The 72,089-nt window shown below is 41.5% G+C and overlaps 1 protein-coding gene and 1 long non-coding RNA gene across 4 annotated transcripts; one reads left to right on the top strand and one right to left on the bottom strand.

Moving 5' to 3' along the window:
* The first annotated feature begins 35,223 nt into the window (after positions 1–35,223).
* LOC125453125 (uncharacterized) lies at positions 35,224–41,419 on the top strand. Its single transcript, XR_007247698.2, has 3 exons — positions 35,224–35,339; positions 36,055–38,635; positions 39,834–41,419. It is a non-coding gene; the product is annotated as an uncharacterized LOC125453125 (long non-coding RNA).
* LOC125453121 (POU domain, class 3, transcription factor 3-like) lies at positions 38,954–59,588 on the bottom strand. Of its 3 annotated transcripts, none has more exons than XR_007247693.2 (2): positions 59,239–59,588; positions 38,954–40,275 (listed from the first exon to the last, which is right to left on the bottom strand). XR_007247693.2 is itself a non-coding variant. In XM_048532259.2 (2 exons), exon 1 carries the CDS (start codon positions 56,477–56,479, stop codon positions 55,283–55,285), a length of 1,197 nt encoding a protein of 398 aa, XP_048388216.1. In that variant the 5' UTR covers positions 56,480–56,789; the 3' UTR covers positions 38,978–40,275; positions 54,258–55,282. The 3 variants fall into 3 exon arrangements, 1 of the variants encoding a protein (XP_048388216.1); XR_007247694.2 differs by lacking the exon at positions 59,239–59,588 and adding an exon at positions 41,588–42,313; XM_048532259.2 differs by lacking the exon at positions 59,239–59,588 and adding an exon at positions 54,258–56,789 and having other exon boundaries at positions 38,978–40,275.
* Between the last annotated feature and the right edge of the window lie 12,501 nt (positions 59,589–72,089).

The following is a 72,089-nucleotide window of genomic DNA, read 5'->3' as shown; positions in this document are numbered from 1 at the left end:
GTTTTGTGTCATATTTTATTTGGTAACACGTCTGTGAAGCATCTTGAAATATTTACATAATATGGATGTGAGTTTGCTTGTTGAGCTGGAAGGTTAGTTTTCAGATGTTTCGTCACCTTTTTTTTTAATTTGAAAAAATATACTTTATTCATAGAATGTACAAAAAATAAAACATTTATACACCTACCCAGTCATGCAAGCCACTCCGGGTTACCCGGGGGTACGTACATCAAATAAAGGGAAAAAAAAACAAAACAGAAAAAAAAACAAAGCAAAGAAACCGCCCCGGCAGTCGTCACCCCGCACAGTCCCAGTTGGTCCCCTGACCAGTTGGGGAAGGCGCCAGCTGGGCCCAGTTACCAGATAGGATTCTTTTCCCTTTTCTGGACGAGGGGGCTCATACGGTGGTCTTTCCCCACCGCGCCTTGGCGGCGGCTGCCCCAAGCTTTAGCGCGTCCCTCAGCACGTAGCCCTGGACCTTGGAGTGCGCCAGTCTGCAACACTCGGTCGGGGTCAGTTCTTTCAGCTGGCAGACCAGCAAGTTGCGGGCAGACCAAAGAGCGTCCTTCACCGCATTGATGGTCCTCCAGGCGCAGTTGATGTTGGTCTCGGTGTGCGTCCCCGGAAACAGCCCGTAGAGCACGGAGTCCCGCGTCACGGAGCTGCTCGGGACGAACCTCGACAAATACCACTGCATCCCCCTCCAGACCTCCTGCGCATAGGCACACTCCAGAAGGAGGTGATCAACAGTCTCGTCCCCCCCGCAGCCACCTCGAGGGCAGCGTGCGGTGGTGCAGAGATTCCGGGCATGCATAAAGGATCTCACTGGCAGAGCCCCTCTCACCACCAGCCAAGCAACGTCCTTGTGCTTGTTTGAAAGTTCTGGCGATGAGGCATTCTGCCAAACGACTTTGGCAGTCTGCATGGGGAACCACACGACGGGATCCACCCTCTCCTTTTCCCGAAGGGTCCTGAGGATACTACGTGCTGACCACTGCCTGACGGCCTTGTGGTCAAAGGTGTTGCCTTTCAAAAATTTCTCCACGAAGGACAGGTGGTACGGAACGGTCCAACTACTCGGAGCGTTCCGCGGCAACGAGGCCAGGCCCATCCTTCGCAACACCGGGGACAGGTAGAACCTCAGTAAGTAGTGACACTTGGTGTTTGCGTACTGAGGATCTACGCACAGCTTGATGCAGCCACACACAAAGGTAGCCGTCAGGGCGAGGGTGGCGTTCGGTACGCCCTTTCCCCCATTTCCCAGGTCTTTGTACATGGTATCTCTGCGGACCCGGTCCATCCTCGACCCCCAAATGAAGTGGAAGATGGCCCGGGTGACCGCAGCGGCGCAGGTCCAGGTAATAGGCCAGGCCTGCGCCACATACAACAGTACCGAAAGCCCCTCGCACCTGACAACCAGGTTCTTACCCGCGATGGAGAGGGACCGGAGCGTCCACCTGCCCAGCTTCTGCTTAAATTTGGAGATACGCTCCTCCCAAGTCTTAGTGCATGCCCCAGCTCCACCAAACCAAACACCCAGCACCTTCAGGTAGTCTGTCCTGACGGTGAAGGGGATGAAGGAGCGGTCATCCCAGTTCCCGAAGAACATGACCTCGCTCTTACCCCTATTGACTTTGGCACCCGAGGCCAGTTCAAACTGGCCGCAGATGTCCAACAGCCTACTCACCGACCGACGATCGGTGCAGAAGACGGCGGCATCATCCATGTACAAGGAGGTCTTGACCTGAAGGCCTCCGCTGCCTGGGATAGTCACGCCCTTTAGGCTCACGTCCTTCCTGATGGAGGCGGCGAAGGGCTCCACACAGCACACGAACAAGGCAGGAGAGAGCGGGCAGCCCTGCCTGACTCCAGATCTAACAGGAAAACTGTCTGATTCCCACCTGTTGATCGAGACTGCGCTAACGATGTTGGCGTAGAGCAGCCGGATCCAATTGCGGATGCCCTCCCCGAACCCCAATTTGGAGAGGACGTCCCTCATGTAAGCATGAGAGACCCTGTCGAAGGCCTTCTCCTGGTCCAGGCTGACGAGGCAGGTGTCCACCCGCCTGTCCTGTACGTAGGCGATCGTATCCCTGATGAGCGCGAGGCTCTCAGCGATCTTCCTGCCCGGCACAGCACAGGTTTGGTCAGGGTGAATCACCGACTCCAGGACAGACCTGACCCGGTTGGCAATGACCTTGGCCAGGATTTTGTAATCCACGTTCAAAAGTGAAATGGGACGCCAATTCTTAATTTCTTCCCTCTCCCCCTTCCTCTTGTAAATGAGGGTGATGATGCCCTTCCTCATGGACTTGCACATTTCCCCTGCCCGAAGCGCACTATCGTACACCTCCAGCGGGTCCTGGCCGACCAGGCCCCACAGAGCAGAATACAACTCGACCGGTAAGCCATCACTTCCGGGAGTCCTATTCCTCTGCAAGGACTTGAGGGCTCTGGCCAGCTCGTCCAGGGATATCGGCCGGTCCAGCCACTCCCTCGTGCCGTCGTCTAAGACCTCCGTGATAGACGACAGGAACGACTCGGAGGCCATGCTGTCCGTGGGCTTCGTGTCGTACAGTCCGGCATAGAAGGATCTGCTGATCCTCAAAACGTCGGGCCGAGACGACGTCACCGAGCCGTCGTCCTCCTTCAGCCGGCTAAGCACAGAGCTCTCTTTGTGCACCTTCTGAAAGAAGAAACGCGAGCACGTCTCGTCCTGCTCCACGGAGCGGACCCTGGACCGGAAGATTATCCTGGAGGCCTCCGCGGCGAACAGCGAGGCTTGCTGGCCCCTCACCTCGCGGAGGTCCTCCGTGACATCGACCCCCATCGACTGCAGAAGGAGCAGGTTCTGCACCCTTTTCTGGAGTCGCGACAGCTTTCCCCGCCTCTCTCTCGCCTTCCGAACACCCTTGAGGACAAAGAACCTCTTGATGTTCTCCTTCACCGTCTCCCACCAGTCGCCTGGAGACTCAAAGAGGGGTTTCACGGTTCTCCAACCGGTGTACTCCCTCTTAAGCTCCTCGACGTTCTCTGGGGTCAACAGCGTCGTGTTGAGCTTCCACGTCCCCTTGCCGGCCGGCTGGTCGTCCTGTAAGTGACAGTCGGCCAACAGGATGCAGTGGTCAGAGAAGAACACCGGCTCGACACCAGTGGATCTGACCGAGAACGTCCGTGACACAAACAGGAAGTCTATCCTTGAGCGGATAGACCCGTCTGGCCGCGACCAGGCGTACCTCTGCTGCGCTCCGTCTGCAGGGGTGCTGAAGACGTCGAGCAGCTTGGCGTCCTTCACCGTGCCCATCAGGAATCTGGACGTGACGTCCAGTTGAATCCCCCCACCCGCTGTCCCCACGCCGGATCTTCCATCTGCATCAATGATGCAGTTGAAGTCTCCGCCTAGGATGACCGGCCTGGACGTAGCCAGCAGGGGTGGAAGCCGCTGCAGGACGGCCAACCGCTCATTCCGTACCGCTGGGGCGTACACGTTGATCAGCCTCAGGGGAGCGTTCCTGTAGGTGATGTCAGCCACTAGGAGGCGCCCCCCACCACCTCCTGAACTTGAGAGATGGTGAAGTTGTGCCCCCGCAGCAGAATAGCCAGGCCCGAGGAGCGACAGTCGTTACCCCCCCGATCAGATCGAAGGCCCACAGGTCCAGGCGCCGGACCATTTCCCGTACCTGCCGAGGTGCGGTATCCCGCACTCCTGCAGAAACAGGAGGTCCGCCTTGATGGTGGTCAGGTAGGCCAACGTGGACACACATCTCGCGGTTGACTTGACGCTGCGCACATTAATGCTCGCAATTCGTACCCCCATTGTGGGCAGTGACCGCAGTACCCTCCCCAAGTCCAAGGTCCAGCCCCTCCATCTGTCCCTTCATGCCCATTGCCCGGGCTAACTGCTGGACGCTCTCTGGGCTCAGGAAACCGTCTGTGCTGCCTTCCGGGTGGCATCCCCCCGTCAGGGGTGCGGAGGCAGGAGAGTCCAGCTCTGGGTCAGGCTGGGGACACGTTGTTTCCTCCTTCCCGCCTGGAAGTTCCGGGGGGCCCTCCAGTGCCCCAGCGGCACATGACTGGGTGTCAGAGGGAGCCTCAGGACGCCTCCCGTCACCTGGAAGCGTGGTGCTGCTTTCCTTCCCCCTCGAGACCTTTAACTTCTGCTTCGGGTGGGCCCTCTCCGAATCCTCCTCGTCAGAGGAGCTCTTATAGCCCCCCTGTAGCTGCCTCTTCCCTCCTGATTGTTGCGGTTCCTGGGCCCGTCGACGCACCTTCCTCCTCGCTTTCCGGACTGTTGTCCACTCCCCTGGGTCGCCTGTCGCCGCCTCCATTGGCTCCGGGTTGTCGGGGGGGGATCGGAGCCTGCAGGGGTGCTTTGCTGGCCTCGGGCCCATCCTGCAGGGCTGGGCCCTCCTGCACAGCCTGGCCCTCCTGCACATTAGTGGGGTCCTTGCTGGGCCCTGGTGCCTTCCTCTCCTCCGGGGGGGCTGGCCCCGCATTTCCCCTGCCGGCGACCTGGGCGTAGGTGGTACCCCGCCGCGGGCATGCCCTATAGAAGTGGCCCGCTTCCCCGCGAGGGTTGCAGCTTCTCTCTCGTGGGAAATCCTTTGCAAGGTGTCCCTCCTCCCTGCAGATGGTGACTTTGCAGTCGGCCGCCATGTGACCTGACCTACCACAGGCATGGCAGACTTTAGGTTGCCCTGCATAGGTCAGGTAGCCCCTGCTCCCGCCGATCGCGAAGCTGGACGGTGGGTGTGCGACATTCCCGTCTGCGCCCATCCTCAGCGTCACCTTGACCTGCCTCTTACTCGTCCAGATGCCAAAGGGGTCCACCATGTCAGTTAGGTCCCCTTCCACCTTCACATACCTTCCGAGGAAGGTCAGGACATCAACTGCTGGCACATGCGGGTTGTACATGTGTACAGTCACCATACGGCTCCTCTGCGCTGGCATCACAAACAGTGGGACAGCGGTCAATACAGAGAGGGGGCCCTCACCTCCTTTCTCCTTGAAAACCTCCAGGAAGCGCTCGCAAAGCTTGGCACTCCGGTAGGTCACATCGTAAAAACCTCCTCCGGGGAAATCCTGCAGGCAGTAAATGTCCGCAGCAGCAAACCCACAACAGTCCAACAGGACCCTCTTCACGAAGAAGGTGCGGTCCACAGGTGCACCTTCATCCACCTTCTTTACAGAAACACGGATGGTGTTCCGGACCCCCTGACCTGGGGCACGAGCACTTGCCGCAGCCATCGTTGCAGGTTGGCTGCTCCCCTGAACCAGCGTTAGGCCGAAGCCAGCATTAAGATCCACTGGTCGCAAGGGTGCACAGCCAACCCGACGTCCTCCTTTCACCTCCAAGAAAGCACTCTCGTCCTCTCCGTCCACAAGAGAGTGGGTCTTTATTGTGTTCGAGATGTAAGCTGGTTCACTGAGCTGTGAGGTTTGTCCCCAGATGTTTCGTCACCATCCTAGGTAACAACAACAGCAAGCCTCCAACGAAGTGCTGGTGTTATGTCCCGCTTTCTATTTATCTGTTTAGAGTTCCTTTGGTTGGTGATGTCATTTCCTGCATTGGTGATGTCATTTCCTGTGTTGGTGATGTCATTTTCTGTTCTTTTTCTCAGGGGATGGTAGATTGGCTCCAAATCAATGTGTTTGTTGATGGAGTTCCGGTTGGAATGCCATGCTTCTAGGAATTCTTGTGCGTGTCTCTGTTTGGCTTGTCCTAGGATGGATGTGTTGTCCTAATCAAAGTGGTGTCCTTCCTCATCTGTATGTAAGGATACGAGTGATAGTGGACACTACATTGGACAAACAGGCAGAAAGCTAGCCACCAGGATACATGAACATCAACTAGCCACAAAACGACAAGACCCACTATCACTAGTATCCTTACATACAGATAAGGAAGGACACCACTTTGATTGGGACAACACATCCATCCTAGGACAAGCCAAACAGAGACACGCACGAGAATTCCTAGAAGCATGGCATTCCAACCGGAACTCCATCAACAAACACATTGATTTGGAGCCAATCTACCATCCTCTGAGAAAAAGAACAGGAAATGACATCACCAACGCAGGAAATGACATCACCAACCCAAGGAAACCTAAACATATAAATAGAAAGCAGGACATAACACCAGCGCTTTGTCGGAGACTCACTGATGATGTTACCTAGAATGGTGACGAAATGTCTGAAAACTAACCTTCCAGCTCAGCGAGCAAACTCACATCCAGAACCTCAACCTGAGCTACAAATCTTCTCAAAACTCGCTATTTACATATTATGTTTTGCCACCTTAAAGGTACTGTATTAATGTACAATATTGTCATTGTTCAAATTGTCAATTCTTTTCCCCAATACTTTTTACACTGCAATTGACAGCAAGAGATAATTCAGCTAAATGAATGTTACCTCCCTGAAAATTTTCCATGAAAACTAGTGGATCCGTGACTATCACAATTACTAAATAGAACAATAATAAATTTCTTAAAATGCCATAGTGATTGGAGCTTAGAAACTCATGCAGAGATTTGGGTTTGATCTATTATGTCTGTCTGCACATACGTGCTAAAACTTTCTAAACGTTTATGATATATTGGCCTTAATGATTCATGGGAATCTGTTAACCATTAATTTGTCATACTAAGCACATGAGTCTGTTTAATGGAATGAGGGCATCAGCAGTTCAATTATTTTATGCTTCAACTTATGGGGAGACGAGCAGGAACAAAAACAGTGGAAAATGAAATATCATGACAAAGAAGTAAAGCATTGGTGGACACAAGGCATGAGGATGCAATAGCAAGCTGATAAGAAAGTCTGCCTTAGTTCCCTAAAACTTGGTCACGGTTGTTCTGGAAGATTTTAAGTCTTCTTTCCCTCACTTCCTTCATTCCCTTTATCCTGCTTCATGGCCTTTCATGCCCCCATGCTAATTCAATATTAACTCATGTCGCCAACATGTCCTGCCCCACACATGTTCCCTCAAGCCCCAATATTAATTCAATATCAACTCACCTGGTATTCACCTTGGGTAGACCACAGGAGTGATGTGAAAATGAAAGAAACAAATTTAAAATCTAATGTATCGCTTACAGACTTGGTGCTGAAAAAGACTCCCATTCACAAAAGCATTAAAACTCTTAAATCTTCTCCAGTCTTTATTTTTTCATTTAAAAATGCCTCTATTAAAACCCCTAATTCATGTGTTAGCCTTTTTAAGATGTCATCAACTGAGAGCTCAGAAATCCCTGCTGAGATAGCTGAGTTCTTCTCTTTTGAAACTCAGCCAAGCATTCTAAATGAATGCGGGAAATGTCAACAAGGAGCTCCACCGAAACTGGACAGACGCTATATGGCTGGCTTGTGAATCAAAGCAGTCCAGCTGGGACGTCCATTTAATGTTTAATAACATTGGCAATCATTAACAGTTTAAAGTATAGAGGGATTAAAGGTATGTCTCATTATGTCAGTTATGGCAGACCCTATCCGTCCTACAAGTGCTTTTACATTTCCCCATCAAACTATGACTCTCATATAGAGTAAGGTTCTGTAACAGTCAAAATGAGATTTGTTTGTACTCGTCACTAAGTTTAAATGGCCTTGATGAGTTTAAATTTCCCTCATATGTTAATCACTTGCCTTTCCCCTAGCAGCAAAATTGGGGACCTTTAAAAATGGGGCAAAACTTCAGTTCCAAGACCCGCCTACATTTTTCAAAGTCTGCAAAGTCTTTCCAAAAATTCCACTTTAAAGCTGGAAGGCAGAGTTAAAAGAACAAGTAAAAATCAAAATTATTTCAACAAAAGAGTTAAGTAACAATGTTTGTCCTTGGAAGATCTAAAAGAAACTTGGGTCAGGCAGATCTTTTCCTAATTTAGAAAAAAGTACAATGCTAAAGGTAATTAAAAATGAAAAGCTAAAAATTAAAGTGGAAAATGACCTTCCTCTATATCCTTGTGGAATTTATCTATGATATGATAAATTGTCAGCAATGCTAAAATTTTCCAATAATATTAAATAATAATATTTTGGTTCTATGAAGCCTTGGCTAGGCCTTGTCTACATTCAATTTTAGGTCTACAACCTTAGCTAATACATATTGGCCTTACTGATTCACAGAGGGCTTCACCAAAATTATGCAAGAGGGCAGGTTGAACATGATCTAATTTATACAACAAGTTCTGGAAACTGAGGTGAATGGCTGTTTCTCTGAATGAATTAAATTCATTAAAATTATAAAAGGAATTGGTTGAGCAGACACAGTGAAACTGTTTTCTCTAGTGAGGTGTATCCAAAGAAAAGGAGTATAATCTTAAAACAAAGCTAGGCAGTTTTGTATTGAAATCAGGACGGACTTTTTCACACAAAATGGAACTCTCAAACATTCACCTCAAGAAGCTTTAGATGCAGGATCAACTGAAATATTCAATCAATATTATTTGTGTGAGGGCAGGATATTAAGGAATAAATGGAGCATAGGGGAAGAAATGAGCGGAGGTCTAATTAGATGCTGAATTGGGCATTAGAGGTAGAATGGTTGACTTTCGTTCTTGAGTTTGCATCGACTCACTGATATACAACATTGAAAGACAAAGATCCTAAGACAAAGCTGTGCAGTACTATTGTCTGAATATTTAATAATTTTAGTTGGAAACTTAACCCAGGAAAATCTATTACTTGATTTCAGGGCTGCAATATTTCAAATAAAAATAATATGAATAGATACTGGACATTAAATTTCACAGTAATTATTTAAACATTATTTGAAATAGTTCTGTGATGATTATGTCACATTTATGATCTTCTTATGTGAATACCATCACGTATCAATGACCTACAGCACACTAACATTGCTGCCCCTACTGACAGCTGGTGCAACATTAAAACTGAACAAAAACAGTACAGTTTAACCCCTTCAACCAACCCTCCCTATCAAACCCGTCAACTCCACTACAACACTCACACCCGACGTCCCCAACCCCATCTGGAAATACACCGTACATGCTTAAAGAAAAATACACAATCAACATATTTTTACAATTGAAATCAAATTTTGGGGTTCACATCATGATTATAAAATCTTGGAGCTTTGGTCTTCCTGGTTTATGATATCATCTGAACCCCTCAATTAGATTACTGCTCTATAATCATTTCCAGGTATCCATTATATTTGAAACAAAGTTTAGCTTTGGAACAGTTTGAAAAATGCCTGCAACCAGATTTGGTGAAATATGTGACCTTGACATCTGACCCAAATCTTTGACCAACCATGCCCAAACTTTAATGGGTTCAAGAGCTCTGTGTTGAGTGATTGGCCTGTAATTACAGGCTTTGACTCAAAAAGTTGTTTTGTAAATATGCAAGCATGCATTACTCTATAAGAACCCTTTGGGTACTGAATAACCTTTGTGAATTTAAAATACTCATGCTTTCTGTGCAATAATTCTCTTCTAATTTTACACGTAAAATTTAATGTCAAGTTAGAATAATTCATGAAATATCAACACCTTGTTTCATTATTATTAAATGATGAATTGATCAGTTTGCTTTTATTTTTAATGTAAAAATCCAATTACAGTCTTCAGACGGTTGTATTAGATTGTTTCCAGTTCTCTGTTGGCATGACTTTTAATAGGGATGTAGATTTAACATCACTTTGATGTCTGCCTGACAAAAGAAACTCTGTTTCACTCTGTACATCAAGGCTGGTCTCACAGTGATTTGAATTCTACCTATGTTATGTAATATATATGTGCAGTAAAGTTAGTGACTCTGCTGATGTCCTGGACGACTAATCCCTTAATACCTTGAGCCATGCACAATAACAGTTACATACCTACCTGAAAATGCCTTAAATCACCCGCAACTTACACTTTTTAACAGCTGATTAATCTCTAAACAACCTGAAGACATATGCTTCCATTCACATAAGTTTGTATGCAATAATGTCTTAAGCACTTAACTTTCTTTACCATGTTGTGTGTATATATATGTAGCATAAATTAAGAATTGCAAACAAATTCATTACCAGCAATTCTACAGCCTGTAGGGCCCAAATTTTAAAAACTGAAATGTGCCACTGTGTCTTAAAGTGTTGCATGATAATTATGTAACTTTCTGATATTCTTCATACTCTATCTAGAATTTCAATGTTAATGACCAAAAATATTAGTTGGTATGATCACTGTTGCTTGAGAATCTTGTCAGTGATGACCTGTTTAAAAATCAACTAGAATATATATTTTCTAACATTCAGAGATGTTATTATGCACCAGAACATGTAGGGAATTGAATCCAGGTTTTCCTACATCAGGGGTACAGACTGTATTACAACAGCCCAAGAGTCATTAATGAACCAGGTTATATATGTTTTATATATAAACATATATCTAGAGTATTAAACATATATACTCTAGATATATGTTTAAGGTAACAAAGTGTGAAACTGGATGAACACAGCAGGCCAAGCAGCATCTCAGGAGCACAAAAGCTGACGTTTCGGGCCTAGACCCTTCGTCACGATGAAACGTCAGCTTTTGTGCTCCTGAGATGCTGCTTGGCCTGCTGTGTTCATCCAGCTTCACACTTTGTTATCTTGGATTCTCCAGCATCTGCAGTTCCCATTATCTCTGATCACAATATATGTTTAAGGGCTTGTTTTTCCCAGGGAAGTTGGTTAGGAAGGGGAAACTGCAGACTAGAATTTATATTTAACTATGAAGTGCAAATAAACAATTGTGGAAAACCCCAGTTTCGTACTTTGGCATGTAAATGAATAGTGTGACATTGCTGAGTTATTAGCTTACAAAACAACAGAAAAGCATACAATGCATAGTAACAATGGCTATGGTAACATTGGGTTGGATATTCTAAGGAAAGCCAATCATACTCAGATTGCCACGCCACTCCTTTTTGTATTATGAAAACAATCCACAGTTCTGACAGGAGATTCTAATCATGGTTCCATCAGAAATGCAGAGGTACTTTATATCTGACAGGTCCAATATAGTGCAGGATAAGCATTCAGCATTATACGCAGCCATTTAGCCAAATTCTGTGAAAATGAAAGTATGTAGGCTAAGTGTGAGGCTAGGGTGCCAGAAGGTTATAGTGACAGGGTTGAAGGTGGGTAGTGTATGCCAGGGAAGTAGGGTGCCAGCTAGATAGCTGGTAGGCACCAGGGTGACAGGTAGATAGGGTGTTAGGGTACAAGGTGGGAACAAGAACAATTAAATGATGAGTGTTTGGAGGAGTTCAGTTTAGCTGGGGGCTGGGTGGTGTCAGATCCATTTGGTCAGGTTACCATGGAGACAGGGTAAGGAATTCTAATGGTGGGAGGGTTGTTGGGTTCTGGAAGAATGGGGTTTGGCTGCTCTGGTGGTAGGGAGAAATAGTGTTGGAGTGTTGGGGTCGGGTAAGAGGGTGATGGGTGTCATGTCCGAAGCAAAAAGTGTGGTGTTGGGTGCCTTGGGGAAGAATGGTGTTGGGTCCAGGACTAAGGGTGGGTGATGGTTAGTGCTCAGTGGTAGCCCAGTCCAGGGGGAACAGGGAGTGTTGAATCAGAGTCTGGGGAGTGTAAGAGGTCTTGGTGAAGTGTAGCTAGGGGCATTTGTGGGAGATTTGGGTGTCAGTTGAATTAGACTAGGTTTTCAGTCATCTAACTTTTCCTGAGCAGCTATTTATTTAACAACAGTGGAACCCTCCCAATTCTCCAATTTAAGTGGAGAGTTTCAGAGAGTTCCAAGGGTAGGGGAATTGCTACTCAGAATTTTCAATTTAACAGGGAATGCCGTCAGAGTCCACTACATCGGGGAGTCTACAGGGTCCCAATTTGCAGCTCCTATCTATGCTGCAAAAATTGCTGTCTGGCTATCAAAAAATCTGGGCCATGAATTATGGTATTGTGCAAGCAGATTAAAAACCTACGCAAAAATATTGCATGAAATAATATAATACAGTGCACTGAGTGTTAAATGAATATGTATCTTTTTAAGATTATTGTCGTCACCAAGCTATTGACCCAAGCCTTCCTGTCAAACTAATGGCAAAGTTAATAATACTCACTGCTACTTATTTGCCGATGGCACAGTAACTTCAGGAAAGGGCAGATGTGAATTAAATGTGAAAGTCAAAATGTTTTGTTGGAGGTCTGCAGTTAGTTTGACAAGAAAGGCATCTCACTGCTTTTCTCTCCATTTGTATGCATTGAGCAGATGAAGTTCTCTTACATACATGGTAGATATGAAATAATCTCTCCACACCAAGTTAAATGAAATCACTCAAGACACATTACCTTTCCAGAAGTCAGATGTTTTAGTTATTGCCAGTAAATGTCTCTGGTGCTAAAAGCTATCGCAAATGTGAGCTCTAACTTCTTTTCCCATTTCAACCATGTTAGAGATTTATTTTTGTAACATTTTCTTTATGTTGCATTTTTCTCTTTTTCATGATTGTTCATTAACATTTGAATCAGAGTGGACCATTACTTAGCCTGCTTATTCATATCCCAGGTGGTAAATAGTTGCAGCACATGACTTCCATCTTGCACTGACAACTTGCAGAACAAAATTTTGTTGGCAACCATGATTGGAAGTATATCATTGAGAAAAGATGTTGCACAGGAATCAGACTACCCCCTTTGAAAGGGAATATAATCTAATGTTCACTTGCTACAAACTGGTTTTAGAACTCAGTTGACAAAGGTGGATTGTCGATCATGCCCCCAGCCTTTGGCCAGTGATGGTTTGGCTGCTATTCTCCAAGAAAAGTGGACTGAGAAAATAATAAATTCTTTGTTAAAATAGTGAGCTTCTGAGAACAAAATTGTTCGTAATGCTAGTCCTTGACAACTAATATTGCTAACAAGAATATCTCAACAATAGACTCCTGAAGCAATCAAGTAAAAATCACATTGTTTTTCTAGAGTTATCTTGACTCAGTTAATATATTTTCTCCCTGATTCACAAGAATCAGGGCTCAAGTCCCACTCCTACAGAACTCTGTGATCTAGGCTGAAGTCTTAGTTTAGCACTGAAATAATATTCTAAAGTCAAAGATGTAGTACCCATCCTATGAGATACTTACTTGAGGCTTGCTGAAGTGGATGATTAAGATGACATTGCACCATTTAAAAAAGGGAATGGTGTCCTGGTCAATATATAGCAATATTACTCCTTTAACCTATACGGCCCAATTAGGAGCAACACATCAGTGCTTACAAGATTTTACTGTGTGAAATATTGTGCTAACAACAGCCTTGCACATTAAAATATTCACTTTTGAAATTTAGTAAAGCACTTTGATAGGTTCGCAGGACATGTCAATTCACTTTACTGCAAACATCCCACATTTGAACAATAAGCACTATTGTTATGGAGGGAGATGTGTAATTTGATGTTATTATTTCCTCACTATCAAAATTAAATCTGTTTTTTTTATCAATTCTATTGAATAATTCCTTTAGAAGTGTTTGAAGGAAACCCATGTTCTTCTGAGATACACTTTGCTAAAGCCATAGATAACAGTGCAGCCCAGTGTATGTAGTGGTACATATGCACCATAAAAATGCAACCAGCAAATTCTTTTCATGAGTCTGGAGATCAACTGTGGAAGAGCTGCTGGGAAATCCTTTACTTGTGTAGAAACGGAGTGATGCAACAATTAAGTTTGAGAAAACAAAACATCATTCATTTGGTCCGATGGGCAGAATTTAATCAACTTCATTCCTGCTGGAGCAGTGATATCACTTGTGGCTCAGAACCCTATTGGTAGAGAAACAGCTAACAATTGAGGTGAAGCTTTCATTCTGTTGTAGGAAATAATTTCAAATTAAAGAAATCCTGCCATGTGTTAAAGAGACTGAGCAGCATTCAGCCACCAAGCAGAGAGGGCACTTGGAAATTGTAACTCTCCATGATCACTCACACCTTCAACACTCTCCCACCCTCAACACACACACACACACACACACACACACACACACAGACAATCTTATCTGCTCTTATATGGAAGTTTTTCTGGGGAATCTGACAGGCCACAGTGAAGTGAGATCTTCCACAGACAGAAAGAAAAATATAGCCTTTTCAACAAGCAAGCACAAGGAACTCAACAGCAGAAGCGTGGCATCTGAAGACTGGAGACAGTGGCCCAATGGGATCTAGGACCTGAAAGGAGTGGGAAAGATGAGTGGCAAAGCATTTTCCTCCACTCAGAACTCCTCAGCATGACACAGCTTCCTCTCTCTGCAGCCATCATCTACTATCTTCACCTTTGCAGCTAACAGACTTACTCACATTTATACCAATACTCAAGCCCATGCCTTATAGTTTTCCTCCAAAGTTTGATCCTTCCTTTCTCTTCACATGATTTTAAACACTTACACCTGCCCGCTTTCTCTCCTCATGGAGAAGATAGCTCAGAACTTGACAAAAGAAAGAGTTATTGGCACTGGGGGAGGGAGCGTGGGGAAAGCAGTTTTCGTGATATGCACATTGGCAATGTGTTCCTGCCTGTTACATTGGGAACGAGGTCTTGATCCAAAAGGTTGTGTTTTGAATAGCATACTCTCAACATCCATAGCTGGTGCACTTTAGTTCCAACGATCAAAATTTTTCCAGCTTGTTAAGAATGTTCACCCCACTGGGAACTTATCTCAGTGACCCTAACAAGTTGCTTAGGAATCAGGTGCTCCTGCTGTTGAATGCAGCATTTGGTGTTACAATAGTATTTTATCATTTATTTTATTATTTTAATTACTTAGCCATGTAAGGCCATGACTTTTTATTTCATGTTTATAGAAACTGTGGACTGAAATGAGAAACAGCTGTTTTATAAACCATTGGTTCAGAGTAGTTGAAGTTTGAAACCAGGCAGCATGTGAACAACTGTTTGAACAAACAATAATTGAAGAATTGAGTTGCAGACATTTTGGTCTACAGATCAGCTTTTACTGGCAATAAGAAATTGAGTTGTATCTAGACCAGTGACCACTTATCAATGACAGAGATTTTTTTCCTGCCAACTACTGTGTGGTTGGTTCTCAGTTATCTGAACAAGTCAGAGTTGGGATCAAATTAACAAACAGAAGGAGATGTGTTGCGTTGTTGCCCAGCTTGAGGGTAACCTCTCTTTACTTGCAGTCAAAACTAACTGTAAACGTGAAGATAACTAGTCTGTCCTTCCTGCAACAGTTGCAAAAAGCTGTGATGTTTAAATGATAACCCAGAGTCTTTTTATAACTAAATCAGCCACTGTGTGTCTCTTATCAACCAGTGGAACCATCTGGGGAAAGAAAACTGAAGCTGGTCAATAGCAGAAGATTCGTAAAGATCATCTCAAACTCAGAAGCTAGAACACAGACTACTGAACAGTTTTTCCCTCTGTCCACAACCCATTTCATCCTGGCTATTTGTCTGTGCATATGAGGGTAAATGTATAAGGGGATTAGAGTTTTTATTGGTTGTATTACATGTTGAGAGTTTATAATTGTTTTGCCTGTTGGTACAGTTTAATTCCTTGTAAAACAGTGAATCTTAATCAGTACTGAAACCTGGTCTGGACTTTTTATCAATCTGGGTCTGAAAATTGGGGAACATTGTGTACATTTTAAAATCTTTAGGTTTTGAGACAACTCTGGGAATATTGAGCTAGATTTTCAGTGGACTATCCTAGGGAGTCACAATAACCAACATCTGCACATGGCTCCCTGCTCACTTTCAATCCTGCCTCAGTGAAATCTAGAAGATGATGGGATAATGTAGGGATCTGGATCCAGTGTCAGTTTTATGAGATTAAACTCCTTCCTCCCACTCAAACCCATTATGTTTTAAAGATTACTTTTCCTTTAGCCGGATGAATTATTTGCATCAGTGCCGAAAATAAATGTTTGCTACAAGTGTGAGATTTAAAATTTGTTGCACTAAATGCCATTTGTCTTTAATGCTGTCAAGTATAATGGCATGATACCTCAACCCATTAGTTTATTTTAATGTTCTTAAATCTTGTATAAAAATACAGATTTTTTATTCATGTTACCAGTCTAGAAACTTTGAAATTTATGTCAGCCAGTGTAAATGAATACATTTCATTGAGTCATAGAGTCATTTGGCACAGAAACAGACCTCTCAGTCCAAATTGTCCATGCTGACCAAATTTCCCAAATTAAACTAGTCCCATTTGACTGCATTTGACCCATATATTTCTGAGCCTTTCCTATTCATGCGCCTGTCCAAATATCTTTTAAATGTTGTAACTGTACCTGCATCTACCACTTCTTCTGGCAGTTCATTCCACTGTTTGATAAAGCTGTTCCTCAGATCTCTCTTACATCTTTCTCCTCTCACCCTAAAATGTTTGTGTTTATTAGGATGAACAAAATTTCCTTCTTTAGATTCTCTTACCTCAGCAATATCCCATTCTGCAAGTTGCTCATCAAATAGAGCAAAATGAAATGGCAACTAAATGGCGCTGCAACTAGTAATTGCAATGCTGGATGTAGCTATGATTCACAGTTGGCCTGTTAGGCTGTTGGGCTTGCCAATATCTGCAGACCTTCAACACTTCTTGGGATTTTCTTAATTTTGGAGAAAATAATAGTAGTCACGGTAAAGGAGGAGGTCAGTATCAGTAGTTCTAACATATAACATAACAACCAACTGCCTACCTGAACTCACCTATTGCCATCCCACCTACCTTCCCCAGCCCCTCTCATCTCCACTTCCGTGACCTGTCCGTCTTCTTTCCCACCTATCCGCTCCTCCCCACCACTGCCTACTGCACTGACCTACCACCATCCCATCTCCCTTCCCTAGCTCCCCACCCTTCCTCTGTTTATTTATTTCAGAGCTCCCTTCCCCCTCCCCCATTTCTGAAGAAGGGTCCCAACCTGAAACATCAGCTTTCCTGCTCCTCTGCTGCTGCCTGGCCTGCTGTGTTCCTCCAGCTCCACACTGTGTTATCTCTGACACCAGTTTCAGCACTTATTACTATCTCTGACTTAATGTTACACAAGGTTTCTTGGGCCTTTGTCAGAATGGGACATCCCAATTAACAGGCTAGGACAATCCCAAGATATTCCCAATAAATTTCTAAGGGATTCATTTTCTGAGTACTTCATTTCTAGTCACTTGGGCATAGACAAAGCAATTGCGTAAAAACAGTGAGAAATGTCCTTGGAGAAGAAACAAATGCGTATATGAAAGGAACTGTCCACCAAGGATGTAAATCAGTTAGGTCTCGCAAGGATACCAGTCTGCTCTTATCTGAAAAGAAAATCCTGCCTGAGGCAGAAGCAGTTAATGTCACGGGTAAGCTGCTCACCTAAGGATTATGAAAAGCTGCTTCTGTGGCTGTATCATCTCAAAATATAGGCATTGAGGGACGTGAACAAGAGTGATCTAAAATAGACATTTTGGCCTTTGTGCCAGTCTCTTGGAGAATCTAGGCCTTAGAAGTAAGAAATGAACTGAGCCAATATCTTGATGACTCGATTTTAGACACTTCAACAATTGGAAAACTAGTATTTCTGAAATATTGGTGTTCTCTTCCTGCAACATCAAAAATGATGTGATACTGAAAAGAGTGAACTAAAATTTTTTTCAGACATCCCATTAAGGCACAAAGTGAGGTTACCACTGCCATGATCAAATGGCAGAACAGATATGATGGGCTGAATGGCCTAATTCTGCTTCTAGATTTTATGGTCTAATGGTGAGCTATAAGGATGATGCACAAATGCTTCTGTGTGATTTGCACATGGTGAGTGAGTGGGCAAATGCATGCATATAATGTGGTAAATGTCGAGTCATCCACTTTGGAAGCGAAAACAGGAAGGCTGATTGCTATCTATGTGGTTATAAATTGGGAGAGGGGAGTCTGCAATGAAACCTGGGTGCCTTGTGCACCAGTTGCTTAAGGTAGACAGGTGCTTCAGGCAGTAAAGAAGGCAAATGATATATTGGCCTTAGAAGCCAGAAGATTCAAGTACGGATACAAGGACATCTTGCTGCCATTGTACAAGGCCTTGATGAGACCACACCTGGAATATTATGTACAGTTCTGGTCTCCTCATCTGAGGAAGGATGTTCTTTCCATAGAGAGAGTGCAGTAAAGGTTTACCAAACTAATTCCTGAGATGGCAGGACTGACATCTGAGAAGAGGGTGAATCAGTTAGGATTTTATTCAATGGAGTACAAGGGATACTCTTTCAAATTTGGGATCGCTCTTTCAGGACAGAGATGAGGAGGAGATTTTCTCTCATAGTGTTGCGCGACTCTAGACATCTCAATCTCAGAAGATAGTGTAGGCAGTGAAGGCAGCATCATCGAGTATTATTAAGACACAGGTTGAGGGATTCTTGTTAGGAAGGGAAATCAAAGACCATTGACAGTAGATGAGAATGAGGAAATTGAAACACAAACATCAGAAATGTTCTTATTGAACAATGGAACATGCTCAATGGGTCTAATTATGCTTCTATTTGTGTGTCATAAAGGATTGAAGCCAGTGAAAAAAGAGGTGGATGAGAGAAGATAAAGAGGAAAGATAATTTTTGAGTGGAAGAGTAAATGATGAAAGAGTGATTGGTCCGGACCAAAGAAAATGGTAATGGGAAAAGTGAAGAAACAGATTAAGAGGAGGTACATTTGGCAGAATGATCAACAGCTGCTGTGTGAAAGTGAAAACATGAGCAAAATTAGAATAAAAGTAAAACCTGCAAAGGAAAAGTAAATAATATGCAGTCAGGAGTTATGATTTGAGATTATTTAACTCAATGCTGAGTCCGGAAGGCTGTAAAATGTGTTATCGATATAGTAATGTCTGCTGACGCCATCAACTATGGGAAACCATGAATGCATGCTAATTTGGAAATGCAGATACAGTCCTTTTTGTCATTATGTGTGTTTTGTTAACACGAATTGGCTGTAATGTGGTTGATGAATGGGTGAACACTGTGTGTAAAACGTGAGCTTTTGCATATGCGTATTAACTATTAGATGATTCCATCCCCAACATTTTAAGTGTGGCAGTGGGCAGGGGAATACAATGGGTACACCATCCGATTCTTCACATTAATATCACATGTTCATGTTAATATCACATGACCTGCGTGCTTTGTTGTGAATTGCTTTTTGAAGGGTACTCCATAACTCTTGTTCTTTGTTTTTGCAACTTCGGCTGTGTTACCCATAAATATGGGAGGACAAAGAATGTTTACAAGAAGCCACCTGGTGATAAAATTGGGGCTGGTGAACGTAAAAGAAAGGCTATAACACTTGAAGCGAAGCTAGATGTTATAAAGCATTTTGAATGTAATGAACCAACTTGTGATATTGAAGCCTGGGGTGATATCAGTAAGGACTGCTTGTATGCAGTTTGGTGGAAATTTTATTCGTAATTTTAAAGGCTTTGAGATATCAGAGGAGCTCCCAAGAATCAAAGAACATTGTGTTACTCTTTCAAAGCAAGTTGGATTTGAAGACATGGAGAATGAGGATGTCGAAGAGCTGCTTGAGACCCACTGTGAAGACCTTTCTACAGCTGATCTACAACAACTTGTCACTGAGGGGTAAGTGGAAGCTGGAGAAGAAGAAGATGAAGTCCAGGATGCAGCACCACGAGAGCTTTTCACTTCTGTTTTATCTTCTATCCTAAGGGAAGGTGAGAAGCAGCTGCAGCTCTTAGAGGACAATGATTACAATGCAAAACGCAACAGGGTAGCAGTTCATAGAATAAGATCTTATTTGGCACCCTATGGCCAGCTTCTTCATGAAAGAAGAAAAATGGCAAAGCTGCAAAACCTCGATGTCTTTTTTAAGCCAACTCCGAAACAACAGAATGACAATGAACCACAGCCACCCACTTCTGGATTAACTAATTTTCGTCGTAACCCAGCAACCACAACTACATATGAAGGGGATGATGATGATCATCATCAGCCCCTGTATTATCAACTAAGCAACCTCAAAACCATCCTCCTCCCCCAGCAAGTTATTTTCAATTTCTTTCAAGGTTGAGTGTTTAAATTTACTGTATTATTTTATTATTAGATATGAATTAACGTTTATTTAAACTGTGCAATCCTTTGTGTTAGGCTAACTACTATATTTGTTTCGATTTTGAGTAATAGTTTTGGTGGTCTGCTCCAACCTTACTTTTTCCATAAAGCCTGTTACTTTTATTCCACAATTTTCTATAGCGCAGGGTTGCACAAGAGCGCAATTATTGTGTCATAGCAGACAGGCCTGTACACAGAGTGTCAGACTCTCTATGCTGTCACTTAGAATTTTGATGACATCTTATGCATGCACAGTGAAGAAGCACGCTATTGAACTGCGGTTCAGCCTGGACAGGGAACACTGAGGGAGTGAGAATGGGTAATGGGGGATGTGAGCACAGCAATGAGGGAAGTGAGTACAGGGCCAAAAGGCGAAGGAAGACCCAGAGAGGGTTAGCGCCCAGGAAGCACAGTGGGGCATCTCCCTTAAGGACAAAAAGTTCAGCATAAGGGCAAAACAGAGAGTTAATATTAAAAGAGATTGTATGTTTGGCGTCACATTGCATAGTATTTTGCAAAACAATCATCCAATCTGAATTTGGTGTCCCATAATAGAGCAGATCACATGCTGAACAATGAATGCATTCATTAAATTGAAGAAAAAGAACACATTTTTTGCTAATTTACCTCAAGGGACTGTTTGGGGTCTTGAATTGTGAGGAAAGAGGAGATAAAAGCTTAGTTGGAAATACCAAGAACTGCAGCTGCTAGAGTCAGAGGCAACACAGTGTTGAGTTGGAGGAACACAGCTGGTCAGGCTCAATCAGAGGAGTAGAAAAGACCCGAAATGTTGACTTCCCTATTCCTCTGACACTGCCTGACCTGCTGCGTTCCTCCAGGTCCCCACTGTGTTGCCTATAAAAGGCTAGTTGTAACTAAATTTTTGCCTGAAAAGGTGACGTGGAAATGGGCATTGACAATGATAGGGAAGTAGACTAATGATGTGTAGGACTCTATCTCCTGCAGTATGAAGGAATGCTTTTTTTGAGGAAAAGGAAAGACATTTAGAAGAGATGGTATGAAAGCTTGCATCATCAGAACAGGTATGATCTGTAGGATACAGAGAATCTAGGAGAATGAAATGAAATCCTTACAGGAAGGAGATGTGAATAGCTGTTCATTGTGATGTGGGAGTCAATAAACATAAAATAAACATAGTTTATAGCCTTTTGCAGAATTGGAGACAAAGCCACCAAGGAAGGGAAAAGGAGAGTTGGAGTGTGTCAGGTGAAGATGGGAGAACGATGGAAATCTAAGCACAATAACCACTCTTTTTCTAGTTTAGCTTGAGAATAAGCAGCAGCATCAATACATTCAGCAATATAGCTGAAAAAGAGTTGAGGAATTAGGTCTAAGTAAGACTGGGGCAAGAAATGTCCCACATATTCCCACCAAAAGAGAAATAAATTCAGAATCCAGCTTGTGGGCATTCAAAGCAAAATATTTTCTTTTGAGGGCATAAAATGAGTTGATAAAGAATTTGTCAATAATTTCATTAATTGTGAATAATTTCAGTCAAATGAAGTTATATGAACACTCATTGGGCCACTGTTTATGGAAAAAAGACATCCTGGAAGGAGTTGGAAGTGTAGCGAGATATTGGTCATGCATAATGAAAAGAAAACTGCTGGGGGCCAGGAATTTGGAAATCGTAAAAGTAACAGGTAGCATCAGAAGAGTCACAGATGTAGGGGAAAGAGACTGGACAAAGGGAGAAAAAATAGTCAAGATAGGAAGAAATCAGTTGAATGGAACAAGGTGAAGTAAAGGTATATTAGGGTCACACAGTTTGTGATCATTGAATAGAAGGTCGATGCAGGCAGCTCATGTTGAAGGACTATGAGGTTATTGAAGGAAGATTTCTAGAGGACATGAGGTCATTTATAGATGTAGAAATGATTGATGTTCAATGGTGGGGTCATAAGCCATGGTAAGTAGGAGGACAGTTAGAGAGTTGATAATCTGACTCTACAAGTTCCCAGATGGTTGAGCAGTTATCAGCAACACCATCTTCAAGTATTTGGTGACAATGTTAGGGTTTTACTTGAGAAAACAGAGCACGTCTAGTTCAGAGAGAGATTGAAATGGCTCATTTTGCACTAGGAGTTGTCAAGAAATGGACCAAAAGAGAGTAAGGGGCCGGAAGGACCTGTGTAGATTGAGGGAAAATATTGGTGCCAAGCAAAAGGGATCCTGTCTGGTGCAGAATTCATTGCCAAAGATGTGGTTCCAGAAGGCAATGGAAGATAGCTCAGCATTGTATGCAGAAATCCATTCGGGTAGAAGCATAGGGAGATTAAGTCAAAGCATTCACTGAGGGAAAATTATTCAGGATCAGAGACATGAATGTTAAAGGGCACTGTGAATGCCTTGTGAATACACAAGGAGTAAGACTAAAAGAAGCGGAGGTAGAAGGAGGTGAAAAGGAATAAACATCTTAAAGGTCATCACTGCATGAGTTGTAGAAGTATCAATGACACTTTCATTCCATTAGTCTAGAACCTTAATGGAAATTTTCCTAATTTTTACTTTGAGCACTAATTTAACATTTTAAGCATTTAGACAGTTCAGTTAGTTGGACGGCTGGTTTGTAATGCAGCGATGCTAACGGTCTAGGTTCAATTCCGACTCTGGCTGAGGTAAACATGAAGACTCTCCTTCTCAACCTCTCCCCTCACCTGACATGTGTTGGCCCTCAGGTTAAACAACCACCAGTCATCTCTCTACAGTGAGTGAGCAGCCCTAGTAGAACTATGGTGACTTTATATTTAACGTTTCAAGTAGCTGTCATTAAATGACATCTTTTAACATTTCTAACAGATTTCAATCCTGAGAAGAGAAATAAAAGAGGTAAATGTCCCTGTTTTTTGACAAAATGTTTTCTTGAGGGAGATTCTGGGGTCTAGTCCACCTGATGACATTTCTTACACAATCTTCTATTGTACACCTCAATAATTTTGCAACTGGCCTCTTTGTGCCACGGTATCATTGAGCAAGTGAACTGGGGTACTTATGGCTGCCAGGACTTTGTAACATACATGCCATCAAAATTAAATCTCAGTCTTGCACCATGTCAGATGCTACAAGCCAGGAATTACCCTTTACACTGATGTCCTGCACTATAATCCTGAAGGAAATGGTCCATAAAAGCATTGGTTCACTGACCCCGGGAACTTGGAAATGCTGGTGTAAAAGGTGGTGGAAAAGAAGGCAGCACCTTCTCCTGCTAACTGGCAAAGTCGGTCACATCAATAGACTCAGCCAGCCTGTTCCGAGATAACGATGATCTGAAAAACAAAGGGTGGAATTTCACTGTTGACTTTTATATATTTGACATTTCAATGGCTGTTTTCTCTGTACTGTATCCAGGTGAAATGTAACACACAGCAGTCTAGGGAAAAGGTTAATAACCTTCCACACACTGAAAAGATAATTGCTTCACATTCACTTTGCTATCCCATGGTCATAGGGCCATCACTTACTCGAATTCTGTCACTCATTTTTGCATGTATAATACCCATTCAGTGGGTCTCACCCACCTCATCCTCCCAAACGACTAACCTTCCTTTCCCTCTGCACTTCCAACTCATTCACCGGGGACACTGTATCACTTCTCCTGCTTCTGCATTATCAGTAAATGCTTTTCCATCCACTATCATCGTACTCATTCCCTTCCTTTGTCTCTTTTCAGAAACAAAAGGCCCACACATTGGAATGATGGTTCCACAGCACCATGACTCTACACTTGTAATATTTGGACTGATCTGCAGTACTGACTATAGCCAACAGCTGAAATTGGAATCAAATGAACACTTTAAGTGAATATATCATTACCTCCTAATTGCTGATAGATTCCCTTCACCCACAAAAATAAGCTCCCCTCAATTTTCACACATGGCTAATCAATTGAGGCAAATGCAGTGTTTGCAGTGCAAACTGCTGTTGCATGCAATAGATATGACATTGATGTAGCATAGTACTGAGCACCAACATGTGCACACCTTTGAAAGTTCAATGCTCTGAACTGTTGCAAGCTTCCAATCCCTTTTTCTTCACAAAAATGTAAGCCGTACAGCTGACAGCCCCCAAATATGTATGAAAAGGGTACGTGCAAAGAATCAAAAATTGGAGTCATGAGATGCATAAGGTATATGTGGGTCCCTGCAGCAAGGTGATCTGAGAGAGATTGCATTTTGCAAATGTCTCTGAGCTCCAAAGTGAAATCTTGAAGGGCTGAAGAGTTACATCTTTTGATGCAGGCATAATGGTTTTGTCATGGTGAGGCTGGTGGTTCGCCATTCTAAAGTTGCTTAGATGAACAGTGGAGGAGAGCATTGGAGCATACAGGATTGCTAGCTGAAGGCCTGGAAATTCAAGTGGCAAACTGCTGCTGACAGGAAAGCCTTCTGGTTTGCACACTGGGAGTTGGCACCATCTAGCTTCTCAAAGCAGAACGGAATTGGAAGCCGCATAGAAATTTGAGCTAATGATGGAAATGTAGATGGAGGTGGAGATAAAGTATTTGCTGCTCTTTAATAAGGATCACTATTCGAATGTGACAGAGAAATCTGAACTTTTTTGTGATATTAAGATTCTGATTTTCATTTTGACAATACTTTCCCATATTGCTTACCACTGGCCACGTTGCTCAAGGAAGTAGAAAATTCTACTCAAAGATTTTAGTCAAACTTTGAAGGTGGCAAAGAATGAAATGAACCTGAAGATCAGGAGAGCTCTAAGATACTGTATTGATGCTTTTGAAGAGAGGTTTGGGAGTGCAAGTGACCATGCTTAGCATTGAATGTGGATCTCAGAATGCGGCAAGAACAATAGTCTAAGGAACAATGGCTATCTCAGGGTTATCTGTAATCAGAGATGATCTGAAAACAAAGGGTGGAATTTCACTTTTAACTTTTATATATTTGACATTTCAATGGCTGTTTTCTCTCATTCACTCCTGAATTTACAAGATTTTATACATAGATTGGACTTAGATTGGATGAACTGCTTTCTAAGGATGGCAGATATTCTAAATGAAGAGACCTGTGAGAGACAGTGGTGTACTGGGGTTATCATTAGACAAGTAGTCTTGGCTAATACTTGCAGGAACATGAATTTGCATCTCACCAAAGCAGATGGCGAATTAATAAGCGAGACCTTTTGATTTAAAATATAGTCTAATTTTAGCCATGAAAGCATTGTTATTTGCCATAAAACCTATCTGGTTCAGTGATGTACTTTAAGGAATGAAAATCTATTATCCTCATCTTGCTGGTTTATATATGACTCCAGTTACCACAGTTAGATGCTTAATACTTAACTGCCCTCTGATATGGCCTACTACAGCATTCAGTTCAAGAGCAATTGGAAATGGACAACAACAAATAGCCACTCCCACATCCCAAGGATAAAATAAAGAAAACAAACATTCCAGTTTCATGGAATGGAAATTAATACCTGGCATCATCGTCAAAGTACTGCTGAAGGGGAAATATTGTGGCTGTGATAGTCCCCCATTGCTGTGAAAATATCTATCTCCTTATCTGATATTCCATACTGGATGAAAAGAAATTCCTTTAATTGCATAGGGGGAAGATGAAGCCCCTGTTTTTGGTGCTCTCATCAAACCTTGTGCCATAGTTAACGATTCCGTCTCTCTGCATGGCAACTTGATGAATTCAACACATCTGCAACTTTGATTCAACGTTTAATCTCAGGTTGAACTTGCAACTAAATATTTGTGCCACCATTAAGTTGACATATTTCCACTCCTGTAAAATTGTCTGACTTAGTTGTAGCCACCTGTTGCTGAAACCCTCATTCATGCCTTTGTTGCCTCAAGATGTGAATATTCCAAATGGACACCTAGCTTGTAGGCCACATTCTACTCTTCATAACCTTAAAGTCATCCAAATCTCTGCTGCTTGTTTCTTAACTGGCGACAAGTCTAATTTCATCTACCAATCCTTTGCTGTACATTGTCTTCAAATCAAACAGTATCTTTATTCTAAAATTCTCATCCTTATTTTTATATCTTGCCATGGTCTCAACCCTCAGAGATATCTGCAGTTCTGGTCTAATTCTAGTCTTTTGTGTATCCCAATTTTAGTTGCTTCATCATTGGTGGCCAAGACTTCAGGCCTAGGCCCAATCTCTGGAATATCCTCTCTAGAACTGTCCACTTCATTTTCTCCCCTTAAGACACTTTTTAAAACATCTCTTTAATCAAGCTGTTGATCAACTAGCGGAGCTAACATCCTATGTGGCTTAGAGTCATACTTAGTTTTATAATGATCTTGTGAGACATTTTGGTTCATCTTAAGTTACAGCCATTATATAAATACAAGCTGTTACTGTTCTAGTAGCTATTTGCTTCAGTTACAAACTTCATCCTTAACTCCCCTATGAAATTATACTATCTTGGTGAACATATCAATTTCAGCTTAATTACCACCAATTTTATCCTATGAAATAATGGCAATTATGAATTAATTTAAACTTACTTATACAGAGGTATTATTGTTGAATCAGTTCTCCCAGAAACGCTTCAGTGTGCTTCATATCAAATTAATTAATTTGGAGAAGTACGCTATTGAATAGGGAAATGCAGCTTTATGTCATGAAGTGGATAACCAGTTATAATATTTTTCATCACTGTGTTTAAGGGAAGAATGTTGGCCCAGGCATTGGGAGAGTTCTGCATTTTTTTCAAATAATAACAAAAAATCATTAGTGTCAACCTGAATCACCGAACTAACCATGGAACATCTGTTTTCCATTTGGTGAGAGTCAGGGCGTTTCCAATTATGATGACACCCAACTAGTACTGCTTTGGAGTTTAGCTCATAGTACATACGTCATGGAGCATACTGATAGATAGTATTATAGATTGGGTATCCATAGCTGAGCCATCAGTTATAGGCCAGCCAACATTGCTCTCGGGAGGGTGGTGTTGAGCTATTATCTTGAACCGCAACACTCCATGTGTTGTTGGTGCTCACACAATGCTGTTAGGAATGGAGATCCAGTTGGAGATTTTGACACAGTGACACTGAAGGAATGGCAAAATATTTCAAACTCAGGGTGTTGAGTTGCTGAGGGAGGGAGGTGGATCTTGCTGGAAGTAGTGTCTCCAGGTATCTAGTGCCCTTCTCCTTCTGGATGGAAGCAGTTGTGGTTATATTTTGGAACATGCTGTCTAAGGAGCCCTGCAGTGCATTTTTGAATGGACATCTTACTGTTATTGATCATCAGTGATGGAGGGAGTGAGTGTCAAAGAGTCATAGAGGTCTACAGTGCAGAAAGAGGACATTCAGTCTATAAAGTCTGCACTGATTACAAACAAACAGCTAACAATTCTAAGACAACAAAATGTGAGGCTGGATGAACACAGCAGGCCAAGCAGCATCTCAGGAGCACAAAAGCTGACGTTTCGGGCCTAGACCCTTCATCAGAGAGGGGGATGGGGAGAAGGAACTGGAATAAATAGGGAGAGAGGGGGAGGCGGACCGAAGATGGAGAGTAAAGAAGATAGGTGGAGAGAGTATAGGTGGGGAGGTAGGGAGGGGAAAGGTCAGTCCAGGGAAGATGGAGAGGTCAAGGAGGTGGGATGAGGTTAGTAGGTGGATGGGGGTGTGGCTTGGGGTGGGGGGAAGGGATGGGTGAGAGGAAGAACCAGTTAGGGAGGCAGAGACAGGTTGGACTGGTTTTGGGATGCAGTGGGTGGGGGGGGACGAGCTGGGCTGGTTGTGTGGTGTCGTGTGGGGAGGGGACGAACTGGGCTGGTTTAGGGATGCAGCAGGGGAAGGGGAGATTTTGAAACTGGTGAAGTCCACATTGATACCATTAGGCTGCAGGGTTCCCAGGCGGAATATGAGTTGCTGTTCCTGCAACCTTCGGGTGGCATCATTGTGGCAGTGCAGGAGGCCCATGATAGTCATGTCCTCTAGAGAATGGGAGGGGGAGTGGAAATGGTTTGCGACTGGGAGGTGCAGTTGTTTGTTGCGAACTGAGCGGAGGTGTTCTGCAAAGCGGTCTCCAAGCCTCCGCTTGGTTTCCCCAATGTAGAGGAAGCCGCACCAGGTACAGTGGATGCAGTATACCACATTGACAGATGTGGAGGTGAACCTCTGCTTAATGTGGAATGTCATCTTGGGGCCTGAGATAGGGGTGAGGGAGGAGGTGTGGGGGCAAGTGTAGCATTTCCTGTGGTTGCAGGGGAAGGTGCCGGGTGTGGTGGGGTTGGAGGGCAGTGTGGAGCGAACAAAGGAGTCACGGAGAGAGTGGTCTCTCCGGAAAGCAGACGTTGTGGGGATGGAAAAATGTCTTGGGTGGTGGGGTCAGATTGTAGATGGCGGAAGTGTCGGAAGATGATGCGTTGTATCCGGAGGTTGGTAGGGTGGTGTGTGAGAATGAGGGGGATCCTCTTGGGGCGGTTGTGGCGGGGGCGGGGTGTGAGGGATGTGTTGCGGGAAATACGGGAGACGCGGTCAAGGGCGTTCTCGATCACTGTGGGGGGAAAGTTGCGGTCCATGAAGAACTTGGACATCTGGGATGTGCGGGAGTGGAATGTCTTATCGTGGGAGCAGATGCGGCGGAGGCGGAGGAATTGGGAATAGGGAATGGAATTTTTGCAGGAGGGTGGGTGGGAGGAGGTGTATTCTAGGTACCTGTGGGAGTCGGTGGGCTTGAAATGGACATCAGTTACAAGCTGGTTGCCTGAGATGGAGACTGAGAGGTCCAGGAAGGTGAGGGATGTGCTGGAGATGGCCCAGGTGAACTGAAGGTTGGGGTGGAAGGTGTTGGTGAAGTGGATGAACTGTTCGAGCTCCTCTGGGGAGCAAGAGGCGGTATCCGGAGGTTGGTAGGGTGGTGTGTGAGAACGACGCATCATCCTCCGACACTTTCGCCATTTACAATCCGACCCCACCACCCAAGGCATTTTTCCATCCCTACCCCTGTCTGCTTTCCGGAGAGACCACTCTCTCCGTGACTCCCTTGTTCGCTCCACACTGCCCTCCAACCCCACCACACCCGGCACTTTCCCCTGCAACCGCAGGAAATGCTACACTTGCCCCCACACCTCCTCCCTCACCCCTATCCCAGGCCCCAAGATGACATTCCACATTAAGCAGAGGTTCACCTGCACATTTGCCAATGTGGTATACTGCATCCACTGTACCCGGTGTGGTTTCCTCTACATTGGGGAAACCAAGCGGAGGCTTGGAGACCGCTTTGCAGAACACTTCCGCTCAGTTTGCAACAAACAACTGCACCTCCCAGTCGCAAACCATTTCCACTCCCCCTCCCATTCTCTAGAGGGCATGTCCATCATGGGCCTCCTGCACTGCCACAATGATGCCACCCGAAGGTTGCAGGAACAGCAACTCATATTCCGCCTGGGAACCCTGCAGCCTAATGGTATCAATGTGGACTTCACCAGTTCCAAATCTCCCCTTCCCCTACTGCATCCCTAAACCAGCCCAGTTCGTCCCCTCCCCCCACTGCACCACACAACCAGCCCAGCTCTTCCCCCCAACCCATTGCATCCCAAAACCAGTCCAACCTGTCTCTGCCTCCCTAACCGGTTCTTCCTCTCACCCATCCCTACCTCCCACCCCAAGCCGCACCCCCATCCACCTACTAACCTCATCCCACCTCCTTGACCTGTCCATCTTCCCTGGACTGACCTTTCCCCTCCCTACCTCCCCACCTATACTCTCTCCACCTATCTTCTTTACTCTCCATCTTCGGTCCGCCTCCCACTCTCTCCCTATTTATTCCAGTTCCCTCTCCCCATCCCCCTCTCTGATGAAGGGTCTAGGTCCGAAACGTCAGCTTTTGTGCTCCTGAGATGCTGCTTGGCCTGCTGTGTTCATCCAGCCTCACATTTTGTTGTCTTGGAATTCTCCAGCATCTGCAGTTCCCATTATCTCTGATACTAAGCTAACAATTCTAATCCAATTTTCCAGCACATGTCCCATAGTCTGTATGCCTTGGCATCATAATTGTACATGTAAAATCTTCTTAATTATTATTTGCATTTCTGCCTCTACACCTATTCAGGCAAGGAGTTTGAGATGCCCACCACCCTCTGAGTGAAATCAATTTCACCACATCCCCTCTAAACCTCCTGTCTCTTACTTTAAATCTATTATTTAAATCCTGGTCATTGATCCCTCTAACAAGGAGAAATGTTCCTTCCTGTCTACCCTTTGAATGCTTCCCATAATTTTATACATTTCAATCATGACAGCCCTCAGTCTCCTCTCCACCAAGAAGAATAATCCCAGTGTATCCAATCTCTCTTCATAACTAAAACTTTCCAGCCCTGGCCACATCCTCGTGAATCTCCTTTGCACCACTCCAGTCCAACTATACCCCTCCTATAACGTGTGTTCCACAACTACATGTAACACTCTAGCTGTGGCCCAACCAATGTTTCACACAGTTCCAGCAGAACCTCCCCATTCTTAAACTCTATGCTTTGGAAAATAAAGGCTTGCAATCTTGTGCCTTCATAACAATATTATCTACCTGTCCAGCTAGCTTAAGTGACAGTGGGCATATACATGAAGGTCCCTTTGATTCTTGATGGTTCCCAGGATTCTACCATTCATCATGTCTTCCATTCCCTTTGACTATGACCACTTTCCTCCTGCCATTCAGCCAATTTTAGATCAAATTTGCCAATTTTGTTTGTGGTTCAAATCAACCAGGCTGTTTGTCCTGGATGGTGTCTTGACTGTTGTTGGAGATGCACCCATTCAGGTAAGTGGAGAGTATTCCAAGGCACTCTTGTTTTGTACTTTGTAGATAGTGTACAGGTTTTAGGGAGTCAAGAGTGAGTTACTTCCAGCAGGATTCCTAGCTTCTGAGCTGCTCGTGTAGCCACTGTATTTCTAGGAATAGTCCAGTTGACTTTCCAGTCAGTAGTAACCCCAGTGTGATCATTATACCACTGAATGACAAACAGTGGTGGTTAGATTTTCTCTTGTTATAGATGGTCATTGCTTGGCACTTGTGTGATGTGATCAAAACGTTTCAAAGATATCCTGGACTAGATTCTGGTTGGTAAAGAAAAGTTGAAATTACCAACAGTCTCCATCATGATGCTTCTGAATGCAAGAGCAATTCTGGGTGCGTGCACAATTGCAGTTAAATGCAGAAACTGAGCAGTTGCTGTCAACAATTTTACACTTCTCAAAAGGCTTTGCTGTCCATGCCTTGCGGCTGGAATCTTGATGAAATGAATGAACTGAAAGGGTCATAACTCACTCAGAGATACTGCAAACTGCAGATGCTGGTCTGAAAGGGTGTTGCTTCATTATACCAACACTTGAAGATGTTACACACTTCCGGATGAGGGATTACTGGGTTTTTAACAGGGTATCAATGATCAGAGTGAAAAAATCTTGGAAGTCTAATTTTATTTCTGGCAAACCTAACATTTCTCCATTTAATATAATGCTTTTTTTAATTGTTTAAAAATTTTGCTTATGATATTTAAACATTGTCCTGAACCCCATGCGTGTGCTCAAAATATATGTTTCGCACTCTCTAAAAGGTAATAAAAAGCAAAAGATAATCAGTGCATTTAATTTCCTGGATTGCTGTCTGTGAGAACAGTTGAATGTGATTGGCGGCCCACCATACCTTATGACATGACAATTGCTTGACCTCTGAAGATCCGTTTTTTAACTCGGCGTCAAAATCAAACTAATGCCAATAAAGGAGAAATAAATGCCTCGAAAATTACAAGGTCTTTGTGGGCAGCTTCCTTAGATATGAACGGCGGACATAATCACTTCACCACTAACCCCGAAATGTGGACTGTTAAAGTATTCTTATATATCTCACTGAAGCAAAATTTGCAGAAATATTCATTCGTTTCTCAACACACCGAACGTTTTGGACTTTAAGCGAAATAACCGGGGTATCATTGATTTGGATCCCACATAATACGCAAATTAACACTAGATGGCGCTGAAGGCTTTGGCAAATGGCCTTTGAGATCCTCTGTTCCTTTTCCAAACAAATCTGGAGGAGGGGGAAATAATTGGGAAAATGTTATTTGCATGTATAAAGCGGTAGCAATAGTGAACTTTTTTTTGGAAAACTCAAACCGTTGATTAATCCCGATTGCGATAACGTTAGCATCCTGCTAATACGAATAAACGTTACTTTGACCGGACTGGAGCAACACCTTCAGTTTGATTTTTTTTTAAAAAAGAAATCACACACAATTACTAAATTTATCTTCTAAGCCGGAAAAAAATTCAAAAAAAGAAAACTTACATATCTATGTGTTTGTTGTACTCAAAAGCGTGATATGATTACCACTTTAGGCTTCCAGTAAAGAGCAAAGGCTAATAAAGAGATTATCAATTTAAAAACGTCATTTAAAAATAAGTTCGGTTTGCAAAACGTTGTTTCCAGTTACATGACCACTTATTAATTATTAATTGGATTTTTTTGTACAAATATTCGTAGCTCTTGCATCATCTATAATAATTGTGCTTCGAATTGGAGATTTAGTCTTTACTCTAATTTCCTAATTTGCTTTTTTTAAAGGCAATTGCTCCAAAAGCAGCCCAGGCTTCCCTGGTCTCTAGGGGCTGGTTTAGTAAGTGAGACCAGACTAGATCGTTAAGGATGATTGATGGGTCTGAATTTACATTCGTATGTATCGGATCAGACCAAACAAGAAGGAATTGATACGATGAGACAAACGTTGTGAAAAGCACCACTGTCCGTGATTTTAAAAAATGCAATTACCAAAATATAAATGAGCACCTTTAAGGTAAACCTGCGATTGTAGCGCGTTCTCCTTTAAGAATTCCTTCTTTCCCTATGAATATTTAAAGCTATACCCGCAGCTTCGATGACGTCTCAAAAAGAAATTAAAGAGGACTGACGTTAACATACAAATAATACACATTCACACTAAAATGTAAACAGGAAAGATTTGCACTTGTTTTGTTTCTTGCAACGAATTTCGAGTTGGTCTTGCATAATATTAATTAGACGCTTCCATCCAGTATCCCCGCTTCTCCTTACTTTGAGCAGATTTGTCGTTTCCATAACAAAGCAGAACTCCCTTCTTTCTGCAGGATCGCCAAAGAACCTGTTGTAGTCACTGAGAGCCAATTTAAATAAAGCAAACGGAATTTTCAGCCGGACTTCGTTATATGCCAATGTAGTGACTCTCATTTTAATTTGTTAGGGCGGTTATTTGTGGAGGTTGGGTGATCGGGATATCTGCTAAAACATTTTAAAGTCTGCAGCTGCTGTGCACTGAGCAGTCCTACAATCGGTGAGTCAACAGAAGAGAGCAACTGTATGTCCGATCGGTTTCTTTTTAATTTTTTTTCCTCCCCGTTCTATTTAACTCAGCATGTAATTACCGGAAAACACTGAGGGTGGAAACATTAGTCTCGGTTTATCGCTTGTTGGCCAGTTGAAAACTGCAGCCTCGCCGCTTATCGTTTTATAATCAGTGGCAACGATCAACTGTAAAATCTCAACTGAACCAGCAGGATAAGTATGAGACCTCTGCTTCCTCACAGTCTACCTGGATTGGACATTTTGAGATTCCCCCGGGTCTAATTTTTTTTGCGTTAACAGGTCAGCGATTCAGTTAACAGCGAAAACTGTGGGACTAAACCTCCCAAAGACTTTCTTTGGGGCAATGTCATTTTTAGTTCTTCCAAGTACAATATAGCTAATTTTGTTCAGACCTGGTAACTTTGGCGAGTCAGGCTATCAGCAAGGATTTTTCTTAGAGCTTTGGATGTTTTTCTTTAAATATAGAAATTTGAGGCCAACGATCGTCATTGGAGAGGTTTCACAAGAAAGTCAGTTTATGGGATGGGGGAATCCGTCCATCTTTAATAAATCTCTTCTCAGCTAATCGAAACATTTAAATGAGCATTTTAAATTGGCACCTAAAATGCGCCTTGCGCTGTGTTGGTTAAAAACACAATTGGATTGCCCAAGTGAATGTAGTATTACTGACTGTAACAGTCCACTGTAATTTTACCACACAACATGCGTTTTACACTGAAAGTCTAGTCATCCATTTGAGAGGCCCTATGAAATTGCAGATCAGTAATTTCTGTGATATTGTTGCTCTAGCTCCGCGAAACATGGATAATAATGAGAAATGTTCATCTTTCACAAAGAATAGTTAGATTAGATGAGACAGAGTGCTTTGTTTATTTTCAATGCGGGCCTTAACAGTAAAACTGACTAAGAAGTGAAAAGTTCCCACCGTTCATAATGTGTTCCAATCTTTTTTCACAACGGAATGTTGCTTCGATTAAAATAATACATGCCTTTATTGGAGATACAAAGCGGTGCAGTTTTGTTTTAATTCAGCGGAGTGTTTCTTTTTCTATATCTCCGGTTTTTCCGACGACATGTGAGTTGGAAGGACTTGGAAAAGAATCATTAAAGATGAATGAGAGAAATCGCGTTTGTAACCGTGATGATTCTTGCCCCCATTTCTGTGCTGTTATAAGAAAAACAAAAGTAAGTTAGGAAACGAGCCGGGTTTGCCGATTTTTTTTAACGTAGGTGATTAAATTACAATGCTTTCTCCAAATCGTTCATAAACCTTTCTTTGTGTGTGAATGATTGGGGGCTTATTTTAGCATTTATTTAAGTGGCAATGACTCGATTTCATTTTTGTTGCCTTGCGTTTGCTTGCAATGTGTTATGCTAAAATAAGTTTAAAAATCAGAACGGCCGCTTGAGTTCAGTATTTGTGCTTAATACATGTAGTCTCCATATGAATATATAGACGTCCCGTTTAAATATGAAATGCGGCACCGAAGCATTTCCGATGGAAAGCGGGACCGCTGGTAAAGACTGTAAGTGGACAATGGTGGCCTCGTAGCGATTTAATGGGATCAGTGTCAAGCTTCACGGAGGGGAACAACTGCAGAAGGGCTATCACCATGGCATCAGATAAACGTGGATTGTCTGCAACCTTTCAGGGTTGTCCTGGGTTCAGTCTCCAGGATCCTCTTTTACATGGAATTCAATAAACTATCGACCAAACTGGGATCGGGAGATCATTTGAGGATCAGTGGTCACGGAAGTTAGGTTGCACCGCGGGGATCTGTGAGCAGGCACTTCAGTTGGCCGATGATGTGATTCTTGACCATTAGACCTCCCTAAGAGGATCATTTTGAGAAACTCTCTCTTCCTTCTCATGAAGCGTATCAACTCAAAAAATGTGGTGCGATGCTGAGTTGTCCTTGCGATATTTCCGTAAGTACTCACAAATGTGAAAATCTCCAGTGATACGGAATTCCGAGCGTTAACATACCCTTGTTATTGCTTTAAAAAAACGCACGAAATTCAGGAAACGCACTATTGAAATGAACCACTTGAAACAGCAGAATAGGGATTTTCGCACAGAGCAGCCAAATGTATCTTTTTTCAGTTTGGGCTTATAAGTTATGTGCTTTGGAAACCTTGTTTTTTTATATAAATACATAATACCTATATTTCTGACGCTTGGCAACTGAAGGTTTGCACTGACTAGTGTCTTCTTCCAATGCACTCTCTCTGACAAAGAGGCAATGCAAGGTCATGTGATCCCCTGGCAGGGCACAGTGGGAGCTGAGGCAGAGAGATTGTCCCAAGTCCCTTGCCAGCCTTGATTCGCTGAGACACTGAGGGATCTTGGGATTTGTAGTCTGTAGCATGAAAGCGGATGTCATTGGCATCTGAAACAATTTGGTACAATAACTCGTTAGTAGTCATTGAAGTGAAAAGTGGGGCGAGTTCAATGCCAAATTTACAGGATAAATAGCAGGCCTGGGGAGCTCTTCTTTAAATTATAGTATCTTAATTATGAAACAAAAGTGACGTTCCGAGATAATATCACCAGGAAACAAAACATGAAAGCAACTCACTGCCTGAATTACACATGCGGCATGATTTAAATTGACCGTATTTTAACTGAACGATGTTCCCACAGACACCTGGAAGCTTTCTTCTATAAATCTCTAAGGATTGGCATCAATCGGTGAAGATCTACTGAGCATGGATTTGTCTTTTAATCGTCAGAGATCCACTGGTAACGATCAGTCGCTGGTGTCAGAGCCTGCAATCTCTCATCAGATCCGTTCTAATCCCTGCTCATCGATTTATACGTTTTCACCTCATTCTGCACAGAATCCCTTCAGCTCAAAGTCAATCAGTCTTTCACAGTTCCCCCCGAAATCTCATTGCTGATAATCTACAAATCGTGACCAACACTAATCTGCTGGCACTTTTTCGAAGGCTTCCAAATATTTACGCGTTCCAAATGCATACAGTTGGAGTATCCATTTCTTGACTGGACATCTTTTGATTTTATGGTGTATTGAGAATGTCACCGACGTCACAAATAGTAACATTCAAGCAAGCAACATTTTATAAAGCGTACAGTGAATACATGCAATACCAACAAACTGAACATTGAGCCGGACCACTCGTTTACATATTTAAGTGTGTGAAAAGTGAATGTCGTTTTGATAGAAAGTTAATAGCATGTTTGCAGCATTTTTTAAAAAAACGTAGAATTTTTCTTTTTGCGGGACATGTTAATGTTGTTAAACCGCGCATCTTTAACTCATTGTTCCCCTGGCCGTTGTACTATTAATTTGCTCATTTGTTGGGCCAGTTATTCTGCCCAGTTGCAAGAACAATACGAAACCTCAGTTGCACGCAGTTACTCGGCAACGTAGATGGACACATGCGAACCAATCAGTCAAATACTTCTTTCGGACTTCAGAAACTTTGATTCGCGAAACTGCTGAACTCTAGCGCCGACCGGACTGTTGAACTGAAAATAGCTGAGAGCGCCATGTGTTTTGAATATTAATGTTTAGATAATTTGACGTTGAAACTGGTCGAGGTAGGGCGATCTCTGCGTGCGGTGAACAAGGACTTGCTCTGTCATTGAGGTAGCTGCATGAGTGTGTGCTAAAGAGATAGTTTTACCAAGAACCCTGTCACTCTGCCCGTTCAATCGAGATGCCGCATTGGAGGTGCTGGTAGAGGTGAATATGTCAACCTGCTTCTATTTGAAACATTGACATAGAGAATCATCTGGCATTCAACGTGCAAACGTGGACAGAAGTGCTAGTGCAGGATTTTTTTGATCTGTTGAGGTGGGAATGGCGCGTTATTTTTCTGCACTGAACAGTTAATGCTTATATTCTGGTGTGAATCATTGCTGCCCTGTCATTGACAGCACGTACGATGGGCAGCAGAGTTGCTGCAGTTTCTGGAACCAAGTGAACGTGGTGCACTTTAGCAATTATATTTGCATACTTCTCGATGTTTTCATGGCGAATATCGATCCAATGCAGTTCTTTTGAACGCCTGCGTTAAAAAAAACACCGATTGCCCCGACTTTGAGCGCTGAGTAGTGATAAAATGTCCTTCCCTGTTTGTACACAACATTGATTGCCTGCTGCTTTATTTATCAGCCTCCGAGCTTTGCACGAACTGCTCTGACACGCTATAAAATGCTGTGTGTTAATATAAATCCCACTGCATTTATCCCCACACTCACTCACGCCCTTATAAATCGAATACACGTCTTGTTTGACCTTTGACAAGATTTAAAGACTTGGGAGGAAAATCCTCGTGACTTTCTTGTCATACCGACATCACCCATATGTTAGAAGTGAAAGTATTATGCGCTGCTATTTGAAATGATGGCAAGCGCGCCCCGAATGGACGCTGCCAAGCGCCTGACGAGAGCAGCCGCTAGCATTTTATGAGCGTGTCCCCATCAATCATCTCTCGCGCGATCGAAAGCGTTTTTTTTAAGACAATGCAATAAGTGCGCTACAAGACTAGCGTTTTCCAAATCATAACATGTGGGCCTGGGATAGGTGGAGATTGCAATGAAAGCGTGCGGAGGGGTGTAATCTGCGCGGTTTGAAGTATCCGTCCGTGTGTGTTTTAAAGCAGGGAGTGGAAAGTGCTCTGTGGAGCTTAGCCACGGCTCCACAAACCGTGGCCAACTGATGGCCAGCACCAGCTCGTAGGTAAATTGAATGCAGGACTGAGTCTCATGGGAAACTGCAAAAGTCAACAGCAGAGCACAATGATCGAGGCTGACATGAGCACTTACTGGAGTGGGGAGGGACGAATAGAACCTAAAGGAGATAGAATTTAAAACATTAGATTTGAAACAAGATTGAAAGCAGCACGGGGACTAAAACAGTCTCTCATTGGCAACAGGGGCATTTTTATTCTTACAACCAAGACTTTGCTTTGCATCTTGCATTGTGGAGCCATGCCAGAGGCCTGAGCTAATCTCCTCTCCAATACTTTCGGGAGAGAACACTATTGGGTGAGGACAGTCCGATGATCAACATCAACTATATCACTGAAGTCACCGAGCAATCCAAAACCTTAAACATTTTCCATCGTTTGTTCCAGGTAGATATTAAAATTGCCACCCATGTATCATTGCCACTGGACTAGGCGTAGATATACCATCAACTGACTGAATTAACACAAACGGGATGAATGTATCCGGGAAGCAATGAGTGAAAACGGTGGGTTTTTGATTTGTCTGATATGCATAAGCAACGTGAGCAGAAAGAGGAATGATTGGTGTGTCTTAATAAACTGCTGAGATGTTTGAATACCTTCGGGTAGCCTATGCAATACTTCAACATCACTGCCATGCAATTAAACACACTGTAATATTTGGGAGTTTTTCATGGAAAATGTCTCTTGTTCCCCTTTTCTGACACATTTCAGATTTTGACTTGAGTTGCAAATTAATGATTTTGAAGTGATGCTGTGCGAAGTCTATGTTCAGGTTCCGTTAACTGTTTGAAACTCACACCTCTTGCATCCTCCTCCAGAAAATAAGGTTTATTTAGTAAATATGGAGTGATACAACTCTCGCTTTATTTGTAGACTGACTGAAAGATAAACATACAAATTACAAACTTGGCGTAACATGGAATGCATGACATAACATTGCAAGACCGAGATTTTTGACTGTATGCCACGCAGAGCCACCAAAATGATGATTGCACTATCAGCGTGTTTTAGCAACATAATTAGATCATTCCAAGGTATGCATTTGTCGTCTTGCAGATACCGTCATGTATGTCATTGCAAAGTGCAGTCCCCATTAGGCAAGTGGTAACTGAATGTTTATGACCAACTCAACAAACCACACTATCCAAATATTGTTCATTTCGCGCAAACCCAGTAGATTGGTTACTACACATCTTTTTATTTAATTAATCATGTGTTGTTTCTCGGCCTTGTTTTCATTTTCCATCACAATTTCAAATGGAATTTAAAATGAGCCTGTCTCTTGATGACAAATATCTTTAAATTGTTTTGTGGATGTGTTGCAAGTAACATCTATCGCCTTATTTTATACTCTACATATATATATATATATATATAAATTTAACATCTGCGACTGACGAATAGTCCTTTCATTACGAACTAGGTTAATACAGCTTAAACTTTGCATTCAGCAGCAGGGGGCAGCAATGCACCCAAAGATGGTAGTGGTTGCGTTCAAAACTCCACTAAAACGAACAATGGCTGAGGTGAGTGGGCTGCTAGGTGGTGAATGTATTAATAACTGGTCTTTAAACGACGGAAACTGAAATCGAACCATGCGTGGATTGAGAGGTCGGAAGTGCCGCTTAGTGAGTCTAAACTCCCTTCTCGGAAAGTTTGTCATCAGTTTCAGACTGATTCTTAGTGTCTTCAAAACCACAGCAAACACTCTCCATTGATTGGGCCCCAAGACGAAAATCTCACTGAGAGGGTATGAAAGATGGCGGCTTCGATGAGTACGTGGTTCAATAACGCGAACATCCTTCAACTGATTAGAGCCGAAAAAATGTCCAGCTTCTAATATCCATCAGGAGCTTTTGTGTAAAACACACCTTCATCAACTGTGACATATTTCAGAGATGTTGCTATGTTTTACTAAACTCGTTGGAAATAAAAAAAAACTGATGAGAAAACACAATACCAGTAGATTGATTTCACGTGAAATTACTCCAACTAATGTTTGCACTGACTTTTGCTGGTTATTTGCAGATGAATTGAAAGTAACCAAGTCACTGGTGAATGTAACACATATTTGAATATTGCTCTGACTGTTGATTGTTCAGGTCAATCGACACCACCCACAGAAACTGCGGATGCTGGAAATCTGAAACAGAAACAGAAAAACACGTCAGGCAACACCCGAAGAGGCAGAAACAACGTTGCCATTTCAGTTCGATAATCTTTCATCAGTTTTGATTAAATGTCATTGACCTGAAACGTTAACTGCGTTTCCCCTCCACAGATGCTGCCTGACTGGTTGTGAATTTTTCGCACTTTGTTTTCTTCGTCTCCCTTCTAACGTCTGCCGACCATTCTGTTGTGTACTTCATGTTACCTTAGGTGCATTGTTGTCACAATAACGCGTCAAATCTCAAAATACTCACGAAACTTCACAAAACTACAACATACTAAGTTAAACGTCCTTACACACTGCAGTTTAAGGACAATAGCAGCTATGTATGAGTGAATAAAATGACAGTCGTCCAATCCCTTCATTCGGAGAACTTTAACCAATTGTTCGTTTTTAGCCATTTGTATTATTACAGTCTCTCTCGCTGTATCGGTTATAATGTCAAAGGTGCGCATATATTTCCAGTAATGTTCTACAGTGTTGTTAGCAGTATACTGGGACAGGGCCAGTTAACTTGATCTTTCGGGAATGTTGATTGATACGGCACCCTAAAGAAAATGTGACAATAAGACAGAATACAATTTCTATTCTTTATCTTTCTCTCTTTGTAGTAGTTATGTTACTGTGTCGCTCATATTAGATCTCATAATATTGCAATTCCAATGACGCAAACTAATCCTTAAATAATATGCAGTGTGTATCCCTGTTATGGATCCAGCTCTGTTTCCCAGACCATATAACATATTTCCATTAGTGATATAATTTCGCAATACAGCGAGCACCGTTAACCGGCTGTACATATTATTTTCCACATACTGTAAATCAACCCTCACATTGCGTAAGACTTTATTTCATGATATCGTTGCATGCATTGTAGGTAACGTAATTTCTCACATTGTATATTGTTGCATTTAAAAGTCTATATGCAAAAGCATCCACTACATAAAAATTCGCCATATATATCTTGTAACATCAATTTATACAATCGTGTCTTGTATTAATTATATAACAACCCGCCACCTATGAAAGACTATCATCAAGACGAAATGACGTGTTTCTATATTGCAAATACAAGTTTTGAACCTGTACAAACAGTACTTCTAATACAAAGTATATCATCAACGATGCAATTCTTCACACTACATCAAACCATTCGTCATACTGTATGAAACACAATTACTCACACCAGATAGAAAAACTTGCCCTGCAACAGATAAACCATTCACCACACTGTTTCGACATCTTCCCGCACACGATATACAAAATACCACTTCCCATTACCCACCTTATATCTTACATACGAGCTGAACATTTTCCGTTCGGTTGCTTGGGACACGACGGTTTGCCTGATGATAATGAGGCCACTGTAGTGGGTATCGCATTTTGTTGGGTTGAAAGGGATTTTTAGGGGAAAATGAAAACAGATGGTCTGATGATGCGCACATACAATCTTAGCAGTGCTGTCATACAGCTTTCATCTCCTATATCTCAACCGTGCTACTGTATCGAGAGGGTCAAACGCATTCCTCGGAGGGTATTTGAAAGGAAAATTATTGCTGCGTGACAGTCACCGCTGGATACTTCCCCGAACGAAGAGAGTTGGTATGGATCTAGGGACAGCATTTTTAGCTGCGCCAAAGTGTTGAAGCAAAACAGACCGATTGCTCCTCACGCAGCACTCAAAAATATCAGATCCCAGATACAATCCTGACTGCAAAGTTCTGGTGTGTAATGTACCAACCAATTCTTGTGGAAATTAATATATTGATGAAATTAAGCAAATTATCAGAGGATACCACTTCTTACACATAATAAATCTGTCAATAATGTCAGCAATTACATTCTTGAGATGTTATATCACATGGCTATTTGGTACAGTATTAATAGAATACACCGATTCACGTTTTAATACATTCAGAAATCGTTTGCGTGAGTGTCACTTGGTGTATAGAATTGTCTAAATATCACTGCGAGACTACTTGCGCGTTTCTCTTCGTGGTCATGTTCAGCCTTGACGAAGGGCATTGACTGTACCATCCCCTCCCCCTTATCAAAGTCGCAAATTGGACATAGACCGACTGAATCATAGGTTGATATAGCAGAATTGGGAAAATCGTGTCCAAGTCAGCGCTTTGAGAACATCCCCAACCACCCCCGCCTCAAATAAAAGAACACATAGACACAGACACGCACACTCTGCTCCCATCGCTCTGCGCATATTGTCTATTGGAATAGGACCTCATGATCAAGAATGGAGAGAGAAGAGGCAAGGGAATGATTCAAATGTATTTGTTTTCATATACATATCTTGTATTAAATTAGTTTCTACCCATTGCAAAATGCAATTGGACTGATAGGTTAAATGAGACTAATTCAAGAACAACAACCTATAAATGAGCCCAGACTCACTGTTGCCAATTACTCGACATGCTGTTGAGCTGCTTAGATCGCGCATGTTCTTCCAAACTCAAGTGGAAACTACTTCACTTTTCAAAAGCAACATTGATTTTTTTTTGAACAACAAATGTTGTGCAATTTTCAGGATTCAGTTATTTCTTTAGATTATAGAAGTATATTGTACAGAAACCAAAAAACAGCCATTATTCCAACTACCGAGTTGTATTTCTAGCAACAATTCAAAGGTGTATTAGTTCTCGTAGGATTATACTTATGTTAGAGCGCACGGCTCATGATAATGTAGCATGTATTGGCAACTGGTTCTGCATTTGGAACAGAAGAAGCCGAGGGGAAATTTAATTGATTAAATTCTGAGGCGTTTGGCTAAAGTGGACAGTAAAAACCTATTTCCCTCAGAAGGATATCAAGAACAGTAGGGCATAGATGTAAAATAATTGGTCGACGCATTCAAGGTGAGTTAAGGATTCTAGGTTATCACCCCGATGGCGGACTAGACGTGAAGTGCAAAGTCTTTAATAGGGCTGGAGGCAGAACAACTTAATCACACGTTTTTATGCTTTGCTATGTGCTTGGATTGCCTATTACCATTAAGGCTAGGAACCAGGAACTAGAAAATGGGGTAAAACTGTTCGCAGCCATAACACGTGAGACGAACGACCTCCTTCCGTGCCGCTAATACACACGATTCAAAGATTTACCTTATTGGCTTTCATATATAGTCTGCAAAAAAGAGTAGGTGATTTGTGACTGAGTTCATTTCTGCTTTAAGGCAAACGGCAGAGTTGCTACTTAAAAAAAAGCCTACGTTCCAATTCAGCCTCACATCCTCCCGATTTAAGTCTGGTTTTCATGTGTCAGTTTTGTGGTCACATGGCTGTCAATTTATGGGACAAAAGAGACTTAACAAAGAACGTATTGACTATTGCTCTCCATCGTCACCCAACAAGCTGTTGCCCAACTGTCGCATTAACCTGGTCCTGTATCTTCACAAATCTCCATTACCATAATACTGCAAATCTAGTCAAGCACCCATCCTCCTCATTTTATATCCTGTGCTAATGAACCAAGTTACCCCAGTATGTTAAAGCAGCACCATTACGTACGAAAAGGAAAATCTGAATAACGCCTGAGAGCCAGCGGTCACTCATTTCCATCGGAAATAAAACCTAAGTACGGGTTCGTGGCGCTCGGGGGGCAAAGGGCACCTCGAACACCGTCTTTCTGAATGCTTTGGTTCTGACCAGTCTGACTGGGAGATTTGCGTACTGCAAAATATCTTGATTCCTGATATTTGGCCAGTTTCCGGGCGATGATTTTCAGCCATTTTATCTCAGACTTTTGGAGTGATAACCGGGACATGCTCACCCAAGTGCCCGTGAGTACTGTACAAACTATTAGCAATGTGTGGAGTTATTGGACTTGAAGTCTATTGTTTTCGGGGCAGTTGTTAATTGTGTTCCTCCGTTCACACACTAAACGCCATTCATATCGGGAAGTTGATTCGACATGTTCTTCTGAGAGAGAAAAAAGAGTTTGGAAGTTTTAACAATATTCAACTCATTATTTAATGAAAAAGACAATACAATAGTTGTATAACGGCTGACCCTCGGTATCATTACGTGGTCAACTTTAGCTAATACTAAGACATTTTCTTGTCTTCTGAAATGTGCAAGGTTCCAATGGCACATGTTAAATATGTATATTCAGTATGTTCTCAAATAAACGCACTCTGCTTAAAATCTTAATAAGTTAGCTGTTGTGTTGAATAGTGCTAATTTCCTCTAAAACGTTTGGTATGTTTATGGTCATTGGTGAGCTTGTTTTGTGAGACATTGTCACAGAGATACAGTTGGTGATTCGAAAGAAAAATGGCCTGCACACGCTGTGCGCAGTCTACCACTTGAATTTAAAATAAAAACAACATCCATGCGTGTCGGCATAACTGGCAAGTCAAGCAGTAATTGTGCATTTTTAATTGCTCTCGAAAGGTGGTCAGCTCCTCTCTTCACCATATGTAGTCCGTGTGCTGCAGATATATCACAGTGCTGTGGAGGAGGAAGTTGTAGATCTCGACTCAGTAAGGATGAAGAAGTTTCCTGAGACAAGATGGTGTGTGACGTTTCGGGGAACTTGAAGATAATGGTATTCCCATGCACTTCCAGGAAGTGAGTCATACGTTGCCAAATATCCAACTTTTGGTTTATTGTTGCAGCTTATTATTTGTACGACAGGACATTAGGTGTCTAGTCAATGATAACCCGATTGTTGGAATTTTAGATATGACAGGGCTGTTAAGGGGAAATTGTTATCTTCTCTCTTCTTAGAGATAGTCATGGCCTGGCACTTGTGGTGTAATTAATACTTGCCAGCTATCAGCCCAAACCTCCGAAAATTTGTCTAGATCTTGGTGTATGTAGGCAGAGACTACAACATTATGTCAGAAATTGTGAATTGAACTGAGCACAACAATTATCAGGGATCATTCCCACCTCTGACCTTGTGATGGAGGGCTTTGACGAAATAGCCAAAGATAGTTGGAACCAGGACATTATCCAAGGGAACTGATGCCCTTGGAATTAGATGATTAACATCCAACAACCACAATCATTTCCCTTTGAGGTAGGCATGATTCCAATCGGTTCAGAACTTCTCCCAAATTCTTTCAAATATAAGTTTTATTTTGAATTCATTGACACGATACTTAGTGAAATGCTGCCTTGATGTTAAAGACAGTCACTCTGACCTCACCTCTTGAGTTCAGCTCTTTTTTCCATGATTGGACAAAGGTTGTCATGAGGTTTGAAGCCGTCTGTACCCAATGGAACACAAACTGAGCATCGATGACCAGATTTTTGGCGAGCTGGTTACACAGTTAGTGGTCCCTGCCGTCACAGTTTTTTTTTCTGCCGATAATTCACTGTATTCATGACGGAGCAGTTGTCGATGGATTGGAGTTTTTTTGTTGTTGTCAAAACAAGACATGCCTGAACAATTCTCTATATTTTTAAATAGGTGTAGGTGTTGTAGTTTTACTGGAATCGCTGGAGCAGAGACACAATCAGTTCAACCGTGCATGGGGTTCAACTCGCAGCTTGGTTTAAAGCCCAGTGATTATTGGCCAGTATAAACTCACATGTGATCGTGGACCACAGGCTAAGCAAAACCCATTTGTTCCCGAATACTTGCGTGTGCAGTGCGTACAGAATAAACACGAGCTATGCGATTCTGCTGGTAAAAGTAATTGAGTTAAAAAGCAAATAAAAATTGTCAGCTCACATCCCAAATATTGACATCAACCAATCACGGTTAATTCCGATACCTATTAACTTTTGAAAATACTGATACTTCCCTCATTCGAAACAATTTTTAAAACGAGTAGAGATAAAATATAATCTCCAAATTCTAGTGCGTTGAATATTAGTAAGGAAGATTTGTTGAAAAGGGGAAATTGGCAGTTTTTAATTAGTAGAATATTACTGAGAAAATAACATTGTAATTGAGATACATAACTAGAAGGCGGGGGAGGGGTCAGCTCTCGGAGGAATGCTTCTTCCCATAGCTTATCGTTTAGATGCACAGTACATGTAGCGAGGTGAAGAGTGTAGCTAGAAAATTAATTTTAAAACTGAAATGATGTAAAGACAGTCAACACATTTGACTTCGTTAGCGCTAACAGAATTGTTAAAAACAATTTGTGGACTATAGCTATAGCAAGATGAAAGATTCTTGTATATTTAAGCTACAACTAAAATCGTTTTTGGTGCTAACCAGACGTAACGCTGTCAGAGACTGAAAGTGTTTTCGATTCAAAGCTAAGGAGACAGTGTTGACTACCCATATCCAAATTCATCGCTAAATTTCTTAGGAACAAAATGATTTCCTGAATAAGTTCGGTTGCAGTCAAGAACAACTTTGCTGTTCAATTCATCCCCAAATCTTTTTTTTTACTGAGATTAAGCAACCTAGAGGATACGGCTAGCCAAATTCAAAGTAACTTCGAAATGCTTTCTAAAATTACACATACCTGTTCAACTCATACTTGACCAATCATACGGCATCATCTGAAATTCAATAGCTTCTAACGGAAAAGCAAAGGGCATATGTAACCTGTGGTGAAGAGCAATCTAAGAAAAAAGTGCGCTGTTCAACATCTGTTCCTAGATTTCATACTGTTACACTCAATGCCATCGCAAACACAAGATTTCAGACTCATCTAACTGTGTTTCATATCGCTTTCACATGTATCATGTTTGTATTAATGGGCATTTGTCTGAATGCACTTAAGGTGTGTGCACAATTTGGCTTACTGATTATTATTGCATACGTTACGTCCAACTATATATAAGGATACATACTCATGATCGCACGCTTACGCATGCATATTATTCACATGAATATGTTGTTGAATGCTGCACTATATTCAGTGGCATACATGTATTCCTACATTTTGGAAAGAATTTGCGTTGTTGACTTATTTTGTCCAGCAATAAATGCGCTTTACGTTGAAGTTACCTTTTCCAATTTGACAAATAGCAGCCTCATAACAGTTCATGCTTATACAAAACAAAACCGCCAAATACTACGAACAGTAGCAATGCTAAGCTCACCTATCTCATTAATTTAAGGACAGTATTTCTGACGGACAACACATTCCATAAACCCTACACATCATCAGGGTGTAATGATCACAGACATTGACATTTATTTTATCGTAAACAATATATGAATTTGACCGTTTAAACTTCCAGATCCACCTTTTTCGTGGATATTAAATAATGCGTATTAGAACACCAACAGATATTACCCACTGCGTAAAGTGTTATAAATACAAACCCTGCAATTTTTTACTGATCAATTAAAAGTATTTTCTTTCCGATTCTTCATTGCATAAAGAAAATATTATTTGTGCTGAAGTTAACTTAACATATGAAGGCACCCTGAAACATTGAAACAATAATATTTATGGTTTAATTTGTAATTGAGGTCTCTGTTTCAAAGGGTTAATCCTCCCCGGGGTTGGTTTGATGTTTCAAATATTACCTCTCATCCCCCCGAGCCTTTATTCTGCCACGTTTGTCTTTCTCGGCAGAATTGCTTTAACTTTGATACCCTTCTCCCCCTCATATTAGTCCTTCTCACCATTTTCCAAATCGACCAAATAACCAGCGTTTACTCTGAGGAGACCAGCAAATAATTGAATATTCACACAACCGATTCCCATTATTTCTGCTGCATAGATAATTAACCTCACCAGTGAACAATTAGCCCTAACAAAAATTTTGAAGTGCCTTTCTGTTTGGTGAAATAAAAGATTTGACTGATAAAGTTTCAGTAAGTATTTGGACAAAGTCAACTGCAACAAAAATAAGCTATCAGGACTCTGTGAAGCATAACTGAGAAGTATTTATAAAACGTATGTTTAAAACATTTCTTGTTCTTTTTCAATAATAATTTGAGGTCAAGTTGACCACTGGGTAAATAGACCAGATGCAACCCATCGATGGTGTGTACGATAAAAGAAACATTAAGAATTTTGGTTTACATTATGGTTGTGGAAGCCACAAAAGCCAGCTTGATACTAAAAGCCAACCATGTGGTTTTGCGAAACTGGAAGCGGAAACTCTATACACCGCATCATGAGATTGCCTTTTAATTCAAGCAATAGAGTGCGGAATCATATCTTAAATGTCTGTAATAAAGTCTGTATAAGGTCAGTTTGACTCCCCTCTGGTACATCAGTGCATACTGAACAATGCACTCCCTACCTTTGTAGAGAGCTTTGCGGAAATGCTTTGAGACTCGGCTGATCCCACAATAGCCGTGGACTAATTCGCTAAGAACGCCAACATTTTTTTTCTTGAAGGCAGTTTGTAAGAGTATAATTGCACAGTATCACTTCAGACCTAGATGGATTACACTATCCCATCTAATAATTACTTGAAGATGACAGGCATGCAAATAAATCAGAGAACCAGTAAACATTCCTGGCCAGAAAATGAAAAGTGCAAATTAATCGTGTAACTTCTGTTGTATACCTTAATGATGTTTGCAACAGAATAAGTCGACATAACGGAGGTAGCATCTCATGGTTACAAGAAGTAATTTAGTTATTAAATTTATAGACAGCCGGGCATTCGTTCTTACATGCCCGAGCCATCAACAACACAAGCTAAGCACTTACAATGACTCAACTTTGAACGTGGCAAATTAAACCCGGATCTTTAAAACGTTGCTATGCAATAAATGACATTCACTCTGATGCTGGCTTTAGCACTCATTCTGAAACTTAGGGGAAGGAACGGTGGAGTCAGTAAATAAGAGATCGCTGCGATTTAGGAATTGCAAAAATAGATTAATTACAAAGCGGAAACGATCACTTTAAGTGCTTTATTTCAAAATCTCACTGATCCATTGCTGGAGGTTACCCAAAACACCCAGATTTCAGGCTCGAAGTAAAAACGATAGCCCACCAGATGGAGTGACCCGTTCAATTCCCACCCAGTCTGGCCAAGCACACGCTTCCTTTTCATAGTTTTATCTGCAACAACCTTGCAGAGGCAAGCGTCTGAACAACACACACGTTGCACAGGAAGAATCAGCCAGAGAGATTGACACTATCTGAATTCATCGAGCATACCAGAAATCACATTCACAACCCACTTTTGGAAATAAATCTAATGCCAATGGACATCAACCTATTACCCACGATTTGATGTGCTACTGAATACTGGAGCGTAATCCAGCAGAATTCTTTTGTAGATTCTTCATTATCTCCCTTCTTTGTGAGACCTGTAACTTAACCCGGTTCCCAACTTCTGAAAACATCCTGAAGGTTTGATTTTTTTAAAAAAAAATCAATCAAGTAAACCAGGCAAACTGTTATTCTATTACTATTGTTTTACCAATAAATAATACAAAATGCATATTCTTTCACCTCCACTTGAATGCCGTTGCTAAGCAACCGGTGTTGGCTAATCGACCCGAGAAATGTGATTTTTCCCCCCGTATAGACTGCTGCGTTTTAGTGAATGGTCGACACCAGGAATACAACTTGTAAGATAGGCCTGCCTTACGTTCGATGCAGTCTGCACTTTCACAAAATCCCCTGCAATCCGTCGTCACCGGTTGAGACTGACAACCAAAATCAAGGCCTTCTCACTGCAGGAATACAAACCGTGTTGAACTGGCATGGCTCGATCTTTCTGTGAGAAACATTTGCTTTTCTACCTGTGTATGGGAGTTTGCCTCCAAAAATAATTTGGACGTATAAAGCTGTGAATTGCAATGTTGCCTTTATGGGGGTTGGGGGGCGTGGGCGAGGGGGGAGGGTGTGAGTGAATCAGTGGGAGACTGTGACAGCTGAAACTGCCAGCCTTTTTGCAATGGGAAAGGGGCACTCTCCGCAGAATGGAAGCACTTTTGACTTGAAACAAAATGGGCCTCTATGCCTCACAATTAAAATGCAGATTCGAATGTCGAGGATCCAAATATACACCTGCGACTCAAATGTGACCCTTTTTGTACGTAATATGGTCCCAAACATAGCTTGAGTTGGAACAGATAAAGAATCCGACAAAAAGCGCTATTTGCATCATGTGGATTCAATTTTCAGTGTTCACCGTTATATTGCAGTGCTCTTTAAAATAAAATGCAATCCATTTCATCTGATATGAAGCAAGATAATTCTTCACAGTATTAAAGATACATATGATGAATTTTGTATATTAATAATTAAGATCGATTATGGGAGCACGCAGTGGTCAATCTCGCTTAGTCAAGCTTTTAAGAACTAGGGTTACACAATGCATTCTGTCACTGACGTGTGACACGCTGTCAAACTGTTGCGTAGATTAAGTTATTGTACACCTTGTTAATGCAAAGTAATCAACTAGGAACTGCTTTGCTTATACCATCCTAACCCCAAACATTAAAGTGTATTGAGCTTTCCAAACGCCAGCTACATTTGTATTGGGCGCCGTTTCTGTCCTACCTATAAAACAACACAATCTATAGCCAGACGTCAGCATCGCATATTGGTCTGTGGTCCATCCAAGTCGAATAAAAAAAGGAAGCTTAGAAGAGGAAATGTGTCCAAGACATATGTTAAAAATACAATAACGCAAGATTTTCTTTTAACGGAAACGCAGATATGACATGGAAACCTTGTACAATTAATACAACTGGAACTGAAGAAGTTCAGAGCAAAATACACCTGTTGCACCAGTTAGCGAGTTTTGATGAATTAACATTTAAGTTGGCAGCGCAACTTCTACATAAACCAATGGTTGTTCAGATGACCTCAGAATGCTTTTATTGCTTACTGCTTACTTTAAAGATTAATCACGCCAAACACCACTCGAAGACTGATGGGGAAAAGCTTTTGGAAGATCGCCTGGTTCTAAACAATCGCCAATTATTTTAAAATTTACCTAGCCACCTCGTGCTCTTTTCAGTAAATCCTTCCCCTGTCTGTGGCTATTATACTTAAAAGGGAATGGATTTCAACAGATGAAAGCGGCAGCAAAGACAAACAGAATTTTCATAATCACAACGTTTCGTTGAATGGAACAAGAACTAAACTGATATACATTTAGTAATAAGTTTAAAAAGTTTGATTGAAACGCACATACGAATACAGAACACATACTTATGTGTATGTCACGTTTCCTACAGGTTTTGCACAAACACTTTACTACGCGAATGCATCTTGTATAAAAATGAGAGCTTTGCAAGTGTAAAGAATGACAATTAAGCCTCTGCACTATCAGAGACAAAACATGGGCGAGGTAGCTGAGAACCTATGAGCCGCTGGTAACCGGCAGTAGTTAAAGGTGTCACTGAAAGATATAGATAAAGGAGACAGAAATTAATGCAGCTTGATATCCCCACAGCAGGGATCTCCCGACCAGCAAATTTAATTCACTATAAGCTAACGCGGTTTTTGGCCAGCGGAAATAAGAATTAATAAGTGGAAAGGAAAGTGGGTTCTAAGGAAATGAATTACTAAAATATAAGTCCGAAAAATACGAGATACGGGAGAACTAACTAGCCGGAACCAGGCTGCAATAATGAAATTAAACAAATCAAAATGTACCAGCTCAAGATATGTTGTTTATAATCTCATTATACTTTAACTCTCATCTGCCTTTCCTCCCACATATTTCAACCACTTCTCCGGTGGAACTTAATGGAATTGAATACAATGAGGAACTTGGTTCAAACCAGGCCTTACAAGCAACTTCTCCAGAGCAAACTGAACTGTTACGAAAAACAACTAAATAATGTTTCCTATATCATGTAATTCTCTCAAGTGACTCTCCTGGTATCGAATGCAACAAGGAATATTACATGACTTCATTCCACCAAAAACCTCTAACTTAGAAAATTAAACATAGACTGGGCTTCACTGCGGTGCTTTTATTATTCGAATGTGAAACACTCTGGGCTCCACTCTGTGCTAGATGCAGGAATCAACATCCAGCAGGCTGGTTTGTTGAGTCCTCATCGCTGTTTAACCAACAGCACATTTTATATGTAAGAATAAGAATTTCAGGAATCACATGTTTTATGTGCTATAGCTCTCTATCTTACCAACAACTCTAATGCTCGCTTAGTGCCTATTTTGCAGTAGTGCCGCCGTATTTCTTCATCAGCACTGTTCTTGGTAAACGCAGCTGCCGAGAAATCGTCCACTTGGCCAACCTATCTCCACCTATCAATTTCTGGTATTCGGATCAAGAATTAACAATGCGACGCTGCGCTGACGCACAGCTTCCTATTGATACACACTGCACATACTGTTTGACCGAAAAAAAATCAACGCAGCGGCGGAAAACAACATTAAGAATAATAATAACGGCAACATGATCAGATTTTCCAAGACTAATTTGTAATATAACACTTAGCAACGTCACATACCGAGCTGTTAAAAAATCCACCCAGAATGTGCCAACAATCTAACATGCCTTATCACCTCTCGTGGTTATTTTATATTTTAAAACAACAGCAGATCTCTCTGCGCCTTGCATCTCGGCGTATCAGCCGCCCCAGACCCAGCTTCGTTTTGACAGTGGAAAATATCTGGAATAAATCAAACATGCTGGACCAGAAAATGCAAACAGAGTGGGTTTGCAACAATAATATCGCTCGTCAGTGTTAGCTAGTCATTTGTAAACAACCATAAAGCATCAAATTGTGGAGAACGCTAATATATTAATAAACTAGACTTGGTACTGGTCTTTTTGAATACTTCAAAACCGATTCCTCGTTTATTCACCCTGTACTCTTGACTAATACTACAGAGTGAAAATATGCAGTTTTGATTCCAATGGCCACATTTTTAGTGGGATGCTGCTGGAATAAATCGTGCAAAGATATCTGTGAAAAAAAAATCCTGAACAGCTGTGAATCTTGCTGCAACTCAAATAAGCGGCTTACAATCCTCGCCCTTGGTAAGTGAAACGTTAAATGCCAATAAACTCATTTGTGATATCTATTCTTCTTTTTCTCCATTTTAATATATTCCCTAAATAAGAAACCAGTTTGCCAGCAAAACTGTACAGGGAGTTATTAGACAAGACATCTTTGATTAAAAAATATACATCCAGACGGCCTTATTCCACTGGGTCTTATTTATAGAAATGCAGAGTAAACCAGTTCAAACTACATCAACATAACCCATTCAATGAAGCTGTGACCTGCGCCTGAACTTGTTTTAAATTTCCTTTATCTTCCCCTCAAACAGTTGGAACATTTTAAAACTTAATTTCAAATTGACTGATTAATGACGAGCATTTTCTTTTGATAACGTTAATTTCTGTTCTCAGAAATAAAGAAAACTAATTATTTGAAAAAAAGTGTAAATTCAAACAGGCAGAAGCAAAGGCTTAAAATTTTGGACAGTCCTTAAAAATAGGAAGCAGACACATGACCAACGTCCAAACTGAACACGGGAGTTAAGCGTTAAGAGTTTAGCTATTTCTGAAAATACATAGATTATACAAAATATGATTTAATTTAAAAATTCATTATGTAATTTTAACCCATATACTACTTTCAGAATTAAGGGCACGATGACATTAGATATTGAAGCGTAATTCAATTATATGGCAATTAATTTAAGGTTCATAATAAATGCTCTATCCACTGACACTTCTTTGCATTTTGTTGAAGCACCGTCTTTGTACACCAGACACACGAACCACAAAATCGTTTGACTCTAACAAATTTATTTCTTGAATTATCTTTTACGGAATCACTACTCAAATTAAATTACAATCAAATTATCACATCAAAAGATACCCTTATTACCTAACAACTGTCCATTTTTTCATCGCATTTATTTGTGCTCGTTTTGAAAACATCTAATACAAGATCTGGGGAAAAATAAATTACCGTTTTGCAGCAGTTCATAGGTATTCTGAATAAAATATTAAAAGAAGTCAATTCTGATGAAAATATAAAGTAAATATTTTTAGATCAGTAACTGATCTACTGACTCTATATTGCGTCTTTGAAAAGTCTATATTGAAACCTACCAAGAACACTGCTTGGAAATGGCAGTTTTATACAGTCGCATCCACAGCACCCATTCATTCAACTTGGCAATGTTTTTTAAAGAGGATAAGTTCAGTAAGTGCAGCTGCAGATGGTGGAGATTTTTTTTTCTCTTTCTTTTTTATATAAAAAATTCTTCTACTCCAATGGGCTGGAGATGAAATTAGAAAACATTCGGGCTAAGTTTTTTTTGGGGGGGGAAGGCGGGTGGGAAGAATGAGGTCGAAGACAACATAATGAACCAATCATCAAAGCCACATCTGGGGCAATTTCTCGCCCAAATCCCCGAGTCTTTCTTTTGTTTTGTCTTTTCCGACTAACCTTGCTGCAGAAAGTTCCATCTGTCATTATTTTTGGATCAACCCATTTAATTGTTTTGTCTTGAAATTTCCCCTGCCTTGCAGGTTTAATGTTGCTCTGAAGTTTCATGTTTTTAAGACCCCCTTTTACCGGTCTTTTTTTTATTCGATAGTCAGTACGGATTAGCTCCCTTTCTCCTGCAGATTACAGTGTTTAACATAAAGGACAGTATTCAGTATTTCAACCTACAGAATGAACGGTTTTCTATCTCAGTGTTGTTGTCTATGCACCTGATATAGCCAAGAAAAGCCAGCCTCTAGAAGTACACCAGGCACCATCCAGCGCCCACGGCCGATCCGAGCTCGCTGGACCAAATCTGAAATTATTTCATGAACCAGTCTTTCTGAAACAGCAGACTAAATGTAGACACACTTATCTGGAAGTATCTGGGGTCCACCCGTCGATCACCACAGGCCGGGGAGGGGGGGGGGGTTCAGAAGTATTTGTTTTTTTATGATAAGACATCTGCAATTTTGGTGCACTCATTCTATGCAATCGCCAGCCTCACAAATCACAGTAGAAAACCTGCTATCAATGCGATAGTCCTGGACTTGTTGATTTCGTTTTGTCCTTGTTTTTGTTTTTTTTTTAAATTTTTTTTTACAAAAAAATCCGATCTAAACAGCCTATGCTTTACGTTTTGCTTTCACTGCACGGCGGTTTGTAGTCCGTGATGAGAGGGCGGTGTGTCGGCGTTTACATTGCCGACCTGTGAGTACACATCGTCCGTCTGCTGCACTCCTCCCGGCGGCGTCATGCGTTTCTCTTTCTGCCTCCGATTGCAGAACCAAACCCGGACCACCTCTTTCTCCAGCTGCAGGCTATCAGCCAGGCTGGCGATCTCCTGCGCCGAGGGCTTCGGGCATTTCAAGAAGTGGCTCTCCAGCGCTCCTTTGACGCTCACCTCGATGGAAGTGCGCTTCTTTCGCTTCCTGCCCTGAGCGGCGATCTTATCGATGCTGGTCGGGCTGCCGGTCGACGAGTCGGCCTCCTCCAGCCACTTGTTTAACAAGGGCTTGAGCTTGCACATGTTTTTAAAGCTCAGCTGCAGCGCTTCGAACCGGCAGATGGTGGTCTGGGAGAAGACGTTGCCGTAGAGGGTGCCCAGCGCCAAGCCCACGTCGGCCTGGGTGAAGCCCAGCTTGATCCGCCTCTGCTTGAACTGCTTGGCGAATTGCTCCAGGTCGTCCGAGGTCGGCGTGTCCTCGTCCGAGTGCTCGTGGCTATGGTGCTGCTGCCCGTGGTCCACCAGCTCCGGCGTGTCCCTCAGCCCCGGGTGCAGGCTCTGCCCTCCCGCCTGGCTCAGCATGCCGTTGACGGTGAAGCCGGGTTGCGAGTAGATGAGCGGCTGGACGGCCGAGCCCATGGACGACAGGTGAGCCGTGGTGGTCGCCCCCCAGGCGGTCGGGTGGCCGCCGTGAGACGGCTGGTGAGGCGGCAGGTGGGGTGGGCGGTGGTGGTGCAAGGGAGCGGCTCCCGTATGCAGCTCGTCCCGGCTCACCACCTGCACCGACGGCTTCACGTCCTGCTGCTGCTGCTGCTGTTGCTGCGGCGGCGGCGGCGGCGGTTGCTGCTGCTGCTGACCCAAGGGGCTGCCTGCCATGGCCGAGGACCAAGGCGAGCCGGCATCGGTGTGCGGCAGCGCCGTCACCCACTGGTGTGCATGGCTGAGCATGTGCCCGTTGCTGGCGATGGCCCCCTGCATGAAGTCGCTTTGCACCATTTTCGAGGGATCGCGGTACGTGGTCGCCTGCTGCATGCCGCCCGAGTCGCTGTGCACGATAGAGTTGGACGACAGAATACTATTGCTCGGCATGTAGGGATTGGACGTCGCTGTCGCCATGGCTTTTTCCCTCTCTCTCTTTCTCCCGTCTGTTTTTTTTGTAGTTGTTGCTGTCTGATTGCCAGAGATAAATATAAATAAAGTGAGTTGTTTTTGTTTAAAGTTCCTTTTGTTTTTTTTTGCTCAGTTTTGTTGTTGTTGTTGTTGCTGAGAGTTTGTTGTTATATATGGGATGCTGGTGGGACTTGGGAAAGATGCTGTTTGACAGCTCCCCGCTCACATAGCCAGTGTTTACCTCGCCGCGCTCTCCCCGCACACCACAGCAAAAAAAGGAGGAAGTTCAGCCAGAGGCTCCCGCGGATTGGCTACCCGCTGTGTGATTGACACCTTCCGACCGAGAGACTCGGCCGCGCCGCTTCCTTCCGGCGGTTCCGATTGGCTGCTTTTTAATTAGGGGAACGTCGCTGTTGTAAGGTTTTGGGTTTGGTGTGGTTTGGGGGAGGGGGGTGGTGGGGGGTACCGAGGAGGTGCACTGAAGCAGAAAAGCTGCAAAACAGCCCAGCTTGGGTGAATCGAGGGACTGCGTGGATTTTTTTTGATACACCACACACACACACACACACACACACAAAGTAGCCACCCAAAACAAGGACGAGTTGATCATTCCTGAGAGAGCCAGAAATAAAAACAGAAATAAACTTAGACCTCAATTTCCAAGTTTGAGAGTAAGAAATGCAACCGGCTCGTTTCGCACTGGAAACATAAACTTCGAATGCGCCAGTTTCCATCTTCGCGATTCATTGCAAAAATAAACTCCGTCTAGCGCAGAGTCCTGAGGCTCAAAAATTGATGGGGACCAAATATTGGACGGCCGTAGACACACGATTTTTTAAAAAAGTACCCATTTCCTGGCGATAGCAGACTTGTTATATCTGGAAGCCTAAACCTGTATGAACCCCCACCCCCCCCCACTCCCCGCAACCGTAAGAATGTTTTCCCTACGCACGACTGCTGAAGAGTTCAGCGATGTAACACAGATCTCATTTGAATCTCTGATCTCCAGGTGCAGACGCTGAATAGTCTGTGCCAGAGCCGCAGCAGCATGTTTCCTTTCCAGCAGATTTTCCTTGGACCATTCTCAAACCGAGTCTCGTGGTTTTGTTTACACTGAATGGGGAATATAGGAGCGGTGCCATGGGGCCTTCTTTCATTAATATACAGTGAGGATTTTGTCTAAATTACTGCTACGAATTTCACAGTGCACGCATTTAAAGGCGTTTCAGGTGGATTGATGAAATGTGATTGCGCCGCCGAAAAGAACACATTTCTCTCCATTAAAACCCTTAAAAGCCAATTATTATGACGGATAGACACCTAAACTGTATCTTGTCTTAAAAAATAAACATCTTCGGTAGCTTGTTTCCCTACCAAGAAAAAAAAGTAAAACATCAGAGAGCAATTTGTACTGATTTACATTTGCATAAATTTTCATATATTTTAGTGAAAATAATAGTGAGTGCCGGGCTCAGTGGTGCCAGTACAAGGGTACATCTTAGAGAGGATCGACGGGGAACAACCCGGAACGAAGGTAAAAATCAAAGCAAATATTCCAAATATACCAAACTTTTCAACACTCTTTATGGTTTGAACATCGAACATGCCATTGGTAAGTCACGTATCCTATCTCAAAAGACTTTATTAACAGGTTCAGTTGGATCGTTAGGATTTGGGGTATTTGAGTATCGGCGACGGTGGGCTCGTTTTCTTTTGTGCTAAATTTTGCTGAATTGATTTGCTGCTCGGCTCTTCCCCGCTACTGTCGAGGAAATGCGCAGTGGAGAAGACCGGGCAAGGTCACAATTAGTAAGAGATTCTAAAATGAATTACAGGAGCGAAAACGTTTTAAATGATCTCACAGAAATAAAGGTGCACACTGCAGCACACCGTGCACCGATAGCACAGACACTAAAAAACCAGCCCTGTGGTTCGTGGGAGTCGGTCCACAGTTTCACGATCAATCAGAACTAACGAGAACTTGGCTGAGCTCTCCTGAGAGGGCGTATGGTGCAAGCTTCAAGAAGAAAATAACATGCCGCCATGTCCCAACGTTTAAAACATTTTCTACAACTTTCCTTCTATTGCTTATACAAAGATAACATTCGATGCACACCGGAAGCACTTCGATTGTCAAGGTCAAGTGTAAAAGAAATCTTCCAAATATGACATTTCATACTGTCTTGTCCTCCTCCGCAGCTCCCATCTTTAAATCCAGGCACTTCATATTATTGAATCCAGAAAAAAAAGATTCACGTAGTGACGAATAGAATTAATTTGAATGTCAAGCTTACTTAAATACACACAGCCATTTGTATGTAACCGCGCACAGAGACACGTGTGCGTGTGCATTGAATAAAAGGTATAACAGAACATAATTTTGCACCGTTTTCAACTTTGATACAGGCACCTTATGTTCATTTTACAGCGCCACTGATTTTTATACGAAAATTTTTTATCTTGTGCAGATAATGTAGATTTGCTGCATTAACGGCCTTTATCTGAGACCGTGTGTTCTCAATTTCATTATATAATGGCATCAGGTCGAAAAAATCAGTAACTAAAGTCAAGTTTTTAAAAGCGTATTTTTAACACTGTTACATCTCGCACGCTGTCTTCTGTATTTTTTTCTTTCACACACGTACGTAATCCTTTCTCCTTCGAGCACATCAAGAGCCCTTTCTATTTCACATAATATCCACCTTCCCCCCCACCCCCCCCCCCCCCCCACACTGTCTCCCTCTCTCACACATTTTCACTCTTACCTTCCTAACTTCCCTCTGTGCCCCTTTGGAACAGATGCCATGTAGAGCTGCTCCCCGAAGATCATTTGTTTTCTTGACGGGGTGCATTTCTACGCACAGCATTTTCGTTGCCATAGAGAACCAAATAAAAGGAAAGAACAGTAGTCACATTAACCTATATGTTTGTGCACTCGGGTTTAGATAAAGGACTCCATTTCAGCCAGGAAGAACGCTCGGGAGCCCAAGTCAGTGTATAGAGCTCTCTATATAGTCTCAATAAAGGTAGCCGTCTTCTATTCCCAATTATGACTTTTAAAACGTATAGTTTATAATTTTTTCCGGCTGCTGTTAATTTTGTAAGTCGCGGAGTCTGGAACACACAATGCAAATTTGTGGAGTTTGAAAGGCGCTGCTATTGCACGCTGAGGTCGGTAGGGAGCACTGCCGTGCGGGGAAAGAGCGCACAGCACAGAAATGAACGGAGTTTAGAGACAAGTCATGAAGACGGCAGAGAAAAAGAGAAGGCACAGAATCAGTTTTATTTAAGAAAACGGGCCGAACGTTCTGCCTTAAAAAAGTAAAAGTACTAACCAGTTATATTAAAGTCAATGCAATAGCGAGACTCCAGCCTCGAATTTGAATTCTGTAATGTCTGCCACTTCTCAGAGAAGTTTTAATTAATCCCATTTCAAAACAAAATTATGTGTCACGGTATACAAATATAAGTTTAAAACTTAATATGTGGTGCTGAAATTATATGGGTGGGGGAATGCGTCGCACGATATGTGTTACGTTTGAAATGACCTCTGTCCTTGAACGTAAGATATGTAAAAGCCCAGGCGGGAGAATTGCTGACAAACGTCTGTAGCCCATGCGAAATCTCCAGAGTTTGCTGAGAACTTGCATGCAACTGCTTGTGAAAAGTATCCGACTAGAACAACAAGCCAATAATTCAGCAATAGTTTTGGTTGTTATTTTGCAACTTTACTATAAGTGCATTGATGTCAATGTTGCTAGTAATCCTCGACCTCTGTTTTGTCATATAGTCTAAAGTTTTTAAAGTGACGAAAAGTACCTCTTTTTTTTCCCTCAGACCAAACTCATCCTAACCTTTTAAAATAGCTTTCAATTAAGCTTGTAATAATTGACCTGAATATTGCAGACATATAGAGCGTTCACGGATGAGTTTAGGTCTACGTCGAAGTGTTTTCTGATATCCTACCGTAAGAATATGACGATAGTTTTGTGAAAAATCCAATTTAACTCTTTAATTTCGACACGAGAGGCAATCGCCTGGCTAGCAACTCTTCTCACTTCTAAAGATGAAAACCGGGCAAAGAGTTCTTGGTTTAAACCCGTGGACTTGAAGGAAGCTCAGGGATTGATAAAGATTTGTTCAACATGTGACCCCTTACTGAATTAAATGATCAAATCAAAACACTGATATAACACGAAGAATTGAAGAGGAGAAATGATACGTGAAATATGTTTGCGAGGAAAATGATGAGGACCACGTTGCGTTCGAAACTATTGAAAGACCCAGCGATGTGTAACGAGGCAAGGTTCGGCCGTCTACAATTCAGTTATTTTTTTTCGGGCTGTTCATCATTTGCACGGACTCTCCCAATTGCTTAGACGGTGATACGTCCGCGAGATCTAATTGTCTGCTTTAGACTTTGTTCGAAGAAAGGCTAAATATTTTCCTCGAGCCTAAGAACATTTCCATTCTTGTGTGCATGACAACAAATCTTCTACGTTAGAAGAAGCCTTTCTTAAAAAAAATAGAAATAAGCGTCCTACACAACTCCAAGTGAAAATAGCACTGAATCGAATGGTATCCTCTAAAGATTTGGTGAGCCGTGTTTAGGTGCCCAAGAGCGCTTGGCTGTTCGTCAGTAACTGTTGAAGATGAAAGCTTTACTCCCTAAAGCGCACACATTTCCAAATGGAATAATTTCTATTGTTTTCTGGTCGTTTTATCTTCGCTACTGTTCCCATTTAACTCGTTACCACTCCAACTATATGACTTCACGAGTGTTCTCTACAATGGAAATGATTTGGTCGTTTTACCATTGCTAATTGCTGTATTACTTATTGGTGGAGGAAAAATTATACCGGACCGGGCTCCTGCAACAGTGTTTGCATGACTCTGCACTGAAGGGTGAGATAGTACGGAACACCCTGTTTTGTGTTTCTTAATGTATCGTTCTCTTTAAATTACGTTTTATTTAGCATTTGAAAAAATATTGTTTTAAGGTGCAAACTTGTGTTGAATTTACTGCTGCAGTTTCTGATTGCTTATCAGATGACCATTTCAAAACAACCTCAGACTTGGCAGTAAGCCTCGTGCAACATTTATATTCCCTTTCTGTTGACGTCAGCGTGTAGAGAAATACTGGCCCTTTCACTAGGGTCAGCTCACGTATATACGTACTGCATTTACAGAAGTATATTCTAAGATTCAAAGATTAAGTGTCACAAGCACTACAGATTCATTTACGGCAAGTGTACATTCAGACAAACTTTCTTTTGAATCCGCAATCTTCCATAGCTTGAATTGGCTGCCAGTGAAATCCATAGCTGGACGTTGCATTATTGCACAGATTATTGCATCATTGCATTATTCACTGTACTGAAACGTCAGCACGTAAAACATTTCCACCAGTTTTGTGACTTACTAAGAAATGTCGCTATATAAATGTAACTAGTACCTGTTGATTCACCAACTGTGTGTATTTAGCTTGAATCTGGATTACGTTGACTACGGACTATAGTGAAATTCGAGTTTATTACAGTTTTATAAACTGACATAAGGCAGAATTCTAATATAAAACAAGATGTTCATCGCTGCTTTCACGTATAGTGGTACAGGTTCGGTTCATGTTTTTTGGGGAACCTTTTTAAACGAAAATACACAGTTGCAAATTCGTGATAAATTTGGACCGAATCATTTATAATGGACTTCGCTGATCAGGCGTTAAGCTGGAAGCTCCTTATACTAAAGCAACAATATTTTGTGTAATGCTATATTTGAAACTTTGAAAGCTACTTACAGAACATTTAGAAAACAAACTACCGAACAGACTATCCCTTTGTGTGTAATACCTGTCGTATGAATGTTAGCCCAAATGTTTTCTGAATATCAGTACATTTTATTCATTGCTAAGCTGGGATGTGTGCATCAGTTATCGGCCGAAGGGGCGCACGGTTTTCCATATGTCTGCATTTTATAGAAGTTAACATAGTGGCCCTTCACTCCCCAAATACCCCGCCCCCCACCCCTCCAATATATGCACTTCTCATCCATTTCCCACCGTTTGGGCTTGAATCTTAAAAGAAGATTAAACCGAGTCAAACACGGACATGCACTGTGTAGCTGCGAAGTCTTTTTGAAAGATTATTTTGGTGTTAAATAATAAATGATTCGGGCCGCGAATGGTCGACACAGACATGGATCTAAGCAAGTTCGGGTTTAATTTGAATGGCTGTAGTTTTTGATAAAACCATGTTGTATCACATAGAGCAGTGTGCACATGAGATATATTATAGGGGATACATATGGCTTGCAAAAGGTGTTTATGCCCCAAAAAAATGAACATTATTTTGAAGAATGGGGCCATGCTTGTAGATGGCAGTAGCTACTTCACACTGTGACTGCTCCGGGTGCTTTGTTGTGTATTGGTTTCATGCTAGAAAACGCTTATCATTCATCCCCATGTCTTGGTTGTATTTATTTTGGTTTTGTATTAGGGTTTACATACGATGATGGTAAAATCTAGATAACATCTATCCGGGGACATATTTCAATTGTTTCAAGATCAGGATGTGTATGTCACCTATTCGTATTATGTCTCCCAGAGGCCCTGTGCATTTTACATAGTTTGAATTACATTTGTGTGTGTGTGTATGTGTGGTGTTTACCTCAGAGACAGTAGCGTTGTGTAACAATTATAGCAATGCGTTTCTTTTTGGTATTTTGCACCTGAACTACTTGCAGGTGACGATTGTTGTAACACATGCCCAGTTAACTTTTACTTATTTTTTGAAACCTTCACATCGATTTGATATTGGAGCGTGCACGTTACCTACCATGTGACTGCTGCTTGTCACGTTTTATTTGAGACTGCCCAGGAATGGCATTGAAATACACACATAATTGACTAAATACGGGTCGTTTTCCATATCGATCTGGGTATTTGATTTTTAAAGTGGTTGCAAAGTTCTTTATCATTGCAAATATTCAAATACAGTCATTTTTACACCGTAGTCTTTGGGATATGTCAAACGTCCATTAATTTGATACTTTTTTTTGGTTGCTGGTTTTTTTTGTTCGAGGACCGGAAAAATCTGCGAGTGGTTAGAGACGACGTTCAGTCCGCTTGTCTGGATGCAGCAGGTGTAGCCTCAGTGGCTGGCCTTCTGCGTATTGTGGAAATGTACGACTGCGTCTCGGGGAGTGGGTGCGGATTGTAATAGTTGCACTCGGCGTGGCTGCTGTGTTTTTGTTTGTCAAATAGGGCTCGCCCCTTGAGAACGGGGCATGTGGCGTATCCCTGCCTAGGATTACATTAATCAAAGCATTATTTCCCGAGGGATTCCCGCGCACAAATGATAGTAAATCCTAATAAAATTGGATTGGTGAGAAATGGAAAGTCAAAGTAACCTGTTCTCTTCAGATAACCACTGAAACCTCATTATCTAGATGTTGGAGCCACACCAAAACTGTTAAGTGCAACCACGGCACGGGGATATTTTACATCCGGAAGAGACCTTTTGCAAAACCCCACGAGGCTGGTTAGGGCAGTCTGGGTCAGACAGTCACTCCAAGCAGTGGCTGCGATGAGGATTGGGAGAACGTCAGCCACGGAAACACAAGAGTTGAGCCTTCCCCCAGAAGACCAAACCAGGAATCGGTGGGGTGGATGAAGAGCACTGAGTCACAATCATTGGGATGTAGAGCGAGATAGTCTTACATCCGGTAACAAAAACATCAATAGTCCTACAGGGAAAGGCACCAACCCTATTGTCTGCCATTTACAAACCTGTATTAAGATAGACTGAGGGCCAGGCCATACGTTAAACCAGTCCCGTGCCCTGAGCAGCTGACACAGCAAGAGTTTACAGTAAAAACGAAAGCCCCTTCTGCACAGCCCAGCTCGGGGAAATTATAGATTTACATCTTTGGAATTTAACATAATCCAACGTCTCACCGACATGAGGGACAAGTGCTCAGATCACTACTACATAGATGAAATAAATAGCGAATTTAAGACTTCAAAAGAGAGAACAAATTAAGGTGCACAATTGTTTGAATTTCTACTCCGATAGAATTTACTCAGAAATGTACCGACGCCTCGCCTGGCATCAGAAATTTGAACCACAATCGCATTAGCACATGGGATTTCTTTTAAAGGCTGATCATGGAAATTTGAAACAAAAATGCATAGTATTGGACAATTTCATCAGGGTTGGTAGCCTCTGTGGAGAGAGGAAGTTCGGATTAATGGTTCAGTTAGTTGAAAGAATTACACAACATATGAACAGAGGTAGAGATTAGCTGATAGTAAGTTTGGGTTTAAAAAAGTTTTAAGTTTGCATCGAAAAGATAAGGCCGAAGGAGCTAAGACTCCTCACAGTTCGGAGATAGTGGAAGGGATCAAGTATGATAGGGCACGGTCTGCTGAATTTTGAGAAGTAATTGCTTGATTCAGTGCTTTTCTGGAATGCCAAAACATGAAATTACCACTTTGGTTTCAACACAGTAGAGATATAAGGAGGATGTGTTTAGGGTAACACATCCTAGAAGAGAGAGAGGGAAGTTCAGAGGAACACAACCAGAGCAGCACTGATAAAGGACATGTCACAATGACAGTTACAATTAATTGAGGTTGGATTCTGAATGTGAGCGAGGACAACAGACAAAGAGTGTGGAAAACGATAGGATAAGACTCCCTAGCGAGGTACAATAAGTTTTGGAGAATTTTAGAACATAGTCGCTTTGAGGATTTAACTGATTCTTTGAGTTGCATTAATGTTATATCTGATATGGGTAAGCATTTACAAATGGGAGGGGTTCAGCAGTATATTCTGGTCAAATAATCGAAAGAATATGCACTGAAAATCCAGAATACAATTTACAAATTTGCATTAGTTTAAAACTCTGAAAATAAGATATAGGTGTGAGTGAAATGACTATAAAGCAATCGCACAAAAATCTCAACAGGTGGGCTCATGACCTTTAGGGAAAGTAACACGTTGTCGTCATTTGTTCTGACCTAGATGGGACTCTGATTTCACACTAACAATGTTGATTCTTAACTGTTTTCTGAAATTACCAAGCAAACATCTAAGCTTCTGAGGATGGATAATAAATGTCTGGTACTATGCATATTTTACACATAAGAACAAGTACATTTGCACTAACACTTCCCCAACTATCAATACGTGCATACACACATACAAGTAGTTACAGTTACATACACTTATCCATTGTCAGTTGCATATCATTGTACATCACTACTTGTATACAGGTTGTTGAACATAAACCCTGACACAAATAAGCACTAAAAGTTACAGTAACTGGCCAATATTTAGACATTGACATTAGCATTAATACCCACAAAGAACATATATATGTACTCTCTACAAGGTAACCTCACCTGCAACAATGCACATACATGTTCAAACTCATTTACAAGGTGGAAAAATATTCTTTACACACACTGTCCAATGTGCACTGATATCCATCTCCACAGAGACACTCTATATATCCATCCTCAAAGCCCAAACACTGAAAGAAGTACCCAAATATTCAATCATATGTAACTACCCACACTAAGCTGTCACAATCGCATGTTTAAATAGTCATTGATAAGCCTTCATTTTTCATATGTTTACTCTTTCAAACATTTATCATACTAAATTATCTGCACATATTCAATACATGGCAAGGAATCCCATTTGCAAAAAAATCTTGCTTCTCAGAAGATTTAACGTGCACCACAATTACATTTCTCAACAGCTCAGAACCTGAAATATCTACACAGATTCCAAAGTAATCGAAACAATGAAGTGATAAAATTCTTATAGAAATATACACTTTGAGATGAAGGTTCACAACTCTTACGAGCATAAGTCTTTATAAAATGTATACAAACTGAGTGAAAATATTTAATACAGAAACAGTTTTATGTGCAACCATATTTACACATATACTAATACTGACAAGTGCACATAGCTGCACAGTCTCATGCAGAAACACAAGTATGAATAACAAACATGCAAATGTACTTTTCTATACCTATAAATGTCACATTCATATACGTGCACATATATTTCTACTGCAAAAATGATTGTGTATTGTTTGCCTAATACATAATTGGTTTCACACGAGTAACTCCATATTTAACATTTGCAAAGATGCAGCACCTTCAAAGATTTGGATGTAAGCACCATGTTTCACACTAAAAGCTACATCAATACTTATAGAAACACGTTGTCCCTCACATGCTCAGAACATTGACCTACTCAAAAACTGCTTTTGTACTGCTGTTCTTTTAGCCAGATTGTGGCAGACTTGCCCCCATGACTTAGTTTTCAGTAATTACAAAATCAAAATTCCTTATCCTGCAGGCAGATTTGCAAAATGATTTCTCTTTCTTCCACTACAAAAAAAAACCCAGAAACTGAAACACATGCACTCAAATACTTTGTTATTTTGAAATATGTAAGCAGTCGACACATGGGCGTTTGTACATGCAGCCATATAGTTACACAGAAGAAGCCTAATTTACACTTTATGTACATACATAGGATTAGTCCCTGGCATATAGAAAACTTGTCTCCCAGAATCCTGATTAAAACTGTGTACCTACTATTTAATGTGCTAAGATAAAGAAAATTTGAATATATAAAAATACAGAGTTTGTCAGAAATAAAAAGTCAAAGTTATAGGCAATATTGTTAGTGTTAACGTTAGTCTTCCTTTTAACACCCTACATTGACTGGGAAAAACACAGATTTACACCCAAGAAAATTCTCTCAAATTCTTTATCACAGCAAAAAAAATTCCCACGTGTACTCTGAAATAGACCTAAACAGAAAAATGAAAATATTTTCTCATTTGATAAATTTTCAATTATCCCAAACACCTAGATACGTACTCACATAAATGTTAGCACACACAAGTACACAAATATACACGGGCAATTCTGTGCAAACATGTGCACATGGAAACCTTTATCCATACTCATATGTGCAGAAATTTTCAATAGAACACAGGCTCCCACATAAACTCAAATATAAATGATTTTTATTCCAGTTCGAAAAACATGTACAGGAATACTTCATCATACTTTTGTTTTGCCATCATATTTCTTTCAAACTTACTCAGATTTTTTGCTTACTCTTGCGAACACTATGAGACAGGTATGCATAACTAAGCACATATATATTTTTTCACTCAGGTGAACCGTCTCAATATAACACAATTTTCTGCAAAACCTAAGCATGATCAGCCTCACTTACAGATACTCAAAGAGTACTCTCAACGCAAAACATTTCCATATAAAACACTGAAATCCTGCTTTCTCAATACATGGAAATTTGGAAATATTTTCCAATTATGGGACAGAGTTGATCTGTTACTCAAGGGTAGGATGTCAGTTTGATGAACATCAGGTAACAGCAGTTGGTTCATGTTGTATCATTGTGTTACTTTTTAACTCAAGCCCCAATCAGTTTATATTAAATTATTTAATCCCTCAGCTAAAAATGAATAGATTTGGTGTTAGCTTGTGAACTTTTCTGACCGGAGTTTTCATCATTTGTCCTTCAGCAAGTTTATAGCTTTAGATGTTTATATTTTTCTTACCAGAAAACTTATTATTTTATGTGCCTCTGCCATAAACCATAAATCAATGTGATAACTAATGGCACCCAAAGTGAATCAGACGTAAAAATCCAATTGCTTACTTAATATGCACACAGTTTTGCAACAATAGGATCTAAATGCAAAAAATGGATCACCTAAACACTAGGCAAAAATTAAGGTAGTAAATTAACCAAATCTAGGCATAGAAAACATGTTAGTGGAATACATGTTGTATTCAGAAATTTACTCCAAGATGACTGATTTCTGGAAACATTTGACTTAGAATCAGAAATAAATTATCAACAAAGACAAAATGGGTGAGGAAAGAAGGAAATATTTTTAAATGAAATGTGCGACGACTAATATTTGTATGCAGGTTTGCGAATATCAACGCTTCGCACTTTGGTTAGATGTGGTTAGATTGGATGTTGGCTGTTAGTGTTCCTACATAATAATGTTTCTAGCGCATTAATGTTCTTGACACGTTCTATGAGAATAGTTATGTTTATGTGTTTCACTTACACAGCATTAGTCAGTACTTGTGAGTGTGATTGGATTGTGTGTGTACTTGAGGGAAAGATTTTTGGATGAGTTGTATGATCAGCCAGAGTATGAGTTAAATATTTGTGCATGACTTTCTATTTGTTTTTCTGTATGGATAGTTCTAATTTTGGAGGGCGCAATCTATAAGTCATGGTTGTAACATATTATTTGCTTTTGTGACATCTGTGGAAACCTCTGCCAAATTATTATCAGCGACAATGAGGTATGCAGGGAATTTTTGTAATTGTGTCTGGATATCTATGTTTTAACCAGTGATTGTCTATAAATATGACTACTAAGCAATCACATGTCCATAACTGTATCTGGAATTTCTTCAATTTACTAAGTAATACCAAAATTTATAATATTTTCCTTTGATGACAAATTAGCTGAAATCTGAGAACTATTAGGGTAAACTGCTAGTGTAGAACAAGTTGAAATCAATATAAACAACAGGATCTAAGACAAGTGCAGAATTCATACTATTCATCTTTAAATCATTCATTATTTTATTGGTCATGAAAATTGAAGTTTGAATCCAAAAAATTTTGATTTTTATGTTCGAGAAGTAAACATATAATTTGTGTACAGTAGCACTATATATTTGAGAAAATGCAATGCTCTAAGTCTTTCTTTATTAGCATAACTGATATAGCTGTCATGAATAAACCATTCAAATATACAGAAAATGTATTGCAGGTCCCAAAATGAAGAAGTCTAGAAAATTGCTTTAAAAATAGTTTTGGATACTAGAATTAGAAGTTTGGTATGAATTTACATCAATTAGAACTGGATAAATGGGCTCCACATGAAATACTGCAATCCTGTACATGGTGTGGTGGAGTCATGTTAATGTGCTAACTGGGGTTTATGTAGGTTGAGAAAATGAATGATGAAATATATGTGTCATGATGCTGAGCATAAAATCTGAGTAAATCAGTTGTGGGCAAATTTGCTAAAAAAAAACCCCTCAATTCATAATTGCATTGAAGCTTTCCAGGAAATTCTAGGTCTACGTGTTAGTGCCTGTGGCTGTTTATGGTTAAATTTATGAAAGTATGTCACTGTATGTATCAGCCAATGTTTTTCTGTTTATGCATATTGGTGCTCATGTATATGTGTGAAACAATAGCTTATAATCTAAGTGATACAGGATCACATAAAATTACATTCTATTACTTTAGTAGAGATGTTCATCTATTTAAATGCACCTTGTATTAATTATTCATGTGACATTCCTGACGGTCATGCCTGTTTCTGCTACATATGTGATTGTGAGACTATTGTATGTTAAGTATCTACATATGTTTGTGGCACTCTATTGACAGTTTTGTGTGTTCCTCTATGTGTTTCACAGTTGCAGTGATTCACTTTTAATGTTTCTAGCTGATGTATCTTCATACTTAAATGTACTTGTAAAAATTATTCAAATAATTTACAGCATCACACTTTGATGAGCTATGCATCATTAGACATGTGGTTTCTAAGCTGACAATGTTCTACGTTGTAATTTTATGTTACTTAGAACTTTGTTAAGTGTGTGCTTCTAGGTTTTAGTTAATGTTCACAAGTACTTTGTGCTGTTTCTCTTCCATCGTTGCCAGTTAAAATTCTGGCTGTACTGTTCTTGTATTTGCGAATAGTTTTATTTAGGCTTCGGAAGTTATCAGATGGATTTTGACCCCAGTTGTGGTCTGGCAGGTGCAATGCAAGGTTGGGGCTAAATAGTTTACCTACCAGCCCCCCCCTCCTTATGGCAATTTATTTTTGTTTACTTTGAAGCTGACTGAGGCTCCTTTTCAGACAGGCTGGAGTGTAGTTTAAATACCAAAACCTAAAATGCAGCATTTTCCCATTAATGTATGGGAGATCCATTTGTGACCAACGCTTAAAGCCATGAAAGGAGTCATAGTGGCTGGAAAAGGCCAAGACCTGTTTGTGAGTTTTCATGCAGAGTCTTTTTTGAACAGGAGGAGCAGGCATATAGCTTTTCCAAGCCTAGCCTCACTTCTCCACCCCACAATATTCATCATCTTGGCCCAACTTCTCTAGCCAAATCTTAAATTCTTCCTTTATGCTTTGTGTAGGAGACCAATTTAGATATTTTAAAAGTGGCCCAACAAGTTCCACTTACCTGACTTTGCTTATTTCATAATGGACAATTGCATTGCCTGCTTCACATCAACTCCAGCTGCACTAATATTTGAATTGATTTGAACTTTGGGTGAGAATCAAACCATAACAAGCTCAGGTTGGTGATAAACCATCCTGACTTGGCTAGTTTGACCTCTGGGAGATTTTAACACCTGTGCTTCTCTTGAATGTGTTCAGTTCCTTATCTACAACTGGCAGGAAGCATCAACTTACTGACTGACTGGTGGTGGTTGCCATTCCAAAGTAGGCCATCACCAGTCATCTTAGGAAGAGTCCCTAAAGCTCAAGCAAGTCATACGGAGGTGATTTGGATCTCTTTAATATTCTTCTTTCCCAGTGCCCCTTGCTGCTTCATTGATTTTAGTAGGCAAGGAACAATAGTTTCCTTAGGTTGTTGATTTTCTCAGGAAGTGGGTTAAAAAAATTCTCAGCTGCATCCTGTCTGCACTTGCTGAAAGTAAAGGTTCAAGTTTGAATTTTCCAAGAAAGATGAAAATGGAAGTTTATAGTATGTCATTATTATTTGGGAAATTGGATTTTAAAGTAGAAGAAAATGGGGTTTTGGTTTTTAGTTGTATAAAAGTCAGATCTTTTATCTTAAGAGAGGATCTACAAGTCATGGAAAGAGTAAGACAAAGCCAGTCTTTCCAAGAAGTATTGTGTCTTCAGTGAAATGATACAACAAGCTACCTGGTTAATTAGCTTCTGCTTACCATTGACTTGAGTTTTTACAACCAAATAAGGGGAGGCTCAACAAGTTGTATTTAGAAGGACATAGCCATATTAGCAGAAGGGCAGTTGAGCTTTTGGCAACCTCAAAGCTAACAGAGCTGGAAAGAAGTCTTGAGCTATTTTAGCAGTCAAAGTGGACTTGGTTGGATAAAGTCTTTTTTCTTTTGAAGGATGCAATGACTAAAAGCCAATGAATTAGCATGTCTGTTTGTCTTGAGGAGAGAGAATCACAGTTATTGGAAATATGCAATGTCACTGAAAGGAAATATTTGCAACTTCATCAGTGTAAATAATCCTAAAGTGGAGATAGGTCTTTTACATCACTGGATTTGAGTGTTTGCAAATTCAAAATACAGGGATAAAAGGTTGGATCTTTTTCTTGCTGTTTAAAGAAGATCTTACAAAATGATCAATTACAAAGCTTTCTTTTGTATAATAAATTTCCATTATAGAGTCATAGATTCAGTTCGTTTGTTAAAAGTATATTTACAACCTTGTATGTCTATGTTCAGTCATTGTACCCAAAATAACAAAACTGCAGAAGTAAAACTTATAGGCACATCAGGCCAAG

This window comes from Stegostoma tigrinum, chromosome 6 (genome assembly GCF_030684315.1).
Source record: "Stegostoma tigrinum isolate sSteTig4 chromosome 6, sSteTig4.hap1, whole genome shotgun sequence".
Classification (NCBI taxonomy): domain Eukaryota; kingdom Metazoa; phylum Chordata; class Chondrichthyes; order Orectolobiformes; family Stegostomatidae; genus Stegostoma; species Stegostoma tigrinum.
Note: the sequence above shows the minus strand (reverse complement) of the source record. Positions and strands in the feature narration are given on the sequence as shown.

Excerpts from the sequence above, each read along its gene's own strand:
- LOC125453121 (XM_048532259.2), bottom strand. The coding sequence starts at position 56,479 with ATGGCGACAGCGACGTCCAATCCCTACATGCCGAGCAATAGTATTCTG.